Source organism: Lissotriton helveticus, chromosome 7 (assembly GCF_964261635.1).
Source record: "Lissotriton helveticus chromosome 7, aLisHel1.1, whole genome shotgun sequence".
In the NCBI taxonomy this organism is placed as follows: Eukaryota; Metazoa; Chordata; class Amphibia; order Caudata; family Salamandridae; genus Lissotriton; species Lissotriton helveticus.
In genome coordinates, this window is record NC_136068.1 from 609,319,059 (window position 1) to 609,391,147 (window position 72,089).

The 72,089-nt window shown below is 45.6% G+C and overlaps 2 protein-coding genes across 6 annotated transcripts in view; one reads left to right on the forward strand and one right to left on the reverse strand.

Annotated features, from left to right (window-relative positions):
- The first annotated feature begins 7,312 nt into the window (after positions 1 to 7,312).
- On the forward strand, positions 7,313 to 23,345 carry KIAA1191 (KIAA1191 ortholog). Of its 5 annotated transcripts, none has more exons than XM_078652819.1 (10): positions 7,313 to 7,532; positions 7,944 to 8,067; positions 8,234 to 8,324; positions 8,563 to 8,639; positions 9,559 to 9,749; positions 10,440 to 10,560; positions 11,502 to 11,626; positions 18,467 to 18,573; positions 20,766 to 20,896; positions 22,054 to 23,345. In XM_078652819.1, exons 4-10 carry the CDS (start codon positions 8,612 to 8,614, stop codon positions 22,260 to 22,262), a joined length of 912 nt encoding a protein of 303 aa, XP_078508945.1. In that variant the 5' UTR covers positions 7,313 to 7,532; positions 7,944 to 8,067; positions 8,234 to 8,324; positions 8,563 to 8,611; the 3' UTR covers positions 22,263 to 23,345. The 5 variants fall into 5 exon arrangements, with proteins under 5 accessions (XP_078508945.1, XP_078508948.1, XP_078508946.1 ...); XM_078652820.1 differs by having other exon boundaries at positions 7,498 to 7,845; XM_078652821.1 differs by having other exon boundaries at positions 7,517 to 7,710.
- Positions 23,346 to 54,524: 31,179 nt separating this feature from the next.
- Positions 54,525 to 72,089, reverse strand: part of SIMC1 (SUMO interacting motifs containing 1) — a 373,014-nt gene continuing 355,449 nt past the window's right edge. Inside the window, exon 10 of the mRNA XM_078652825.1 lies at positions 54,525 to 56,323. Coding sequence (XP_078508951.1) covers positions 56,094 to 56,323 — 230 coding nt within the window. The 3' untranslated portion in view covers positions 54,525 to 56,093. The remainder of the gene's footprint in view (positions 56,324 to 72,089) is intronic.

A 72,089-nucleotide genomic window follows, 5' to 3' on the forward strand; every position in this document is an offset into this window, starting at 1 on the left:
GACGAGGGACACAGGGTTCAGGAGGAAATCCAGCGGCAGTCCTGAGGAGAAACGTGAAAGAAAATACGGAGAATATAAAAAAGTTACGGTACAATCTTCGCACCGCAGGCACAGTTCTATGGACAAGTCCAACGAGGCAAGCCCAGCTGGGTCGGCACAGGCGCCCCGGCCGGGGAGCCGACGCGATGAGAAACAGAAAGGATCATCGAGGCCTGGACAGGATGCAAACGGACCGCAGACCAGCGGCCGAGGCAACAAAGCAGGACGACGAAGGGCGTCGGAGAGTCTCCAATTCAAGGATGCGGTCTCCGCCGGAGGCACAGAGACCAGGAGCACACCAGCCGTACCCTGCAACAAGGAAGCAAAATCCAACGATGGGGGCCCGCCTAAATCAAAAAGTGGGTCCGCCTCCACAGGGGAAACAGGCGCAGCCACGGAAGTCCGCCAGGAGTATAGTGCATCCAGGACAACTTGAAGTGCAGGAAACCCTTCACAAGATCCGACATCCGGGCCGTGTGGCGGGCCCCCAGTGCTCGCCCAGGCCCGGCAGAGACTCTCAGGGTCGGCCGCCATCTTAGGAGCCCAGCAAGCCCTCGGTCGTCGGGGGCCCCGGCCGGAGCAACACCAAAGCAAAAGGAGGTCAGCCGAACTGCGGCGGGGCGCCCCAAGGCAGGAAGGAGACCCACCAGAAGAAGGATGTTCGGCGGCCCCCTCGTGCCGCCGGCCCCGTTCTCCGAGCCCGGGCGGAAAATTCAAAATGGCCGGGCCGGGGAACAAAGGGGGGGACCAAGCCGGATAAATGAGGAGGCTCCCCCGCAGGAGGCAGCGTCCGCACCCCTAGGCCCAGGCCAGTCGGGTCCGCCAACGGGCACAGCCGGCCTATTCGCACATCAGCCTCCGCAACCAGATCCACAGCGCCAGCAAGGGCCGACCATCGCGCTCCGTCACGTCCCGTCGCTGCCAGGAGGTCCAGGCCAGTCCGCCCCGAAGGCTCCGAGCGGGACCACCGCACAGGATCGACAGCACCCAGGATCACCGGAGCAACGGGTAAGTGTCCGCAAAGTGCCCGCGGTACCGAAACACCGCAAGGAGGGCTTCCCGGGGCAGGAGAAATACAGGATAATCGAAGAAAACAGGTGGTTGAACGGAGCCGAGCTAAAACGCGGCCATCTCGGTCGCGAGCTAGGCTCCTCCCCGACAGCAACATTATTAACCCCTTATCCGAGGCAAGTTATCACGTTAAAATTGTGACAAGTTATTTTATGTGCTGTCTTTATTTTATTTTTTTTTTTAAACCTTTATTAAAGTAAGCAGAGCAATACAAGCGCAGGCCTACAACCACAGGGGCTGGCTGCAAAATCAGGAGACAAAGACAGGGCAGTGTAGATGTGTACGATAAAAGGAGGAAGCACATTATAACCGTAAGACGTGGTCGTAACACAGTAAAGCACAAGGATAAAAGAGGTTTCATTTTTATAATATGGAGAGGGAGGCAGCGGCTATATCAACAGAGGCATCACACAACACAATCAGACAAAAAGAGATGGGAGGGGAATACCCCTCCATGCAATCAGAAATCGATGATAAGTAATAGGGCCAAAAACACCCTATGCCCGCCAAAGGCAGGCCAGGAGTAAAGGTCAAACAATAGCAAGCAATTTAGCAAAATTTTGTGTAGAAAACCCACCCGTACAAGACAGAAAGAAAGACAAGTGCAGACGCCGGACAGGTAAAGGATGGAAAAAGAAGATATAGCCAACCCCCTTGGGAAAAAAGGAGAGAAAGGGACCATAGAACAAAACAAACTAAAATAACAAAACCCCCCCATCACCCGCCACCCTACATCACCGTAATGGCTATGGCCTACCCCACTAACAGCGTGCCTGTCGCCCCAGAGTCACCCTAAAGAAAGGAAATAAAGAAAAACAAGCACTGGCGTTGCCAATAGGTCTCGCAGTAGGAAAGTTGGAGCTATTGGTTTTGTAAATGACACATTTTATATTTATGTGTTGGTTTTGAAAATCGCGAAATTAATAGTTTTGTCATTTACAATGGCAATACTTTTAACTTTTGCAAATGTGACACTCATAGTATTTGTAATGCAAATGTTTTGTATTTACGTGACTTCGATGTATTGATATTACAAATAACAATGGTTATGAAATTTCTTAAATAATTAATACTTAAATAAAAGTTATTGTAATTTACAATGACAATAGCTTAAACTGTTGTAAATACCTTTTGTGAAGATTATGTTCAGTGTATTTTATTGTGAGGAAAATAAAAGAACAGAAGTGAAATATTAACGTCTTTTTGTGACATTTGTGTAATGTGAGAGAGTGAGTGAGTTTGAAAAGGGTGATTGATTGTGATATGATGTGTGATGCTGATAGGGTGTGTGAGTGTGTTAGTGTGTGTGATTTTTGAGAATGTTATTGAGGGTGTGTAAGGGTCTTTGAGTGAATTGTGTGTGAGGGTGAGTGTGTGTGATGTGGTGTGAGGGGGAGGGTGTGTGTATTCCGATGGTGTGTGGTGTTGTGAGGATGAAGGTGTGTGCGTGTGCCTTTGTATGATGTAGAGGGTGTTATGGTGACGGTGTGTGTGTGTGAGGTGAATTTCCGTTTAAAATCATGATTTGAATGTTTGTGAAAAAACACTTCTGGTTTCAGCACTGGCATAACAGTTTCAAACCATGAGATAAGATGATGTCCCTGTGCCTTATGTTGCTTAGTAGTGAAATGACAGTGTTTATAAACGTCCTCTCGTAGTAGGAAAGAAAGGGTTAAAGAAAGGTTAAACAGTTCAGTTCCCACGGTGCGCATTGACGTCGAATCGCAGTGGAATGTCCAAGGTGTGTATTTGTCATTGACGTAGGCACAATGTATTATTTGAGTCGGTTCTTTGTAGGTGTAATTTTACACCAGCATTTAATTGCATATTTACAAGAGAAATTGTGCCCACTGCATCGAGAGAGAGAGTGTGTGTGTTGGGGGGCGGGGGAGGTGGGTGTGTGTTTTTCTCAAATCTGTCTGCTGGTTTGGTTGTCTATCAGTGAATATGCTTTGTGATGTTATCAGTGGCCATCAACGCTGCACCTTGAAACAAAGAAGGTGCGGTACTCTGACGTATGTCTGTTCCACCATTAAGAAGGATGTTGGGATAACTGTGGCCAGAAACAGATGGGGAAGCCTTTCAGAAGTGGTGATAATATTTAAATGGTCCAATTCCAGAGGTGGACACCGACTGTGGGACAGGGCAGACTGAGCACTCTCACCGCCATTCACCCCACTTAAGCCTCGGACTGAACAAGGCAGGCCTGGCTGCATGGGCATCGGTGAATGTGTCTGGGTGCCATCAAAGCAGAGCTCTGTCTGCAGATGCAAAACTCCCCGCCAGTAGTTTGCAGAACAATTGGCCCCGTTTTGATGTCGGCACCTTGATAAGAGAGGCTGCAGTGGGAGGTGGAGTCTGATGGGTGTTGGATGGATGGGTTTCTAATGGATGATGAGGGGTAATTGGCACTCACTCACCCTTTGTTGAGGCTCCCCGCAGGGCTGCAGCTTGCCTCCACTTAGGGCCAATGTTTATGCAAAAGTCCCAGGGGGCAGAGACCGAGAGTGACTGTCGGCATTGCAGGCTGTCTCGCGAGTCCTGCTCGGATCCCTCGAGTGGCCCGAGTGCAAAATGAAGTTATGGGGCCCAGCAGCAGGTGAAGTGAACGAAGAGCCGTACGGAAGCAGGGCTCCGTGCATCAGAGGTGGGCAGTTTATTTTCAGCGACCCCTGACGTCATGGTGTGGGGTGGGGGTTTGTTTACGAAGCCTTCCTCTCCAGTTGAAGTACCAGTTTGCTGGCCATGGGGTGAAGTGAGTGGAGCACGGCGATGCCGAGCTATTTACTTACAACGTAGGAACCTAGGTGCATGCAAAATAAATTAGCATACTTTTGCATACTGAGTAATATTGTTGCTGCTGGTGCGATGGGAAGTGTTACAGCGCCTAAATATTTCAAGTTCCTTATACGTACTAAGACAGCTTGTTTTTGTTCCGCAGAGAGCCAAAGGGCGCTGCTGACTCGGGAATGCACGATATGTCTCTCATTGAAGACGTGGGCTTGGATGAAAAAGCTGTTAAAACAGGCTGGGGTCCAATTTTACCTTTGCGATTTCAGCAAGAAATCGGAATTTAAAGCCTCTACTCCCGAGAGAAGGCAGATGCCTGTTGGTAACTCATTATTACAATCTAGCCGTTTTTCTTTAATGTGTGAGTTCGGGTCGAGTGCGTGCAAAATTCATGCGTTTATAAAAGTATGTGCATTAGCAATAGAATCAATAAACAAGGGCAAAAAGAAATAGCAATCCGTGGGGGAGAGAGCGGAGGGGGATGGTGTGTGGGGGCCGGCCTGCCGGCCAGCCAGCCAGCCATGATTAATTAGGGGAGGAGAAGCCTTAGGGGAGGAGAAGCCGCAGAGCACACGCTGGGCGAAGCCCTTTGATGTGCTGTGCGGCCGTGAATGCGAGTGCTTGTTTGTTCACGTCATTCACGTGAACTGTAAGAAAACCGCAGTGCAAGAAGCCCTTAGTTTGACGAGGATTTCGAGCACTTGAATTCTCGATCCCTCAATGCGCTTGCGCGCATTGTAGGTCACGAGACCTAAAAAAGAAGAGGACTATAACGAAAAAGAATGAGGAGAGGAGCCGGCGATGTAAACACCCGGTCCCCCCCATCCCCGCAGCTAAAATCATAGAGACCGAGGCCATAGAAAATACAGAGATCAGCCAACGCACAAGATGCAATCAATAACAGTCCCACAAGACGTGTCCCTGAATCACCATTAACTAGCAAGAAGTCCCTCCAGGACCCAAGCGAGGTCACCCCTGGCCACTTCTGTGAATAGTAGAACTGCTAAACAGCCTTGCAGTCAGGAGACAGGACGATACAAAAAGTCCAAACCGTCCAGGCGAAGCAGGCAGCACCTTCGCACAACATTGTCCCAGCCACCAAGAAGCAGCCAACGATAAATGGCGGCGGCCAGAATGCAACAATACGCCGATCACCAACGAGGCCAAGTCCAAAAACAGGTCTGCCAAGCACGGAAAGGAAAACACAGGATGCGGGGGGCATCGCAGCACAGGCGCCAGATCCATTCGCTCCCTCAAAATTGTAGATTCATCCGGGGACCCCGGCACAGCAACCGAAGGAGATTCAGCGGCACCAACTCGGGGGGAAGCCACTACGCCACAAAATGGCGGATCGGCAATGGCAGCGATCCGTACCTCCAAGTCCCGGGATTTCCGGAGCAGAGCAGTCCGCAGGGTAACCAGTGCAACCAGCACGTGACTACGCGTAAGCGTCGCCGCATGTAACCGAAGTCCGGGGGTCTCAAATGCAGCAGCGTCTCCATCTCCGGGAGGGGTGCACTCCAAGGGGTCATCCGCCATCTTAAGCACGTCGTTCTCCGCCACTTCCCCCTCCACCTCCGAGTCCAGTCCGACCGCCAGAGGCAACAGGTCTCACAGCTGATCGTCGGCGGTCGGCGCTTGGTGCGGAAAGGAGAGTCACCAAAAGGCAGGGTGCACTCCCCGCAGCTCTCCGGGAGCCAAGCACCAGTTCCCGGACGGGACTATTAACGTGGGTGGGCGTCACACCCAAGGGGAACCAGGCGACACGGCTTCTCTCCGGCTCGCCAACAGCTTGGGCATACGGGGCAATCCACTATTGGGAGTGGGTCAGCACCATCTCTCCCGGCTCGCGGCTCCCAGGCTCCCATCGACAGGCTTCTCATCCAAACCAGGGTCGCCAACACTCCGAACACTGCCGGGCGGGCGCTGCACTCGAGGCCCCGGCGTAAGAGCCGGGAAGGCCAGCAAGCAGACGAGGGCAGTTCTCCGGAGCTACTGCACGATGGAGCCCAAAATTAGATGGTAAGTGAGCGTTTTCTCTAACAACAGAAATCATAAAGCCTCGATCAGGATTATCGACAGGATAGGCGTGCGGGGAGGAAGGGACCTCAGAGCGAAGCGTTCATGTGACTGTTCCGATCGCCATCTTGGCTCCTCCCCTCTGTGCTGTCTTTATTGATACTTAACTGGTGTTGCTGTTAGATTTCTAGCTAGTACTTTGAACGACCGACATCAACTGTGCGCCAGAAACAAAACAATTACACAGTTTGCAAATGGTTGTTCGCTTTTAAACAGCGTGGTCACCAGTGCTGTTAGTTGTTACCACCTCCTCCTTTTTTTCTTTTTCTCTGCGGATACCTGATTTGGTACATGATGGCAGAGCCTCATGGGCTACCGTTGCTTACATTGCAGATAACTGAGTTTCTGTGGTGAGTGGAGCTTCACTCATGAAAGCTGACGCCAGGTTGCTATGAGTTGGTCAGCTGTGGTGCTGTCCACATCAGATCAGCCAGGATGATGTGATGGAGTATGGCGGTCCTATGTGTAAGTGGTTGTGGCTGCACTTTCATGTTGGAGTCTACGTGTTGCGCTGTGTGGAGTGTGCTGTGTGAAAAGCAGGGCTCTCGTGTGGAAAGAAGCAAAAAGGGTGATTGGCCCACTTGGGCATACATTTATTGTTTTACTATTGTTTCTTAGCCTGCGTTGTATAGGTAGACAAGTTATTTCTGCCTATGGGAGCGGTTACCCTGAGTCCTGTGTGGTTTGTGCATGAAATTAGCACCATTACATTGCTTGATTTTGGTCATGGGAAAGTGTCACTCATAGCTGTTGAAATGTCACTCATAATTACACTGAAATTAAAAAAATGTCACACATAGCAAACTGAAACCTTGGCCTGGGTTTCCTCCCGAAAACACTCCTAGCCCATTCTCGTGTGCACAGCGGCTGCGGTATGTATACACTAAATTTAAACAGCCCCGTCTGTCTGGCCAGAGGTGATTCCTCTGCACTAATTATCTAATTATCAAGAAGTATCCCCTAGGGAGACGATGTGGTCTGTCGGCTAGACTGCCGACTTTGGTGCTAGAAACCAAGGTTCGAGCCTCGGGGTCGCGTTCACGTTTTGTGATATTGGGCAAATCACTTCATCTCCCCATGCTTGAATGTGTAATGTAAAGCGCTCCAATCCCTTCGGGTCGAGTTTGCACTATATAAATATGCAACAAAAAAAATCCCCTCTACTAGCTAGTCAGGCAAAACAGGCGTGGTTCAGAACGAACAAGAGAAATACCGGCTAACTGAACAACTCAGGAATAGATCCTGACCAAGAAATGGCCGCCACTCGCGACAAATCCCCGCCCATAAATGTCGTCACTGGTTGGACGTCTCGCGGTACAGAGTGCTGGTTTATATACGCAGGGCCAAGCTGACGTTGTAGTTTTGTGAAAAGATTTGGTTGACGCCGAGTGGACGTTTGCTCACTCGTTTACGGCCCTCTCCGCCATTTTAGTCACAATTGTATCTGTTTATCGGATCATGGGCATCCCCTACGTGCCCGGGGCTTGGATCAGCAGCGATCGTTTCCGGGGTTCATGGAAACCGAGGAGCGGGTGTTAGAATAGGAGGAGCAGGTGAGGGCGGTGTCATTTGCTCTACGGCCGAGCACGGTTCTAGATGCCTTTGTGGTTTGCGTGATGCGTCGTCTGAGACCGAGCTTGGCCTTTACACGCGAGGGGTTGGGGATCGGAGCGCCGGAGAAGATGCGAGTCGCCATTACGCATCGTCTCATGTAAAGCGCCCTGACGCCTGGTAATGTCCGCGCTATATACATTCGCATAAATAAATACGTGATGGCACTAAATTGGATGCGAAAGCTGGCCATTTTACTTTGCCTCACCTGGGCTTTTAAATGTGTGGCTTGTGGCAGTGGAAAGGTTGTGAAAGGTACTGTATGTAAAGCAGGTAGGGTGGGCAGTTTAATTGTGACAGCGGCAGCTAGCCGTTACCTAATTCTATGTTGTATCGTTGTTTGTTTTCCCTAGAGCTTTGAGAAGAACCTGCCCAGAATGGACTGCTAGTGAAATCGTTGCAGCCACCATGTTCCTTTCCGATCGGTCACTGGCTCCAGGATATTAACATCAACGCACTACCGTCTTTTGCAATTTTGTAAGTGTACTGGTGCCGTTTGCGTTGTTATTTTGGTGTGTCTAGATACAGACTATATCGAGGGTGAAAATGTTAAATCTGCACTTGAAGCAGGGCCCATTAGCTTAATGTTAACATCTTTATTAATTTCCATGTTGTGACGTTTTATGTTTGAATGGTTTTCTAGATCCATCTACGCAGACGGCATGCTCCCTTCCAACATCTCGCTGGAACTTGGATTTTAACACAGCGGTCACGTCGTTCTCTCAGAATCGCTGGTAAGTGAACTGGCATGCATTTTTTTGGGGGGGTTTAGTTGTGCGTGTACTTATTTAACCGCAGTACATTTCGTTACTGGCAGCTCGCTTGGCAGGCTGGTCAAAATCTGCTTGTCGTACCTCGTTGCTTGAATGGTTTGCTTGCGGTTGGGTTGTTTTTTACATGTTCCTGTGCTTTAGCTTAACTCTGTTTCTACTGATTAAAAAAATCAAAAAAACCTTTTCTTCCGGGTGGCAGGTAACTCGGATTCTGGTTTTCCGGAGAGGGTCTGGATCTTTGCGCTAACATGACATCACCACAGCCTGATATTCCTGGTAAATTATTTTATCCCCTATCTAGGTTTCATTCCACTCTTCCCTCTCCGGCTTGAGGTGGTCCCTGTGCCTCTTGTCATTTGCCCCTCCCCCTCTGTTTTCCAGTTGTAGCCTTCAAAGAAAGAAAACCCGTTTTAAATTAAAAAAAAGAGCACCCCCTTTAACTAGAAAAACGACCTCAAATTGATGGCCAGTCGACGTTTATCTAATTGCAAGCCTGGCATGCGCTCAGATTGTTAACCCACTAATCACTGTCGTTTGAGTTATGTGCTAACAACCTGGCGTAAGATGTTTTCATGTACTTGATCTTTGAAGTATGTTTTCTAAGTGCCTATGAGCTTCAAAAAGAACCAAAAGTTGGGGTATTTTTGGCTTTGAAAATGACCAGGTTATAAGTCTGCTCTGCTCCATCGTCTTTGCCATAATGGGTTGCGGTCCTTGCACTGACTGGAGAGTATGTTTTGATTTAAAGGACTACGTCATAGGAACAAGGTGACTGTGCCGCTGTCTTGTCCTGTTTTATTTAAACGCAAGGCGTGTAGTCTTAATCTATACTGCCATTAATTAGATTCTTTAACTAATGTATACGTGAGATCTTCGCTGTCGTGTTTTTGTGTGCCTATTATTCATTTTTCAAATACCTCCCTGACCTTTCCCCCACTTACCTCTGAAGGTTATCAACGCTTCCTTTATTCTCTGTACTAATAGGTTTGCTGCCTTTAGTTTCTCTGCTTGTGGTATTCACTTGTTTTTGTATCCTCCTTGGTATTCACTGCTTTGAACCTTTCACTTGTTCCCCATTCCTATGTCTGTGGCCTTATTCTCCCACCTTGTTTGTGCATTTTGCCTATCTTATGCTTGACCTTGGAGCTCCATGTTGTTTGTATGCGTTAGTGACCATGGGGCTCTCTGTTCTCAGCCATTGAACACGGCACAAGGGGCCTTCTAGGCAAGATGTCCCTGCCTCTGGGAATGCAGCGCCGGGCATTCAGTTACGATGATGCCCTGGATGACACTGCTCCGATGACCCCTCCTCCTTCAGACATGTGCGCTAATAACATCTGGAGGCTGCCTGTTATTCCGGAGCGCAAGTACAAGATGCTCTCTAAGGTATGCACTTCAGCCTTTTGGAAAGGGGGCCGTATCATTCTGACGGCCGGACTTTCCAAAAACTCCACATCACCTGCGAATAAGTTAAGCTTTTACGATCATTGACTATCTTATGTGCAAGACCTTTTGTGGACTACAGGAAGCAAAGTGGGTTTGGTGAGGTGCCAACAAGTATTTTATTTTCTCTTAAGCATCCGCGGACACCCACCAGGATAATTACACAGCGGTTATCGTTTTCCTAGGAGATGTAATGCAAGCTGTGTGACCCAGAATTAATTTTAACCTGTGCTTTTGGGGCCACAGTCATGCCCTACGTTTCATTGTTCCGCTTGGAGTTTTGAATATATTATCGTTGTATTTAGTTGTGAACTTGAAAACCTGTCTTAAGTCTTTCTCGCGTGCTCTAGCATCCAGTCTATTTTCTTTTGTAGATGTATGTAGAAGAGGCTAATTAATTTGCTTCAGTCGTCCATTTTTTTTCGTTAATCTTTTTCGTCCTTCGCTGCCCCCCACCCCGACTGAATTGCTGATATAGTGTGCACATTAGCTCCCAAATTTCTACCTTCTGTTCGTACTGAGGACTTAATAGCAATCCTGTATCTCCAAAGTTGCCTTTTTAGGGTCAAAGCTTGTTTTGTTACCAAGTTAATGGTTTCTTCTTCTCTGTACTTTACATTGCACCTCCTCCAGGTTGAGGAAGGAGATTCTAGTGTCCCAGCTTCTATAACCCAGTCTTCTACGGAGTATACCAGCAAGGTTCCTGTGGTGAAGGCCAAGGCCACCTCCGTTATCATGAACTCCCTCATGACAAGTAAGCTCATCACTTACATTTTGTGGGGAGTTTGAAGGGTTTTTTGTGCAATTATTACTTTTCCCGCTGTTGTGCTCGAGAGCCACATTGTCTTTAAACTGCATTTGTTCTCAGACTATATACGACTAAAGCTTTGGACCCCATACAGATGCCATGGTTGCATTTTAGATGGTCATTAGATCTACCATGTTCTAGTGTTAGGTGGGTGGGCAGCTTTGTAGCTGACATGAGAGAAGTGTAGGTAGATGTGCTGCTATCGCCATCTCTTTATTTGCTAAGATGTCCTTCATGTGTGCAAAGCAGCGCTTGTCTGATTAAATAAAGCACAGGCGGGGCGCTCGTTTAGCTTGGTGTAAGTATTGAATATATAGATATTTCAGTGCAACCTGTGCTTCACTTTTATATTTGAATCTCCTGTACCTGCAGTGCATCCAACGTTGTGAAACTTGAGTCTAAAAAGTCAGTTGTTCACTGTTTAGGACAGCTAGGCTTTGTTTAGTTGACCTAAATCTGGAAGGGGATAAATGGCGGGAAGTGGATTAGAAAAAAAAACTCTTCATCGTGCACTGTAGTTAATAATTCATCCAATGAGTATCCGGTTGGAGTTGGTCATTTTTCCAGGTTTTTAAATTTTTATTTGGTAATTTCTGGCGCATTGAATGGTGGCCCAGGCTTTCATACCTTTGCGGCCGTGTGCTACATTTAATTACAGTTCCTCACTTAATCATTACTAATTGGATTAGGAGCGGTCCGCAAACCCAGTCCCTCAAATACTAGCATGGTTTGTTTTACTTGATGTGCTATTGTATATAGTACTTTGCGCAGCCTGCCCGCTCTGCTATGCACCTTAGGTAAGTTCTGGCTTCTAGGCGGTCCCCACCCCTCACCCCTTTATTCTTATTGTATTGTTTTGGCTTGTACGAATGTATTCTCCTTTCCAGAACATACCCAGGACAGCATTCAGCGTTTTGAGCAGCAGGCAGGTCTGAGGGACGCTGGATACACCCCGCACAAGGGCCTGACTGCGGAGGAGACCAAATATCATCGTGTGGCAGAGGCTCTGCATGTAAGGCACCCGGCTGTAGTTGTACACTTCTGACTTTTGTGGGTTACTACGTACAACATACACCAATGGTGTGGGATTATGTGGTGTGGGCTGTTTAATAGAACAATGTACTTTGACTTGTAGGTAATCCCAAGGTGCTACAGTGGCCTTTTTTGGGCAGCAGTATAACTAATTTCGTTATGCCGCTGTGCTGCCTCATTGCTGTTTGTAGGATCAAAACTCCAGATTTGGATATTTGTGTCTGTGACTGTTTCTGAAAGTGGGTACTTATTGTGTGTAGTTCATTCTTCTTTTTTGGTGTGTGGTTTGTGCATCATGAGCGCTCCTCTAAGCCATACCCTGTTATTCTGCCTTGCAGTGGCAGTTGATGGTTTCTTGAAGCTTAGGGGTATGGAATTTAATAAAATATCTACTTGTCCATGGGACGGGTTGCTTCATAAAATACTAGTCCTGCAACAAAATCCATTTGTCCCGTTGGTGCCATGGAGTGCGGTGACAAAGTATGGCAGCAATCTCATTATATAAGACCTCTGATAAAAGCCCCTCTGATCATGTCGGAGCTCATACCATAGTAGGGTTTGAATACTAGCAATTCCCTTTTTTTGCCACCTTTCCACAGATCTACATACTGGGGCGGTAAGCAGTAGTTCCCCATGGTTGAAATGCAGGTTTCAGTCTGTGCAAACCTACTAACTTGCATGTTGTATGGGTTTTCACCAGCTTGTCTCCAGTATTTTCCCATATAGAGAAAGGTTGGAACTTTACTCCTGACAAGGACAGTGGTAAAACTTCTAGGATTGGGGGGAAAAAGTGGTTGATGGGAAAGTGAACTTGTTACCGTGCAACAGATGTTCGCATGAGGAAATTTGCCAGTGCTAAAATGCAGTTCACAAATATTTTCTAGGAGTACAATTTCCTTACCCACTTCTCTAAATTCTTGTGAATTGATAAAAGCTGTCAATCTGCACTACTGCAAGGACCTATACAATGGGTGCACTTTAGTGACTTTCTTCCGAAATTGGCCCCTATTTAGGTTTGGCTTTTTATTTTTTGATTAAAATTCTGTCACTCTATTTACCGGCTGGATTGACTGCGAGTGACAGCATTGTACTCTTTCACAAGGAGCATATTGGCATGCAAAGTAATTTTGTTCAACGACGGGTACTACTGTGACAACGTTTGTTTTTTTCAGACCAAAATTATTTTTTCTTTTGTCTGTTTGTTATAATGAGGACTGCAGCTTCCACAACAATAGTTTTACAAAACCCATGTGACCACCTAAGTCATACCTATTGGCTTGCTTATTCTTATGTTCCCTATAAGATTGTTGCAACTGGTTAGTTTTTTTTTGATTATGAATATTTTTGTGAAATACTAGCATACATCAACACATTTTGCTAAATGATGCTTCAAAGAAATGGTACCTAAAATGTCACAGTAGTTTAGCAAAACTTTTTACCTAGTTGCATTTTTTTCGGGGCTATTTAATTTGAAAGCAAAGAATCCTCAATCTTGCTTTCAAGCTTTGCGTTTATTTGCATCTAATCTGAGAGCATCCTGGAAGCATTATAGTACCCTTATATTGTTAAATTTTGCAAACGTTTACACATTTCTATACTGGAGCCACGGTCAGTAGTGCAGTCTGAACTAAGAACATTTCCTTAGAGTGTCCACCCTAATAATAAAGGCTTTGTATTGATGAACCATGAATACAAGTTCGAACATAGTTTTAAAAAAAAAATCTTTTTATTGTATAAAAACCAGCTCCAAAAAAATAGCACATCAGTTGGCAGCGGAAATTCATTGACAATGATTGACAAATGCAAGTACGGTCACAGTAAGATAATCAACCTACCCACCCTGGCCCACCCTCCCTCCAGACCTAGACCCTGCCCCTAAACTACCCCAATGAACCCCTCAAGGCATATCTGCAAGTACCGCACCCCACCCCCCTCAGTCCACTCCCACCCTGAAGATGACGCCCTGGTCAGTAGGGCTTCCAAAGCCCAGGGGGAGGACAGAGCAGGGATGGAGCCACCAATTCACGGAGTTATCAAGGCACATCCCTCAGCTAGAAGGCTCCACCCCGTGCTCCTCTCACATCGGCTCCGAGTCCAGCCACTCCCCTCCAGGCCGCCCACACACTTTCCCATTTCTTAGGGCAACCTTGACTTTTGTAAATGACCTTCTCCGCCCGCTGGCACCAATCTAGATCTCTTTCCCATTCTTCCACCGTTGGCGTTAGATCACTGCCCCACAATCGTGCGATGTTCCTTTTTGCTACCATGCTCGCCAGGGCTAACCATACCATGTCCCACCTCGGCCAGGTGATATCACTGGTAACTCCCAACGCATGCCACCTAGCCTCCAGCGGCACCTCTGCTCCCACCACTTCTGCCATGATGCCTGTTACACTCGACCAGTATGCCTTTTTCTTTGCACAATCCCACAGGGTATGGAAGAAGGTCCCTTCCTCCCCGCACCCCCTGAGACAGAAGCGGGAGTCCACATAACCTTTTCGGTACTGTGTTGTGCGTGGAGTGTACGATCTGTGCAGGATGCGAAGTTGGACCAGCCGGAACCTCGCGCGAATCGCCACCTCCCTGGGGCACTAAAGAGCCTCCCCCCCCGTCATCGTCCTCCAGCAGCCCCAGGTCTGACTCCCACCGTTCCAGCAGGGGCCCCAGCATGTCCGGGATGTTGTTACTGAGTTTTTTATATGTGAGGTAGATCGCTTTATTGATCATAGGGTCCAATAACAATCTGTCCTTCAGTGGTGCATATTCCGGCAGCTTCTCCCCTGGGGTCAGATGTCTGTGCAGAGCGAACTTGAGCTGCTGGTAGTGAAGGAATTCTCCGCTCTCCATCTGATATTCTGCCTGCAGAACGGCGAATTTCACCATCTCTCCCCGTTTCCAAACGTCCCCCAGCACGTCAATACCTATTAGGCCCCATCTGCGCAAGTCTCTCCGTTTCGCCACCGCCGGCAGGAAGGAGCCCGCCCATAAAGGAGTCTGTTCCGTGAGCCGTGCCTCCCAACCGAGCACTTTTGTCGCTCGTTTCCAGACGGCGACCACCGCTGCCGTCTGGGGGGGGAAGACGACGGCCCCTCCTACCTCTCGTATATAGAGGTGCTAAGTACGTGTCTCTGCCAAAAGCCTGTCCACCCTGTAGGCTGGCTCCTCCAGCGGGGAGAACACCCATCCATTCACATTGATGAGCTGTGTCGCCCAATAATAGAGGCGGATGTCTGGTACCGCCAGCCCTCCCTCATATGGGCCCCTTTGCAGTTTCTTGAGGGCTATCCGAGGACGTCCGCCACTCCACAGCAAGGAGCGCTGTTCAGACTCAATTGCCCTAAACACCTGGTCCGGGACAAGGAAGGGAGCGCATTGTAGAGCATAAAGCAAGCGAGGGAGGGCCATCATTTTAAATAGGACAGCTCGCCCCATCATCGAAAGCGGGAGGGACCTCCAATGCTCCACATCTCCGCGCAGCCGCTCCATCTGCGCCCAAACATTCGGACGCAGGAATTCCGCATCAGTGCGTGATCCAAATCCCCAGGTATTTGAAAACATCCTTCCAGGCGATTACTCCACAATCCGCCGGCAACTGGGGTTGTGGCCCCGCCAACACATGCCCCAGGGACTTGCTCCAATTTATGCGGTATCCAGAGTACATACCGAACTCGCCTATTTTGCTCATCAGCCTCTGAATGGAAGCCGCCGGCCTCTGCACATACAGGAGGATGTCGTCGGCGTATAAAGAAATACGCTCCTCCCAGCCCCCTCCCAGATCGATGCCCCACACCAGCGGATCCGTTCGGATCCAGTGCGCCAGTGGTTCCAGTGCGAACAAGGTGGGAGAGAGGGGGCAGCCCTGACGCGTGCCCCGACCAAGGTGGAATTCTCGCGACAGCGCTCCATTCGGACTCTCGCCAGCGGCGCAGTGTACAGCAGCCGCACCCATGCTCGGAAGTGTTCGCCAAAGCCCAATTTCTACAGAACTGCGTAGAGATACTGCCACTGTATACTATTGAACGCCATATGCGCGTCGAGCGACAGCAGGGCTGCCGGCACCTCTGGTCTCGCAGAGATCCCCTGCACTACCCCAAACAAACGCCGGAGATTGAGACGAGTGCTTCTGTGAGGCATAAAGCCCGACTGGTCCGGGTGTATCAGGTGCTGTATAACCGCCCCCAGTCTCGTGGCCAGAATTTTACCGAGGACCTTGGTCTCGAAGTTCAGCAAGGAGATGGGCCTGTAGGAGCTACATAGCTCTTGCGGTTTACTGGCCTTATGTATCACCACGATCGTTGCCGACTGTAAGTCTTTGGGAAGTACCCCTACCTGCTTGGCTTCGTTGAACATACTCCAGATGTGAGGCGCCAGGCGGCCGGACACGCAACCAAATGCTTCTGCCGGGAACCCATTGGGCCCCGGCGCCTTTCCCACCTGCAAGTCTCCCATGGCGTTCTCCACCTCCTGGACCGTTATGGGAGAGTCTAGGATATCTCTATCAGCTTGTTCCAAGGCAGGCAGCTGCAAGGGAGCCAGGAAGTCGTGATACTCTTGTTCCTGTCGAACAGCGTGAGACCGGTAAACCGCCTCGTAGTATTGTGCGAATTCCGCCGCTATCTCCTGCCCCGTTACACGCACGGATCCATCCAGCCTTTGAATTCCCGGGATCCAGTTACGATCTCGGTCCCGTCTCTCCTGCCAGGCTATCATCTTGTTTGCCTTGTCTCCCAGGTCGTATACTCGTCTCTGGACTGCCAGAGCATGAGATCTCGCCTGGTCAGTGAGGACATCTCTAATCTCCTTTGCAAGGAGTCGCTGCCTATGCATCCTATCTTGCACCTGCTCCGGGGACTCATCCGATGCAGTCTCCAGGGCCTGGAGGTCTCGCTCTAGCGTGTCAACTTGTGCCGATTTCTCCTTACGGCGCTTCCCCCACCTCCGCCTGTACAAAGTCCCTAGCCACCGTTTTGTACGCCTCCCACACCGTCCCAGGAGAGCTGACAGAGCCCACATTTTCTACAAAGTAGAGGTCTACCCGTTCCCTAAAGGCTTCCTGAAACTCCTGGTCTTTAAATAGAAAGGAGTCCAGACGAGGGGGCCCGGTCCGGGCCGCGCAGACTGACCGCCACTGGTGAGTGGTCCGATATCCCTCTTGCTCTGTGGCACCCACTCTGAAACAGGTCCATGCTTCCAACCTGTGTAAAAATGTGGTCAATCCTGGACCCAGAGCCGTGAGCAGCCGAAATGTGGGTGTATTGTCGAATCGTGGGGTTATGTGCCCGCCAGAGATCGACCAGCCCCATGGCTCGCACAAAGTCCCGGAAGCAGTCAGTCCCACCCCTAGCAGGGAGTGTTCGCGACCTGTCCAGATCCCTCTTCATGACCGCATTCATGGCATGACCTGTTGTATTGATTTGATTGTATTAAAATATTTGTTTCCAGCACATGTCAGAATTGTAAAAAAATGTGCTTCATTTGTGGTTTGCCAATTGATATATTCTGTAAATGAACTGCACAAATATTTCATAAGTTACATTTTGTTGTGTGCTAGAAAAAAATAACATAGTACAGCCTTTCTCCATCTCACCCCAGTACCCAGCATGATTGTCACATAAATCCTCTCACCCCAGCTTCCCTCTGAGGTCAAATGCCAGGCTGTCTTTAAATGCACAGCAAATGGGACAAGATGAGAAAAAAATGTAAGCCTTGTTCATTAAAATTAAGCACTCGTGGAAGAATGCAGTGAACGGGCGGTGCTCCACAGGAGGTTTAAGACCTGCTGGACAGCCTAAAACAAATAAAGCCAGCAAGCTATTGTGAGTTACAAAGCCAATGGTAAGCAATGGGCGGAATGCATTCTTATGTTCACTTTCAGAATGTCCCCCAAGAAGACAGCTTTGCTATCTGGTAGGCTTCCACAATGGAGTATGTATAATGAACTGACGTGGCACCAGAAGTCTCATGGTCTGCAAATTCAATTTTTCAAAGTTTATTTAACAACCTATTTCGCTTTAGCATTGTCAGCGTAAAACATAATCATCTTGCATCCATTCAAAGTATTATTTCTCATATTTTAGTGTGTATGTGTGATTGCCATGGCCATCCCTTTTTGGTCGCTTTGGTCTTTATAAATTGTAGGCTTTCTTGGTCTGCAAACGTGTAAATGTTGACACCAGTATTCGTTTTGTGTGTGTGCCTGGACTATTTGGTATGGAGCACGGACATACATTACATTGGTTTTCACTCTTACCCACGCAAGCTGTTGCAAGATTAGTGGTTAGTCCTTTGTTACCAGGCAGCAACAGATCTAGGTATCATGTGATCAAACCACCGTGATGGTGGACAGAAATATCGCAGTATTTATTTATTTATTTTAAAAGTTTTATATATCGCTGGCTAGACCCGGAGGTATCAGAGTGCTTTACATGAGCATCAGATCATAGTTACAGGTTACATCGTTACAAAGGTTACACAGTTCTTAGAGCATGGCAACATAGTTACTTGTAAGGTCGAGATAAACAATAAGCACAAATACGTAAGGGGAAAAGCAGGCAAGGTGAGAGATTCCGGGGAGGGAGGCTTCTGACGTGATGAAAGCCTTTGTCTTAAGCATACCTGATTGTATCACTGTCTATGTTGCATCTTTTCCATAAAACCTTTTTTTATTTTTAAGTATTTGTCAACTCCTTTTTGGAATTTTTTAAGTTGGGCAAGGATAGTGAAGTGTCACTTTAAAAAAAAAAAAAAAAAAAAAAATTGTATTTTTGAACTGAACACTTTAACACAATGAGCTCTTGGTCTGTTTTTATCCTTCGAACAGACTTTGAAGATGCAGACTGGAGACAACAGCAAAGAGGAGAAGCAGAGCTCTTCTGCCCAGTCCACACCAAGCAGCACTCCCCAGTCGTCGCCCAAGCAAGCACGCAGGTACCTCTCGTACATGGGTTTCTCGTCTTGAGCATGCAGTCACTTCATACACATGCACTGCCCGCATACTGATAAATGTACACCCCTGAATTCCTCCAATGTCAAGGCACTTGTCATGTTTGCTTGGCTATTTTTGTTTCCTCATTCATTCTTTCAGTAGTTTGATAATCGTTCTGGCTCCACAGGTAAGCTACCCTAGTGCATTGCAACCAACAACCAATGTATTGCCATGTGTTTGAATGCAGTGAAACCTGTTGCACTCACCTTTACTGTTTAAATGATACTTTGTACCAATCCAATTTTATTAGAAATTGTCATTTTTACCTCCTATCTTGCTTAATTGTTTCACATTTAAAACTGTTTACTCTAAGTATATATTAAAAACAGCAGTCAGTGAAAATCTCCTTTGATAAGTGTCCATTATATTGTCTTATTTAGCTTGGAATTCTACCTGTTGGCGCAATATCAGTTACCTAGAAAACGTCTCTATAACTTGAGACGCGAACAAACCATTTAGGTGCCACTTCACCGCTTTATAGAGTAGGTTTGTAAATATCAAACGACAACATTTGCATCTGTAAAAATACAACTAAATTGAGGCTGACTCCTTTAATCCTTTCTTTAGTGTTTTATTTGTGGTTTATTTATCAGTCCAAAGCTGCCGGCTAGACAGTTTGGCTTTCAGTGGCCAAGACTCCATGTGCAAAGCTCTTGCTTGTATTTACGGTTAACCTAGCAAACATGCAGAGTTCTCTAGGTTTCTTATGTGTAAGGGACTTTCCAGCAAACCAACTGTATGCATTCCAGTTCACCAACCTGTACGCCAGCAAAGGCGGCTCGCGTCCAGGAGCATATTTTAAAGATGTGATCTACTCTACATTGAAATGTGTTGTAGATTATACTTCTAACATTGTTTAGACTCCAGCGCTAATTAGGTTTACGACCTTTCAATCAAGACATGAAATTCTGAATTGATTTGTTTATCAAGCATTTAGTTTCATTTTATTTTATTTTTAACCCAGACTAAGATCATACACTTAAACATCTATATTTCCAGGCTCTCTTTTGGTTAATTTAATCTCTTATGCTCTTGTGTTTTTTATGTCGAAGTTTGCTACCCTCTACTCTGCTGAATGTCTCTTAGGGGTACCATTAGATCCTTAATGTTGGGTGAGGGGAATATGTAGCTTGTGTTCACTTCGGCCCTATTACACAAACCCTTTTCAAGGGAACAACACATTTATTTCGAAGTATCTCAATGGCTTTGTCTAAAGATTCTTCAACCCCCCTTCTTTAAATAGCACTTAACGTCCCACCATATTTAAGGTGGTGCTCTAATTCCTCTTTATCAAAGGTGTAAATTGTATTCATTCATTCATGCCCTGCATTTAGAACTTTTTCTTCAAGTTCACACTTGGGGCCTTCCCAAACAATGAATTCGCTATGTATCTCAAATACAGTTTTGTTTTTTTGCCTGCTGGTGATTGTTTTCTCATATGTAATGTTCTTCAAACTGACGCATGAAGATATTAGCATATGGTGCTGGTGAAGAGCCCATATAATTTTCTGTTTGCTGTAAATATCTGCCTAGGACTTGGAAGAAGTTACACAAAAATGAAGTGTCAGTTCCATAAGAAAGGTTCCATGTGCTCCAATTAATTTTTCTGAGAAAAAATTATTCTATAGCTTCCAAGCCCTCAGTGTCGTGGACAAATGTTTGTAATGCTGAGATCTATGGTGCAATACCATATTTCGCTAGTGGTTTCAATTTTACCATGTTTAATTTCTTCAAAAATCTGGTGTGTAACATGACATTGCTTCCGTGTTTATTTCTTTTAAGATATATCCCTGTATTTTCAGTGGTTTTTATTTTATTAAATTGCTTTTATTGCATTAATTGCTTTCAGGAAGCTTTCATGATTTTATGAGTGTTTAATATAACACTGACACTCATGATAGTTTTGGGGTAAATTGTCTTGTTTTTTTCAGTTATTCTGTTCTAAGAATTTGATTCAATATGTTGATACATCACTGTGTGGGTCACTTTTTAAAGAGGTCTAAACTAAGTATCTGGATTTTCTATGCGGTCCTTCATTTCTCGTAGGAGGTGTCCTTCATTATACTATTGCTTCTCTCAACTGCTTGTGCTTGAATAGCACACTTCAACCTTTGTTAATTTCCTTTTCATACAGGGGCTGGTTTAGCCAAGGATCCATGCCCTCCCTTCCTAGTACAGAGTTTAGTTCGGTTGACTCTACAGGTCCCTCTGACAAATGGAGCCTATTTGGACCACGAACTGTCCAGAAATCTACTACAGACCCAGGTAATGTTTGCCAAAGAGGTGGTTCGCTGAAAAGGTGCAAATGCTTTCCATGACCATATGGCATATACCTCACATGCCAGTCTTATTGATGGGTCCTGTTTACTGTTGATGGTATATGTATTTGAAGCTTCACTCCGAATAGGTGTGAAATTACGAAGGGCTTGGCTCTGGCATCCGACACCGTGTATTGTTGGAACTGCAACTAGTTTCCCAGGGCAGCTAGAGTGTATTACTCCATTCTCAGTTACAGATAACTTTCCGTCGGGCAGTTTGTGGTGGAGTAGTAGCTGTCTCCCTAACTGCTGTGTGATGTAGACTGGGTTTCTGACTCTAGAATATATTTGGAGGGCTGCAAGCAAATGCTCGGTGCTTGTATAGCCATAGAAAAAGAAACCAGGGTTGGCTATTTCATGGGGGTACTCTCAGCATTAATCACCCCTTGTGATGCCTATTACACTGAGCACCTTTACCCAACAACAGCTGTGGTTCTAGTACTTTGCTCTCATCACATCTGTTTGTTCTTCTGAGTCTAAACCCCAAAGAGGGCAGGGCTGGCAGCAGAAGGAGCTCGTAAATCATTGAAGGCGAAGCTATGTTTCAATGTCTAGTGGGGATAGGTAATCTATTATGTGCTTAAGGAATCTTATTTAAAAAGAAAACTGAATTACCTTTTGTCAATGTAACTATCGGGATCTATTATGTATTAATAAAGATGCTTGCAGATAAGGAGAAAAAAGAATAGAGCCTGGAATATGACAAAATGTATGTCCGAGCTTATTTAACTAAATAATAATTTTTTAGGTCAGTAATATGTCTAGTTTATTTGTATACCATCGTTTTGGCCTTATTTGCGTATACATCTTAATTTCACTTACCGCCGAAACTTTAGTTGTCCGTTTTTGGCTAAGCACTGTCAATGAAACGAACTTATTTTTATAACTTGGTGGCTTAAACCGATTAGGTTTCCCCCGATGAACTCTTTTGAACTATTCCCTTCAATGTGATAGTTTTTTTGCTTTAGCAATACTGTCCCTAATGTCAGATACTTCCTGCTGTAAGGTGTGGATTGCGTTTTCCCGACCTGATGCATGCCTTTTCGTACTAATGTATCATTGTCATTCGCTTGTGTGATCTGCAACACTTCCTCTCGCCCACAGGAGGGTTCACTGTGCAGTCCTACAAAGGTGCTCAGAAGCCCAGTCCTATGGAGTTGATGCGTGCCCAGACCACCCGGATTGCAGATGACCCACGCACACTCAAACCACCCAAGATGGATTTTCCAAAGGTTGAGGGCAGTACTCTGATTTCTCGCACTCACAACCTTAAGCCACGTGATATGAATATCCTGACACCAACTGGATTCTAAAGTCCCTAGATCCCTCGGCAGCTCGAGGCCCTCAAACTTGATCACTTAAGTGAAAGGTGTGCCCAGAGTATTGCTTCTTACATCTGGACTGCATGTCCTGCGAAAGTGCCTAGCAATGGGTTGTCTTTGCTAACCAGACTTTACTACCATCATATTTCACATGTAAACACTTCTAAGATATGGTGGTTCAGTTTTAGAAGTGGTGTAAGAAGGCCAGTATTGTCGACCAACAAGACTTGATGGTTTCATCTTTGATTTACCCTTCTGTACCTCCTCCTGCTTGACAGCCCGCTGTAGAACAGAGATCGCTGGCCAGTTAACTTGATTTAATTTATATATATTTTTGTACACTTACTACACAAATGCCAGAGGTGCTCTTTACATATTTCAAGTTCAGGATTTGTATGTACAGCTGTGTAGAAGAAGCCAACAATGTGGCCAGCCACATTTTGTTGTAGGGGGTGGCAGGATGATGACCTCGAGCTCTAAATGGACATTGCTGGTGCCAGTAAGGGTATTTTGGCCAGTGTGGACTGCTTCTCCTCCTGCATTGTTTTAGATGGGATACAACTTAGAAATAAAGATGTGTGACTGCCAAGGGAGATTCTAGTTGCAAGTGACAGGTCGGGCACACAAGTTAATTTTTTTAATTTTTTTTTTTAAAACTCTGTCTCACTCTTGTAATACAACCAATTGGCACACTCCTTCGAGACTGTACAATACTGGGACCATCAAATTATGTTTTTACGTTCTTGTACCAGAACGTAGTCCAGTGTCACCAGGGCAGTGGACTCAACAGAGCACATCACATGTACAGACTTTTCAGCTGAAGCTTTTATGTTAAAAGCTGTAGTACTTCCCCCCCGTCTCCCACCCTGATTCATGTATAAAACCGAGCACTTGGAAGACTGCTGAGAGAACGAGTACGCTTCCCCTGCTATGACCAATGCTCACTGATAACTGTATTCAGATTATTTAAGTAGCAGCTGTCTGAAGAAGCTCATTGTATGATTTTATTTGTGTCACTAGTTTGTTCCCTTTTGTTGAAGATTAAACTATCAGTCAATACTGTTAAACTAAAAATGTTTTTATTTTATTATTGATCCAACCCCCTTCTGAACTGCCAGTACTTAGAAGTACCTCAATGCGACTAGTGGTTACTTGCTGTTCTAGATCTGTGAACCAGCACACGTAAAGATATATGGGATATGCCAGTGACGTTGGGTCTATTTGATCTGTAAATCAGGGTCTGTATAACCATCCAGGCACACTTTCTATTGAATGCAGTGAGTGACTGCAACTACCTGCAGGGTAATGTCTGGGGGATCCATGGGACCCTCCACCAGAAGACCACCTGTAGGAGGCCTACTGAAAATGTGCCTCCTCAAGGTATGTTTGCAATGTGTAGCATCCAGCTATACCAGAGTTCCCTATCCTCCTCACTCTCTAGATTGCAGGAGCCCTCTCTTGGCGTGTGGAACTAGGTAGCCCACCCTAGAGGTGTGGCTACCTGAGGCCGACTAAACCCATGAAAAAAACGGTTTGTCAACTGGTCTCCCTTATTTGTACTGGATTCTAACCTGACTGTCTCAACAAACAAAAAAAAGCAGCCCCTCACATATGTGTTCAACATTTGCCCTTCAAAGGCGGCTTCCACTTTGAAGCTCTCCTTTTCTGCTTGCAGCCTGTGTGGCTTCCGGCCAGGGAGCGGTGACAAGTCTTCCATCAGCAGGCCTCTTTTCCTAACTCCTGGATGTTCACAATTCTCCACAGGAGGGCAGAAGGCTATCTTGTGGCCAACATCTGCGAGTGGCCACAGGAAGCCGGGGGCAACAAGAGGGCAACTTTCTGAAGTTGCATTTCTTACAAAGTTACATTAAATTCGACTCGGTCAACAAGTCTGGCTTAATGCAACATACGTTTGATACCTAGAAGTATCAACTTTAGAATTCACATTCAGAAGTTAGGACAGCTGAGTTGCCAGTGTGTAACCCTTTACTCTCCAGTGGGGCTACTAATGTTTCTGCAGCAAAAACGACAATTGGGTTTTTTACTGTTAGGTTAATATAACCAGCATTGGCATAGCCAATAGGTCTCGCATTTGGGACCTTATAAGTGTTTAGCCATGCAACAGTTTGTGGTGTTGCACCAAGGATATTCTGCGGCATAACTAAATACTTATAGGGTCCAAAAAGCGCGACCTATTTGCTATGCCACTTCTTGTTTGTTTTTTGTTGCTGTTTTGTTTAAGTTACCAAATCTACAATAGCTGGACATGGTTTTTGTTAAGTTCTTTGCATCAAATGAACTTGTTTTCATTGCACTGAATGTTGTTTCCATTCTGGTTGTAGGAAGCAGTCATTATCAGGTGTGTGTGGATTGCCTAGCTGTGCGCATGCGCCGAACTTTGCAAATGAGAAAAAGCCTAGTGCAGGCGCAATTTAAAAGTGTGGAGTGAGTGAGCCCCAGGCAGCATGCCTCACTTGCACAAGAGTTCATGCACTGCATACTCAGCGTGGGTTAAGGAAATTCGACCCACTCCCTCCCAGGCATCGAACACATATTTGCCAAGAAACTCGTAAGAGCCTGCCTGCTCCACTGATGGCTGGTGGTGTGTGTGTGCCTGGTGGAAGTGTGCACTGATGGCTGGTGGTGTGTGTGCCTGGTGGAAGTGTGCACTGATGGCTGGTGGTGTGTGTGCCTGGTGGAAGCGTGCACTGACGGCTGGTGGTGTGTGTGCCCGGTGGAAGCGTTCACTGACAGCTGGTAATGGGGGTGCCTGGGCAAAGCGTGCACTGACGGCTGGTGGTGTGGGTGCCTGGTGGAAGCGTGCACTGACAGCTGGTGGTGTGTGTGCCTGATGAACGCGTGCACTGACTGCTGGTGGTGTGTGTGTGCCTGGAAGCGTGCATCGACGGCTGGTGGTGCGTGTACCCGGTGAAATCGTGCACCTACGGCTGGTGGTGTGTGTGCCTGGTGGAAGTAGGAGCATTCACAGTGATAGACACAGATGAAACTGACCAGGAGGGAGGGGGTTGGTGCAAGCAGAGGAGCCTGATTACAGCAATAAAAACACAGATGGCAGCTGTGCACGAGCTCATGAACGCAAGCTGCAGGCCAGCAAATGCCTCAGGTACACTTTCAAAAGCCACTTACTAAATGTCTCGAAGAGACCGCATCTGCGGTCTCAGGCGAGACCTAAAAATGCAGGTTCTATACTTTAATATACTGCACCCTGCCTTAATAATCTATAGGGCTCCTTTAGAGCCAAGAAATAAAAGGAAGCATGACCACAAAGCCAGAACCTGGCAGCGGAGTCCTGTGGGAGGACCAGCTGGTGGTCATTGTATGAGTGACAATGTAGGAGAGTTGTGAGTCTCTCATTGGGGAGGTGCATCTGGAGGCATTACATCATAAAGCATCTTTGGTGTACTGGCTTTAGGACGTATGGGGAGTGGTGGCTACTGTATAGGGCTTACCCCTTCCAATGAGACTTCAAGTGTTTGCTAATGTATTGGAGTGTGATTGCAGGGGCCAGCTCAATATTGGCGGTACAGTTAAATGGGCTGATTTACAAGAAACTGACATCTGTATAGATGTGCCCGTTTCCCTGTGCCTGAGTGAAAAACCCTTGTGCCACCAAAGATGCGCAGTGTTTACAATACAGTGCACTATGGCGCAAGGATTGACAGATGTGTCAGAAATTATGATTCGTCTGTTGATGGAAAAGTCACGCATTGCTGGAGTTGTCGCAAGCACGACGCAACTTGAGCAATGCGGGTTGTGGCCTATTTCCAATACAATGTGTCACTCCTTACGCCTGCTTCAAGCAGGCGTAAGGTTTTGACGCAGTGGTGTCCCTAAAAGTCAAGCAGTGAAGTCTTGTAGATTTCACTGTGTCACTTTTACGAGGCTTTCCTGCGTGGGAACGCCTTCCTACCCTGCATGCATTATACCTGACGCAGGTATACGGACATGCTGGGCTTTACAACGTGACACATATCCTAGATGTGCCACATAGTAAATTTGCCGCATTTTTTACGCCGCTGTTGCGTCACAAAGTGACACAACAGGGTAAAAGTGACGCATGCGGCTTGTAAATCTGCCCCAAAGTGTTTATGAGGTCCGAGTGCTCAGGGGTGAAGTACAGCCTGAAATCAAATTATTGTACATAAAGTAAGAGTATAACAGAATTTTGTACGCACCAAAAGCAGATTGCTCTGAAACAGCTGTACTAGACGTAGCAACAACTCCCTAGTGATCGTGAGTTAAATACCCTGTGCTTCACTTTTCATGAAGGACACACCCGACAATTTAGTTGTGGTGCAGTATCTCAAGGTGAGAGGAGGGTCCGAGTATTTAATGTGTACAGAGCAGACTGTAAATCCTGGTTTCGCACGCTGCGTGACTCTGGGTATATCGTGTTCTCGTGTACAGTATGTGGTGGGGGGGTTAGGTAATGGGCTTTGGAAACAAGTGGTACCCCTGTGTACTCACCTACTGTAGTAGTTCCGTCTTTGATCAACTGCTCTGTCTGCAAACTTTATCCACACACAAGTATGTCTTTCACAGACTAGGGCTTACTCTTTGTTTAAATGAAAACCTTGCACTATGCATATTGTGGTTTCATTCCTGTTGAACACCAAAATGTCCCAAACCGTATTTTTGTGCGTCCATCTCCCACTTAATGTTTTTCCAAAATTCATATCACTTTCAGATACTAATTTATTGAGAATTAAGTATCTTCTTTTAATCTGGTCATTTTTCTCGTGTGGTTACAACTGTGAGCCCTTTGATCACTGTCCGCAGCAACACTACGTGGAAAAGTCAAGCTTTTGCACATTTTAAATTTAGCATATAGGATAGCTTGGTGAGTTAATGTACATGCTGCAGAAATCAGTTTGCTACCTGAATCTGGCCACGAGTTGTAAACAGGAAAGCAAGGTGAAAACAAGGAGTAATATTCGTTCGCTAATAATAAAAAGTTTATCCTTTACTCGCAAGCCAAGTGAATCCTTTGTTTAATGCTTCAGAATAGGTTTGGGACAGTCGTCCTTTCAGGCTGCTCTTACAGACAAAGCCTCTGTGTAGTGATGCCCTTCACAGCAGGGTTGTCTCCAGCGTGGAGCACCCACAACTGAGGCACAAAGGGGTTCTGGTCATCAGCTCAATTGAAAGTGTGACCACCGAAGACAAAAGAATGGGCCTCATCTAAAGAGCCTCTTCAGCTTATTTTATTTATTTTGAAAGTTTTATATAGCGAGAACAAGATCTTTGCAGATATCAGAGCGCTTTACAAAGAACAGGAGAGTGCATAACAGGCATTTGGGCATAGTGTAATTGTAGGTAAAAAGTGAGGTAGGGTAGGTACATGAGGGAGCATAGTCAAACAGGTAAGTCAATAATATAAATAGTACAAATAAGGGAGCATAGACAATCGGGTAAGTCGATAATACAAGTAAAACATAAGCAATGGGATCAAACAAGTAGTACAGATCGGTGCAGAGCCAAAAAAAAAAAAAAAATCCAAAATAGTAGTTCAAGTGTATTTAGCCATGAGGATAGCTTTTACTTCTTAAAAAGTGTAGTGGAGGAGATGAACCTGGTTTCAGGAGGGAGTGAGTTCCAGATCCTGGGTGCCATTCCTGAGAAGGAGCGTTTATAAGTTTTTTCCTTCCGGAATCTTCGAGGCTTCAGCAGAAGATTGTTTGTGCTTCTAGAGCTGCCAGAAATTGTCAGCTTCTGAGTGAGGTAGCCGGGTGAGTTCAGGTGTACAGCCTTGTGCGTCATACAGGCGATTTTCAGATGAATTCTGGCTTCAAAAGGCAACCAGTTCAGGGATTCAGCTTGCACAATGTAATCTTCTTTTGCTCCCTCCCATCTGCCTAGTTCTCTAGATTGAATGCAATTATCTTAAACACACAAAACAACACCAGACAGCACTCTGCTCCGGAACCCAAGGTTAGTAGTTATTGTTGGCTGAGAATAAAGCGCTATATAAATATAATTACAGAGGGAGGTTTGGCCTTTGCCATTAGTTCAAATGGAAAAGTCAAGAAAACAGTTTAATACTGTCCATTAAGTCTGCATTGGCAGGCTGGAAGACACGCGTTTACACTATTACATCCAGGGAGGCCCAATATGTGCTGCAGCCTTTGTAGGACATGTTAACTTACCAGCCCTGGCACCATATAATAGGAACTTATAACTAAGTAACGATATACCAATTGTGTGAATGCCAACCAAACCTACTTGTTAGGGGTCAGAACACTGAAGTTGGTTAGCAGGCCTCAATCCACTCTTTTGAAAACCCAGCAGCATCAGTCTAAAACTTGAGGGATGATCATGCAAAAAGAGGCATTCACTTTGCAGTACTGTATATAGCAATTCTATTATGCTGCGTTGTGAAGTGGATTTCACTCCGAAATCTACTTTAACAAACCATAGCATTATAGCTCGTTATATTGCTTTTTCTTTTTTGGGTAAAGTGCAGTTTGCTCCTATTTACCTTTACACAGGGAGGCCGCTGAATCTGGTCTTGAGGGCTGTGCCTTTTCAGTTTGGAAAATTATGTGGATGGTAATTGCTAGTAGTAATTTACCAACCACATTGCTATTAAAATAATAGCAATGCAAGTACTGAATACTGCGATTGCTTGGGTATCTCAGCCAAGCACTTGCAGTATTTTATACTTGTGCAGTCGCAGCATTCTCTGACCCTCACTTTTGAGGCAGTAGGGCACATTTGTTAGCCGTTCTTAGTCTGCTTTAGGCCAAAGTGTTTAATTTCTGCAAGCCATTGATAGTCTTACGGGATCACCCCCATATGACTTGAAGGGGTGCACCTGCGTTTTTGGGCCTGGGCTCTGTGGTCATTTAGGGATACCAACCAAACCCTGACATTTCTGAAAATTAGAAAGAAGGTGTGGCTTGGGTGAATCCTCGTTTTTTTTCCATAATCCCCTGCAAACTTCAAATTTGCCTCACATTTCTGAGTGAGAAAGTTCCTACCACCCTGCTTTCCCACAGGTCTCTTGATAAAAATGGTACCTCATTTGTTTGGGTGGACCAAGTGCTTGCGACAGGGAAGGGCCCAAAACATTGTGGTGATTACTGCTGTAGGTGTACTAATTAGTTCTGGGGTTGCCTACCATGTAGGGGAAACCTATCAAACCCAGACATTTCTGAAGAGTAGACATCCAGGGGGAGTCCAGAGAGGTAAATATGTGTGTGGATCCCCTAACGTTTTCTTACCAAGAATACCCATCAAAGGTGAAACCTTAAATAAAAACAAATTTTACTTGCATTTCTGTGATGTAAACTACAGGAATGTGTAGGGATCCACAAAATTCCTACCTCCCGGCATTCCTCCATTTTTCCTGATAAAAACGCTACCCCGCTTGTGTGCCTAGGCCCCGTGCTTGCGACAGGAAAGGATCACACGTGAATCAACATTAGTGATTGCACTACCCCAGGTGTCTAGTTATTGTTTTACGTTTCTGGGAATGATTGGTTTCCCTAGAAGGCCACTGACCCTGTGACCAGAAACACCGGAGCCCCCTTGCGTTTTGGAATAGATCATTTTTATGTCCCCACAATACTTTTTGCATCCTCTATCATGGACACTTGGCCCACCCACACAAGTGAGATAGCATTTTTATTGGTAGAATCCTGGGAGGTTGGAAATTTGTGCAGGCACATTCATACCACAACTTTTCCACACATACACAAAATCACACCAGCTGGAAGCTAATGGAATGTGTGGACTAGTTTTTCAGTGGCGGTGTGCTTGTAGTGACTGCGGCCACAACACACATACACCGGCAGCCAAACGCTGGCCCACACACACCGCCACTTAAGTGCCAGTCCATGCACACCGCTGGCCAAGCGCCAGTCCGCACACCTTGCTGGCCAAGCGCAAGTCCACACACCTCGCCGGCCAAGCGCCAGTCCGCACACCTCGCTGGCCAAGCGCCAGTCTCACTCACACCAGCAGTCAAATACCAGTCCGCACACTGCCATCACATTTTTATTAACAAACAAGAAAAAAACTAGGAGATGAAAAACCAACAATGTCAAACATGTTTAAATAAATACATCAAACAAACGCCAACCGTAAACTGAACAAAAAATGTAAAATGAAACCGGCCAGCCAGTTCACTTTCTCGCTCACATTTGTTCCTAATACTTAAATTGCTTGTGGTACGATTTAAAACATGCAGACACTCCTAGCCCAGGATTAGAAGGACACTCAGGGCAGTGCAAACGCTCCTTTCACATGCTTCTTCGGACACACTAAATCTACAGGGAAAGTATTTTTTTTTGTATGGGAGGAATGTAATCCGGAAAGGGGTGATCTTTCAATCTATTTAACCACAAAACCCCCAGTTAACTTTTATACCTAAAACAGCAGGCAACTCTTAAGTATGGCCAAGCAGCCCATAAATATGGTGCTACAGAGTTGAGAACCTACTTCTCATCAGTTCTAAGGCAGGGTGATAGTGGGATATAACACAATTAGCCCCATATAATCTAAAGAGGGGAAGAAGCCATCGCCTACATGTGGAGTCACATATTGTGCAAAACAGCAACCTATGTCACAGGTTATCCTTCCCTCACAATTGCAGTGACCGGAACCAACGGCAAGCCTATAGCTTCTGGCTAAATATTTCCTGGTCGCAAGGCACCCAATCTGTATTTTATCTACAATTTTCGTCGTGCAGGGAGGGCCATAGTCACTGCTGAAATAGTTACCCAATAGGGACCCTAACTTCAGCGCTATGTACTTCCTTATCCGCTTGAGCTCATGATAGCGGTCCTTACATCAGCAGTATCCTGCCTTACTCTAGTCAGATATTCCTTACATAAAATGACCAGATATTCCTACTACATCCACCTTATAAGGCTGCATATTCCAATGATCTTAAATATATTGCTGCCTTTAAATTTTTCACCAGTCTTAATATAACACTGGTTTGAGAGCTGTTATCTCTGCTATTGTGGTAAAACTAAGCTCCGCATGAAAACATAACAAGGGGGAATTTAATCACTACGCAAGGTACTGCACTGTCCCATCTGAAGTTTTTAAATCATTCATACAAGCTCTTTAGGATTACAGCAGGTTGTGCCACATGCAAGTATTCACTTTAACAAAGGTCCCCATTTATATGTAGATAACTTCTACCTTCAATCAATCAATCAGGTGAATTGTAAGCGCGCTACTCACCAGTTTGTCTCAAGGCGCTGGGTCAGCAGCTCCGTTCAGTCGCAAAGCCCAGTCTTGAGTGCCTTCCTGAGCGTTCAGGGAGGGGGCGCATCTGATGTCGATAGGGAGCTCGTTCCAGGTCTTGGCTGCAATGTAGAAGGCCCTTTCCCCTGTTCTGGCTTTGCAGATTCGTGGGGTTTCGGCGAGGGCGGCGGACTGGAGGTTTCTTTGGGTACATGGAAGGAGATTCTCTCGTTGAGGTATTGGGGTCCGGTGTTGTGGAAGCATTTGTAGGCGTGTGTGAGTATCTTGAAAGGGACTCTTCTCGACGGGGAGCCAGTGGAGGTTGCGCTGGTGCTGTGCTTGTGTTGGGGGATGCAGAGGCTGCGGTGTTTTGTATGGTCTGGAGTTTGTTGAGGGCGCCTTGGTGCTCAGTTGTTCAAAAATTCCTCTACCAGGTTCTCACACAATTTTCTCACTGACTCCAAAAGTGGATGGACACCTGGGGGCGGGGGGATGGAGGTAGGTGTGTGTGTGTTTCAATAGAAGAATCCCTTCTAATGTACGTCCTGAAATTATATACATCCAGTACTACTCTCAGACAGCATACACATCTTAATTCCATATTGGGCTCTCGTGCTAGGAATGTATTGCCTGAAACAGGACCAAAGAGTTGTTCACAGCTATTTCTTTCGCTGGTCAAGGATAGGGTGAAAGAGACGGTCACAATCAGGATGATCTCATTATCCACAAAATGCAGCATTCGCTCCAGAAGCAAATACCGGTCTCGACTTCTGGGCGTTGGAAATATAGCAGTTGCCGTCAATTTGGCTATTAGACCAATATGAAGACAGTGATAGCTTCCTTCTCAACCCCATCAGCAAAGTTACACCCTAGGACGGCTTAATCTCATGGAGATTTGTGGGAGTCCACTGGATAGCTCGAGAGAGGGTCTTAAGTGTGGCACTGATGTGCTTTCAACAACTGTTCTGCATACACATTAGTCTGCTCAACAACATCATCCAAAAGGGATATCACCAATAAACAGTTGGGGAAAAATATAAGCCAACAAGTTGTCTGTATTGTCTCTACACCCTGCAACACCACTACAGGCAGGCAAAATAGGCTACACCACATTAAGGGCAACCCAGGGTTCAGTACTTCCAATGGGTAGCCTTCCAGTCCTTGGCTGCAGTCGTGCTTGCTCTTGCTGCACTACTGACAAAAGTTGCATTACATCAGCACTAATAGTGGATTGCTCATCAGATGATTCCTCTCAGACAGAAAATTCACTGCCAGAATTGTCAACTTGATCCTCTGCCTCAGATGGAAAATCAGTCTACGAGCCAAGTTCAGAGGCAGATTCAAAAAGCAAACCGACAATCAGCCAGGCCGTCAGCATATGGGCAGCAGTAATACTCACTAATTAAACAAAACAACAATAAACAACATTGTCAAACAAACTGGCTGTTTCAAACAGTAAATATAACTATTGACATACAAGGATCTAGAAATAAACTATCAATACGAACATCACAATGAACATTCTACTCCAAAAATACCTCTCGCTTGCCATACACAGACTGAGAATCACCTGTACCTACTCTGCACAGACACAGTAGCACCAACAATATCACACTAGAAAGGAAAAACAAAAGAAAATTACACACAAGACAACACAATACTCCTCTTGCACAAATCCAGAGATTTTAACACAAATTAGAAGCTAAACATGCTGTAATTATTACATTAATTAAAAAAACACAATCATGCAGAGTAATGGGACTCATTTGAAGCAAACAGTATAAAAACGTTTCCTTACCAAGCATGCAAATACATAAACTGCAGATCTACAAATGTTGAAACCGCAAGCAGGAGTTGCCACCATCAAAATCAAAAGCTTTACAATAGAATAAAAAAGAAAAAGCATTAAGAGCAACAATGCAATTGATGACACGAAATAACACATTATAAAACACTATGAAGTCTGCCCTTGGGGGCAGATCAGCATCACAACTGTCTGATCTGCCCCCAAGGGGGGCACAAAGCAAAGGCAAGAAATTGACGCCCTACAGGGGCGTGACCCTTACCCAACCAAATACAAGATCACACACACTGCCGGCCAGAAGCCAGCCCCCACACACCCACCAGCAAAATCTCCAGTCCACTGGGTAGCTCTAGAGTGGGTCTTAAGTGTTGGCACTGTTGTCCCTCAACAACTGTTCTGCATACATATTAGTCTGCACAACAATATCATCCCAAAATACATCATCAATAAACAGCTGAGAAAAAATTATTAGCCAAAAAGTTCTCTGTATTGTTGCTACACCTTGCAAAGGCACCACTAAAGGCAGGCAAAAAATAGGCAATACCATACTAGGGGCAAACACACCATCAGCCAAACATCAGTCCGTGCACACTGCCAGCCAAATTCCAGTACACATACAGCCTGCCAAACTCCAGTTCACACCTATAATCAAAACATATTCCCTGGTGCCTAGAGGCTTTACGCCCCCTTGAGGGCAGTTTGGACTAAAGAAATGGGTGCTCTACCCCAAGGGGGAGGGTCAGAAAACAGAAAAAAAACTTGGGGCCACTCCCCAACATCGAAAATCAAATAATCCCTGGTCTCTAGTGGTTTTCTGCTCCTTTTGGGGACATATAGTCCTAAAAATATGCCGGGGGGGGGGGGCAGAGAACAGCCAATATACTTCCCCAAAAAATAACTATCCCTGGTGTCTAGTAGTTTTTTGTCCCCCTTGGAGGCAGATCTACATAAAATATGGCCGATCTGCTCCGTCAGGGCCCTCTTGCACTTTTACTATTCACTAAGGCATGTTCGAGAACGCAAGCGTCCTCCTGTCTGTACTACTGTGCCCCGTGCTCATAAATGATTTTGAGAATCGGTCTGGACGCAGACACGAGCCTCCTGTTGTGCACCTAGTGCTTAACCCTTCAACTTGTTTTTAAGCACACTCCCTTTAGCCGATAAGGGAAGCAAGAACTTGAAGCTAAAGGGGTTTGGCCGGTTTGCCCAAGATTACAGTGGCTGTCCAAGTTTGTTTTCTACACTTTTACTGGAGAATTTTAGAAAATGTAATTATGGCGTTGCTTAGAAAGAAACTTCTAGTGGTGTGTGTGGGGAGGGTGGGAGAAAGAGAGCGCTGTAATGTTAGAATTTTTCTTCTAGGGCCGACCATCTCCACTCGTGTGATACAGCTCAAGGTGTTCGGCACCAGCTGCTGCAGCGTAAGCATTGTCACAATGTACATAAAGTGCTTCCAAAGTCCTGCACTTCCCAGCATATGGGTCCCGCCATCTCAGCACCAACCCCTTCACCCTTCTTTCCTTGACGTGCTTCCCCCGCCCCTTAGAGTTATTCACTATTCTGCTGGAATAGATATTTCTAAATTGTTACTTTCCCTCCATGTATTGTACAAGCTTTTAAAATGTTATAGGACATGGACGTTCGTCAACATTAAACAATCATTGGCATAGCCAATAGGTCTTGCCTTTGGGACCTTAGAAGTGTTTAGCCATGCAACAGTTGATGTTGCACCTAGATTATTGTGCTGGATAACCAAACACTTACAAGGTCCCAAAGGCGAGACCTATTGGCTATGCCAATGCTTGTTATCAGGAGACTTGGGGAATGCTGTTTGGTAGGAAATGTGTGGCTCCCCATAGATTACAGAACTCTGTCACAGAAATGTGAGGAAAATATGTGTTGTTTCCAGTTTGTTTGCAATGACTTCTGGGTAAAGTTGCTTTGTGAGAGCCGCGCAATTCACCACCCCTACACTGTCTAGTTCCCAAAAATGTGCGGGTTGCTTGGCCCCAAAATCCACAGCTACCCACTTTACAACAAATAAAAAGTGTCAGTTTGGAGTGAAAGAATGTGATGTATCCATGTTGCATTTTGGGCCGTTTCCTATTGCGGGCACTAGGCCTACTCCCACAACTGAGGTACCAGTTTTATCAGAATTTTAAGGAAGGAAGCTTGTGGCTCCTGGCAGATTCCAGAAATGTCCATCACAGAAATGAGGAAAATGTTTTTATGTCGAAGATTGCAAGGTATTTTGGTTACAACACACCCAGTGAGACCCATGGAGGTCACCCAACCCTGGATCCCCTAAGGTGTCTATTATTAAAATGTGCAAGTTTGCTAGTTTTCCCTAGATGCTGGCTGAGATAGGGCCCAAATCTACAGCTACCCACATTAGAACAAGCATTGGAAATGCAATAGGTCTCGCATTAGAAAAGCTGGAGCTATTGGTCTTGTAAATGACAAATATTTTATTTATTTGTTGGTTTTATAAACAGCTAAATTGATAGCTTTGTCATTTACAATGCCAATAGTTATAACTTTTGCGAATGTGACACCTATAGCATTTGGAATGCAACACTGATTAAGAATTCTATTTTCAGACTGCCATGTGATGCTAAAAAGAAAGAAAATGAACGTTGTTATCAGGTAATTCGAAATAAAGGGAGACACGGCCTGGCGGCCGTGAGAGAGAGGGGAGGTGCGAAAACAAACAGAAACAAGTCGGGCGGCACAACAGGGGCTGAAAAAAAGAGGGGAGGCTGAAAAAATAACACGGCCTGGCGGCCGTGAGAGAGAGGGGAGGTGCTGGCGGCTTGGGAGGGGGAGGAGAAATGCGAGCCGGGGCAGGGGGGAGGAGGGGAGGGGTAGACGGTTGCCCACGATTCCATAAAATAATTATTTTACTTTCACGATTATGAAATGCAATGCGCAGGGTCGTGTTCGCAAACTTCATATAACAACGGGTAGTGTGCCATACTGCTCCAAGTTGCACAATATAGAGCAAACGCCTCTTCATTAACGGACCCCTCCCTCTCTCACACACGCAGCAATGCTTCTGGATGCCTTCATGTAGCAGGGCGCTGAGGTGTCGCTGGTCACACAATCCACTGGGATTGGCCCGCTGGCTGAAGAGATCTGCCACTCAAAACAGATGGGCATAGGAGACAGATGCGGAGCCAGCATAAAGAAAGGAAATGAGGAGCAGAAACAGACAGGGAGAAAATAGAAGAAAGATACAGAGGTCAAGATAAAAAGAAAGAAAAACAAAGAGGTGGGGGTTTAGAGTGCAGCAAAGAAGGATGAGAAAACATGAGAAGGAGAGCGAAAGACGTAACGCCTTAAACTCGCCATGATTTGATTTTTAAAAAACATTCTGATATGCGGAGAGGATGAAGCTCTTCATAAAGCACGAGAGCTCAGCCCAGAGAAAGCCAAAGCAGGAAGGCTGGAGAAGCGTGAGCCTGGTGGAGGGGGCGGGATGCGAGCGAGTGGGAGGCAAAGCGCCCGCAAAATGAAACGAGTCACGCATGGTTTAACAAGTTAAAAAACAAGAACTACAGCAGGCAAAAGCAATAAAATGTTTTCACGCCAGGCCGGGAAACTGAAAGCACGGCCGGCCGTGAAAGCCTTTGATGCAGCAGGGGGTGGAGCGGAAAGAGCTGCTGGCGGCACCAAGCTGGGCAACAGATGGCTGGCGATGTGAGGCTGTGCACGCGCTTTTTAACTCATTGCGCTTGCGCATTGAGCTAAAAGCGCACATGCACTTCATCAAATCGCCAGTCTGGTTAAACTCTGTTTAAGCCCCTATAGTCTCGCGCCGCTCAATGCGCATGCGCATTGACAGGCGAGACCTAAAAAGGGTCTATTTTGAGGGTAAAATGGGTTGTATCCATGTTGAGGTTTTGGCCGTTTCCGGTCATGGGCACAAGGCCTACCCACAGCAGCAAGGTACTATATTTATCAGAAAACCTAGGGGAATGCTGGGAGGAAGGAAGTTTGTGACTCCCCGCTAATTCCAGAAGTTTCCATCCCAGAAATGAGGAACATTTTTATTTTAGTCAAGGTTTAAGGTTTGCAAGCGATTCGGGGTAAAAAACCAGGAGAGAGCCAAGTAAGTTATCCCACCCTGGATTCCCCTAGGTGTCTAGTTTAAAAAAATGTGCAAGTTTGCTAGATTTCCCTAGATAGCAGCTGTGCTAGAGCCCAAAATCCACAGCTACCCACTTTGCAAAAAAGGGTCAGTTTTGTGTGGAAAAAATTATGTATCCATGTTGCGTTTTGGGCTCTTTCCTTTCGTGGGCACAAGGCCTACCCACAAAACTAAGTTACCTTTTTTATCTGGGAGCATTGAATAGTTGAACCTTAGTTATTACACATTGGGAGTCACTGCATTAATGCATTTCGAATATAAGCCAAACAAAGAAGGCATTTTGAAAAGTTCCCTTTACTCCAGTATTGGAACTTTCATAGATTCCCATTGCTTGTATCATTCCCCGTCGTCGGACTGGGAGCCTCGGTAATAATAAATATATATATATATAAATATATACTTAGGTAAATACACCCTAATAGGGGTAAAAAGTAAAAAATTAGGCCTAGGCCTCATTATATTTTGTAGCCTATAGGTGTCCTTATGTAAAAGGACCCAAACTCACATTAGCAACCAATCAGATTAGCCTCACCCTGTGGAACCTTCCTGAGAAAGCTCAGAGCCTCAGATTTTCTACCGCATCGTTGATGACAGGGAGTCTCTTTAGAGCTCTGCTCTAACTTCTACTTTGAGGTACTATTTAAGCTGTTTTTTGACAGGATTCCTTTAAATTCTTACTATGGCTGATAAGGAAAAGAAGAGCCTTTTCAGGCCTTGTGCCACTTGTGGCAAAAAACGACTTTATACTGAGGATAAACATAAGGATTGTATATACTGTTTATACCCTGACCACAAGCCAGAGGGTTGTAAGATATGCAGGATGATGTCTGTTAAGACTCTTCGAGATCGTGAAGGACGGTTACTTCTTTGGCTGAGAAAGTTGGAAAAGAAGGAAGAAGTGGTTTCTAGTGATGATGAAGATGCCAGATCATCATCTTCCAAGACATCTTTGAAGAGGGGTGTACCATCTGAGGAAGTTTCATCTGAACCCCCCTCAAAGGCTTTGCGTGGGACCTCTGATAGGTCTGGCAAGCCCGGGCCTAGCGAATCTCCTCACGTGAGTGTAAAGGAGAGGGAAAGGCTAGCACCTCAGGTGCTGAAGGCAAAACTGGATGAGGGCTCGGCTGGGCCTTCACATCAGGAGAAAGTTTCTAAGTCCTTCAAGAAACCAACTGTAGAGGCTTCAACAGTGGTCAAAAAAGGCGCTAAAGCCTCTGTGGTGACTTTGTCTCCTCATACATCGACGAGGATGACGACGACGACAGCGTCGACGAGGACTTCGACGACGATGCCGGCGACGAAGACTGGGTCGACTACAGCGTCGACGACGATGACTACGTCGACGGTTACCACCTCGTCGACGAAGACAATTCCGTCGACGATGACTATCCCGTCGACGGTGGCAATCTCGTCGACGACGACGATCTCGTCGACGAGGGTGAGCCCGTCGACGATGGCAGTTCCGTCGACGATGACGAACCCGTCGACGATGGCGATCCCGTCGACGGTGAAGTTTGTCTCGTCGACGGTCCCGTCGACGACGGTTCAGACTATGGAGATGCCGTCGACGGCAGGTGATAGAGGCACCAGGAAGAGGAGAATAACGCCGGATATGACTTCACCTAGAAAGGTGTCATCATTACCCCCAGCCCTGTTGTTGGATGAGGATGAGTACTCGGAGAATGAGATGTATGGGGATGCATATAGCCCATCTCAGTTGCATCTGAAATACCACGATTCTGACCAGGATGATGAGTACTATTATGGGCAGGAGCAGCGACATCAACAACAGGTCGCATACCAGGAAACTCAGGCACAACAGGGCACGGTTACAATGCCTATGAGTCTTTTGACGGACTTGAGAGCAATGCTGGAGGAGTATAGAAGCAGGCAAGGGTCGCGACCAGTGGAAGGTCAGGCGCATGTTCAGCCTCAGGTGATGGCAGTTCAGTCTGGGGCCCCTTCACAGGGGGAAGAGGAGAGGGAATATCCTCGGCAGACACAGGTCCAGGATGATACCTCGGATGAGGATGAACAGAACCAGGATCAGAATCCTGATAACGAATGGAACCAGTATATAGCACAGGATCCGGCTTCTCCGGTGCCGGACCCGGTAGATTCACCTCCGGCGGATGTGGGAGGTTTCTTCAGCTTGATGGAAAGAGCCACGGCACGCTTTAAGCTAGCCATGCCGGCAACATCTACGGATTGTTTTTTGTATGATTTTAAAGAGGCATACCGTAAGACAGTGCGTTCGATTCCCATTGTAGAGCACATTTGGGATGAAGGAAAGAAGGTGATGCAGTCTCCAGCGACAGTCATTCCAACACTTCCACGCTTGGAGAAAAAGTATAAAGCTCCGGATGACAGTCCCGCCTGCTTGATTGGACAACCTAGACCAGACTCAGTCATATCGCAGGCGGCGCAGAAGAAATCACGGAATCCTTCGGCCACCCTCACAACTCCACCGGACAAGGAGGGTAGAAGGTTAGACAACGCTGGAAAGCGATTTTCTTCTATGGCTAGTTTGTTGGTCAGGGCGGCCAATGCCTTGGCGATTCTAGCAAGATATGACCGCCAGATGTGGAGTGATGTGGCGCACTATGTGGAATTACTGGCGGATGACCCTAGAGCTGAAGCTCGGAAACTTCTGGAAGAAGGACAACGGTCTTCTTCTGAAATGATTGATTGTGCGATGGACATCGCCACCGTTTCTTTCCGTGCTCTGGGCAGCGCGGCTGTTCTTCGACGGCAGGGGTGGCTACGAGCGACCTATTTTCGACCAGAGGTCCAAAATAAGATTCTGGACTTGCCCTTTGATGGGGACATATTATTTGGGAAACATGTCGATGACACCCTACAGGGAATAAAGAAGGACACAGAGACAGCAAGGGCTCTGGGGAACCTACAATATAGAAAGACACCATTCCGTGGAGCGAGAGGAAGAGGCTTCACTTCTCCAAGAGGTGGTTATCAGCAACAGCGATACTCGCAGCAGTCGCAGTCGTACAGACCACAGTACGGCAATCAATATTATCAGAGACAGTCACAGTCTCAATCGTTCTCTCGTCAGAACGCTCGTGGACGTCAGGGGCGTCAGGGCAAAGACGCTGGCAAGCGTCAATAGCGGCCTCCTGACTCTGCCAACTGTTCCTCCGCCTCTGGTATCTCCAGTGGGCGGCAGGATATCTCAACATCTGAGCAGCTGGGAAGAAATAACATCGGATCAGTGGGTATTGAACATCATCCGACATGGGCATACACTAGAATTCCAGGAGTTTCCACCTACAAGAGCTCCCCACGCCACTACTTCAAAACATCTAAACCTTCTGCAATTGGAAGTTCAACAAATGCTTCGGAAGGGGGCGATCCAACGTGTTCCCCTATCACAAAGAGGAGAAGGTTTCTATTCAAGATTTTTTCTGATCCGAAAAACGAAACTAAAGTGGCGTCCGATCCTGGACTTAAGGGAGCTCAATACCTATCTCGTAAAGCTGTCGTTTCGGATGATTTCACTCCAGGACATATTGCGCCTCTTGAATCCAGGCGATTTCATGGCTACACTAGACCTGGAAGATGCCTATTTTCATATCCCGATCCATCCGGCTCACAGACGTTATCTTCGCTTCACAGTGGGCAAGAGTCACTTCCAGTTCATGGTGCTCCCATTTGGATTAAAATCTGCTCCTCGGATATTCACAAAGGTGCTGGCCCCGGTAGCAGCTTTTCTGAGAAGACAGTCGCTGGAAGTATTCCCGTACTTAGACGACTGGCTGCTGAAGGCACCAAGCTTCCAAGAGGCAACAGAAGCAGTGGACACATGCTTGAGCCTCTTCATTCATCTGGGTTTGCAACTCAACAGAGAGAAATCGGTTCTTCAACCGTCAGGTATGGTGAAGTTCTTGGGAGCGATCCTCGATACTCAGTTGTGCAAAGCCTTCCCATCGGAAGAGAGACAGTTGAAACTCATGTCTTCAGCCGCTCGGCTGCTGAGGAAAACTTGGATGACAGTCAGGATGTACAAATCTCTTCTAGGGTCGATTTCATCCTGTATTCAATTGATTCCGCACTGCAGGCTGCGAATGCGCCCCTTGCAGGAGGAACTGGACCTTCAGTGGAGACAAGTGGAAGGGTCGTTCGACGACAAGGTAACGGTCACCCAGCAGATGAAACGGACGGTTTCATGGTGGATGAAGAAATCTCACCTCGCAGTGGGTCTCAGTTTCAGAGCGGCACCGGCTCCTCGCGTCATTACCACAGACGCCTCCCTTCAGGGTTGGGGAGCGGTCATGCAAGATCTCCAGGTCAGTGGCCACTGGACACCATTAGAACGTCGCTTGCATATCAACGTTCTGGAGCTAAGGGCTATTCGATTGGCAATGTTGGCGTTCCTTCCAAGGATTTCGAATTCGGCCATCCTGGTGCGTACGGACAACACCACCGCAATGCATTACGTCAACAAGCAGGGCGGCACAAGATCACAACTGCTTTCTCAGGAAGCCCAGTTGCTGTGGGAGTGGGTGATCTCACAGAACATCACGCTCGTGGTGGAACACCTTCCAGGAGTATGCAACACGAAGGCAGATACGCTAAGCCGCTTGAGGGCAGTCTCACACGAGTGGGAACTGGACAACACAGTGGTCAAGGACATCTTCTCCCGTTGGGGAACCCCAGCGATCGACCTGTTTGCAACACCGAGGAACAAGAAATGCCGGTGTTATGCGAGCAGGGAACACCATCGAGGGTCACTGGGGAATGCCCTTTTGATGTCTTGGTCCGGCGCATTTGTTTACGCCTTTCCGCCATTTCCCCTGATTCCTCGTGTCCTCAAGAAGCTCAAGCTGGACAAGTGCAGGATGATACTAATAGCGCCTGCCTGGGCTCGCCAGTTCTGGTTCACGGAGTTGCTTCTTCTATCGGAAAAGCGGCCCATTCATCTGCACCCCAACCAGACCCTTCTATCAATGTACAACGGCCAGGTTCTCCACCCGAACCCGAGCTCGCTTCAGTTGACAGCTTGGCTCCTGAACACAGAGAGTTTAAGGATTTAGACATTTCAGAAGAATGCAGGAACATTTTGTCACAGGCACGAGCTCCTAGCACTAATAAGACATATAGAGCGAAATGGAAAAGGTTCTATTTATGGTGCCAGAGGGATGGAGTGCATCCATTCTCATCAGCTCCGCATCAGCTCTTGCCATACATTCTATCTTTGGCACGGGCAGGTCTGGCTCATGCTTCCATCAAGGTCCACTTGGCAGCTATTTCCAGGTACAGAAGGACAAGATCGGGCCCTTCTCTACTATCAGCAAGGATAATTAAGCAATTCCTGAAAGGGCTGTTTAGAGTTTTTCCGCCAGTCAGGCCCCCACCTCCGGTTTGGCACTTGAATGTGGTCCTGGCTCAACTGATGAGATCGCCATTTGAGCCTATACATAGGGCTGAACTGAAGTTCCTATCATGGAAAGTGGCGCTTCTTCTGGCACTCACATCTGCAAGGAGAGTAGGGGAACTACAGGCTTTAACTATCAAAGAACCTTTCTTGCAGTTCAAGAATGATACATTGATCCTACGAATGAACCCCAAATTCATTCCGAAGGTACCGACAGACTTTCATCTGAATGAACCGGTGGTTCTGAATTCTTTTTTTCCTCGGCCTTCCACTCAGGCTGAGAGGACACTTCATTCTCTGGACGTTCAGAGATGTCTGAAATTTTATCTGCAACGCACAGCTGGATTTCGGAAGACGCCCCAGCTGTTTGTGGCCTTCGGGGCCCCAAGAAAAGGATTTCCTTTGTCAAAGCAGGGAATTTCCAGATGGATATCAAGTGCGATCCGTTTCTGCCACCAGGCGGCAGGCAAACCGTTGGAAGGACAGGTGAAGGCGCACTCCACAAGATCGATCTCATCGTCAACAGCGCTGTTTGCTGGAGTATCGATAAAGGATATTTGCAGAGCGGCCACCTGGAGCAGTACTCACTCATTCACGAGGCACTACTGCCTGGAGGCGGCTGCAAAGGGGGATTCGGCTGTTGGACAAGCAGTCCTGAGAAATCTCTTCCAGTAAGAGGTGAGCTTTCCTCTCTTCCCTCCTCCTGTTTTTTCAAACATTTCGTTTATTATGATATGGTTACTGATTTATTGTTGTTATGATGTATAATATCATTGGTTTATAATGGTTCTATAACTATGCACGAAATGTTTGAGGTATGCTAACTGCTATCTACTCTGATACAAGCAATGGGAATCTATGAAAGTTCCAATACTGGAGTAAGAAACAAGTTACTTACCTGTAACTTTAGTTCTCCAGTATTGGTAACTTTCATAGATTCCCATGCGCCCACCCGCCTCCCCTGGGAAAGCTCACTTCTGGGCTAGGTGATTATGTGGCAAAGCAACGGCTACGAAAATCTGAGGCTCTGAGCTTTCTCAGGAAGGTTCCACAGGGTGAGGCTAATCTGATTGGTTGCTAATGTGAGTTTGGGTCCTTTTACATAAGGACACCTATAGGCTACAAAATATAATGAGGCCTAGGCCTAATTTTTTACTTTTTACACCTATTAGGGTGTATTTACCTAAGTATATATTTATATATATATATATTTATTATTACCGAGGCTCCCAGTCCGACGACGGGGAATGATACAAGCAATGGGAATCTATGAAAGTTACCAATACTGGAGAACTAAAGTTACAGGTAAGTAACTTGTTTCTTAAATCACATGCTGGGACAGGTAACCACACATTCAGAGATGTACTAATAACCACTTGTCCTAAATGTCATATTTTGTGTCCATTTCAGAAATACTTAGGTTTTCTTGATATCCAGTTGCACCATATGAATTTTTCTATACTGTGTACACTATGAAAAACCTCCGTCAGGGGCAGTTCAGTTGTTGGGTCTGGGCACCTTGCGTTCTTGAAGAACCTACAAACCCTATATATACCGGCCCCCATAAGGGTCTAGTGGACATAATGGTATATTGCTTTTGCAAATTGCTAATTGTAACAAAAAGTTACAAATGAAAACATCACAAATGGTGGTTTCATATTATTCATTTTCAATATTTCAACAGTTAGTTTCTTTGAGAAAGCATTGAGGGATCTCAACATATGACCCCTTGCTGAATTTGGAATGTTGTCTACTTTTAAGAAATCTATATATAGCTTACCTGGATCACCCATGGGTTTCACTCTGGTTTCCACCACAAACTGGAAATAGGTTGAGAGCACAAAAATAGGTAAAATGGGCTACCTCTTTGAAAAATGCCAAAACTGTGGCAAGAAATTAGTTCTGTTTTATTCAGCTCTGTATGTTTCTGAAAGCTGGGAGGATGGTGACTTTAGTATAGCAAACCGTTCGTTGATGTCATTTGTAGGAGAAAAAAAACAGCCTCTTTTATACTGGACACTTTTTCCTACTTTACCCAAAAAACTAAAAAATGTTGCTATATGTTGTCGATTTTCTTGATCCCCTTCAGGGGAAACCACAAACCCTAAAATCCCCAGGATGTTGGAACAAGCATTTACAAAGCAACGGTCTCGCCTTTGCAAAAGTTAGAGCTATTGGCATATCAACTGACAAAATTGTTATTGATGGGTTGGTTTTGAAAACCGATAAATAAATGGCATTGTCATTTACAATGCCAATAGTTTAATCTCTATTCATTGTATAACAGGATACCTAAATCCCGCTGCATGATTGGCTGCTCGTGAAAAGAAGGGATGCTTGTACTCAAATTATTTTTTCCAGTTGTAAACAAGCGCTCGCCATTTGCTCTAAGCCCCGTCCTTTTCAGACTGGGGGGGGTGTGTTTTTCTTTCTCCCCTCGTCTCCATTGGCTGGAATGTAAACAACGGGCGTGTTTTTGACTGTTGTTTACCATTCCAGCCAATGGAGAAGAGGGTAGAAAGAAACTAAAAATAAAAACGCCCCCAATCCGAAAATGATGGGGCTTAGAGCGAGAGAATGACGTCACTGAGACCTCTTCTCCAATGGCTGGCCGCCGTTCAGGAGGCCAGCCAATGGAGAAGAGGGGCGGGGTTTACCCTTGCTACTCAGTCATTAAATCTCGCCAGGGAGACTGTGCATGTGCGCAGCCTATGCTAGCCGAATCCTAAAAAGGAAGAAAACGTTTCCCAGTCACTGCAGCTGTAAACATCAGAATGTAAAGATTCAGTTGGGGCATAAGAATGCTTTGCATTCGAAGTACAAAAATGGCCACTTTGGGAAGAAGTAGCACATACATCGTGACATGCTCCAAAACTGAGTACTTTAACATCAAGATAAAAGTACATTAAGGAGAAGAAGGGCTAATTATCAGTAAATATTAATTGCTTTCCAAGGGGCAAGAATCGGGAACATTGAAGGGAGATTGAGGCTGCGAAATTGATCCAATGTAATTTGGTAAAGAGCTAAGAAGCATCCAGGTAAATAAGAGCCAAGAGAGTTTTTGGGAATAATTGTACTTAGATGCACAACAGAAAAGGTAACAAAACACAAAGGAAGGGGGAGAAAGTCTCTGATAGGGGAAGCAAAAGGACGAGTTGGGGGTGAAAAAGTTGAGTGCCCGAGAACAGTTTGAGCATTTGAAGACCCAAATAGGGACTCACTAATGCCTAAGGCCAGTAGGAAAGAGTCACAAATTCTAGTTGCACTGCCCGAGAAGGATTGCGCCTTCGTGTTCTCTTTTCTGAATGTAGGGGTTCCAAGCAACGCGTCTCTGTACTGTGAAGAGAACGCTGGTCTGTTGACATGGTCAACTTGTCAGTCAGGCAGCACGGAGTGACTAGGGAAACAACCTTGTGTGATATATGCTGTCTTCTATAGGATCTAGCATCAGTTGCTTACCACTGAAGGATAGGGGAGGTAGGATTGAATGTACTACTTTCAGCAATAAAACAAGTTGCAAGATTCCCTCACGGTTCGCGTATACGAAAAGCAGAAACAGTACTTGCATTTAGCACACATATTTATATAGGGTGAGCTGAAGCCTTCCTGACTGAATATGATATTGGATGTAGCCCAAACTGTGTTACTCACAATAATTAAGACACAGTTGGACCTGCAAATTGTGACGTTGTCCTAACCAAGCCTTGCAGCATTTCACACTAGCCTTGGCCCTCCCGGCTGAAGCCCTGTGAGCCCAATGGGTGTTGCGCGCCTGGTGATAGGGTATGGCCACATCTTCTGGGTAAGCATACAAAAGTGAGCCAGTCCGAAAGGGGTAAGATTAATCTGGCCTTAATTCTTAGGTATCCCTCCCCCCACGCCGTTCTTGGTTAGGCTGTTAAAGTTCTATGGAGTGATCTTCACCCCATGCTCATAGTGTGGGTGGGAAGGGATGTTGTTGCTGCTTGCTGGGTTATTTTTTTTACACATATTTTATTCGTTTTTACACCCATATCCAATTCTCCATTACATTTTAAATACATGTCAAGCGTTTCTAATTCTTCACTTCAAACAAGTACGGTCTCATGATACGTAAGCTATGCATAGTTAACAACCTAACCAAGTAACTTTTAGCACCCTTATCCCCCCCCCCCTTGTAGAACAGTACCATAGGCCCATGGTGAGTTCGATGTTTTATCAAGGCTTAAGTGTGATATGTGTCCTTTCTTGCTGCCTCCTCTTGAATTCCGCAAATTATTAGCCCTGTTCGGTCTTATTTGGAGTGGCTTAAGGTCCGATTTCCTCCGCATCCTGCCTTGCCTGGCTTCCCCGAAGTGACCCTCCCGCCGGGCTTGAGCCCCTGAATCTGGTTCTGGTTCTCCGCCAATGCCTCCCAAGACTTTGCTCTCGCAATAGAGCCAATGCCCCACCGTGCGTTTCTAATGAGAACCCTCCCTGGCCCTGCAGCCCTTGCTGGGTTACCTGTTGGGTCCTCCTTGTTGAGTGCAGTGCATTAGTGGCTCTTGCTGGGTGTGGGGCCTAAGGGGGGGGGGGGGGGCATCATTTAGTGCAGAGTTAAGTTACACCTCAATGTTCCCAGATTGCTCTGGTAGGTCACGGAAATATTACTTAGAATCGCCTTGCCTTAAGCCACAACTAAAAGAATGTGGTGCCACGGAATACCAGCGTTGTAACGGAAAAGGACATCTAAGAAACAAATCTGTCAATGCCAGTTGCCTCAGTGGAAGACGTGCGGCCGTACTAGGCGCCATGACCTGAGCAGTGTGGGGCTCCGTGAAGGGACAGTGCGACTCGTTCATGTTCCCCCCTTATGCATTTTTGGTGAGGGAATGGTGTGAGTCGCGAAAATACTTTTAAAATGTAGCCTGCGGAAGGGGTAGGGGTGGGTGACTGGTTCGGCTTCTTCAAAGGTAGGAAAGCAGGTTAACATCATATGTAGCGATACGAGCAGTTTGTTGCCTAGCGTTCGTTCTTCGTGTGCTGCTAACTGTTATCTAGATAAAATCCAGCTGGGATGTGCTTTCTTAACTCCGCACGACGATCACTAAGAACAAACGCTCGAGCGCTCTCCATTTGTCTTTAAGCCCCGTCCTTTTGCGATTGGGGGGGGGGGGGGGCGTGTTTTTGACTTTCTTACTAGGCTGTAAACAACAGTCAAAAACACGCCCCCCAGTCTGAAAAGGACGGGGCTTACAGACAAATGGTTCTTCTTTGGATCTAAGCCCCGTCCTTTTCAGACAGGGGGGCGTGTTTTTGACTGTTGTTTATAGCCTAGAAAGAAAGTAAAAAAACACGCCCCCTCAATCCGCAAAGGACGGGGCTTAGATACAAAGAATGACATCACTTGGACCTCTTCTCCAATGGCTGGCCGCCGTTTGAGAGGCCAGCCCATGGAGAAGAGGGGCGGGGTTTACCCTCGCTACTCCAAGCCAAAGTCTCGCTGGCGAGACTGCGCATATGCGCAGCCTACTCCAGTCTCGACCTAAAAAGGCCGAAAATTTGGCATGTGTACCTTATGTAGAACATAAATTATAGAGCCCTAAGCGCAAACGACCTCAAATTGCCAAAAAAGGGCTCAATACTGCGGAAGGGGAATGGCCCAGCTGTTAAGAGGTTAATTTTCATGCACAACTGTCAAATATCGTATCTTAGATTATTACTGTTTAATATTCTTCTGTTACTAGTGTTTAAGAATTTTGTGCAAATGTGGTCATTAGTCCGTGCTGTCCTTCAATAAATTGGCAATGACAATGGAAGCATGTTACTTCACATCATATGACAGAAAGTGACTTCACACACAGTTGAACCACCAGCCTCACCATAATCCACCCTTAATGATTACCGAATGTATATGTACTACCCATGAGCTAGCTGGAGGCAGCAAAATGGGAACAAATAAAGAAAACTGGACATTTAGAGCTGTGTTTATCAATCAATTGAGGCAGTCTACCGGACTCAGAAAATCAATTATTTTTGTGGTTGTGCCTCTGCAAATGCAGATTCCTAAAAAGGCCTGATATATTGAGAACTGAAACAGAATGTATTGATTAATCTCTTGCATGTCTCCTGATCAAATCACTGCTGCTCTCCTTGATCATATTTTGTTGTCTTTTAAGGACCTTTTGACGTTTCCTCGTTTACACAAAAAAAAAAAAAGTTATCAAGGAAAGCCTTCAGGAGTCGTTTCTCCTCAGAGACTTACTTAAAACATCAACCTACAGAGTTACTAATAGGATCTTATCCTCAGCCTAACCAAAAGTATATTGACTCCAATCAAAAGGCAACCATAAAACAAACATTCCTCAGATTCCGCTTATTATATATTTAACTGAAAGTGTTCGCAGGCCCTTGGACTTTTAAATTAAGCTCTCATCTGTAGACTTTGAAATTATCGAAATAAATCTTAAAACCATATTGTCTGTGTCTGCCCTGGGCTGAGTGATATCCGTAGAAAATATTTCTTAAACCTTCTGTCAGCCTGTTATCTTTGTACACTTTAAAATAGGTTATCACAGCTTGCTTTCAGTTACAATCGAAGCACGTTATCAGGAAACTGATACGATTTTTGGACTTAATTTATGATAAACTAAAAGTAAAAGAAAGCATAACTAACGAGTATGCAAAGGTAACAGCATACATTTTATGTGACGTATAATGGCATGACATCCTTTAGCTTTATTAATTACGATCCCTATGAATGATAATGTGTAATGAGTAATTATTCTATCTTATCATTAATATTGTTTTTATGCCTGTTTAAAATTTGGTATACTGTAATGAATTTTAAAATGTATACAATAAATATTTTTACTACAGCTCAAGTACTACACCAAGGAAACCATGCAGAAAAGAACGTGATTCGAGTCAAAACATAATTGTGGGAGTTGCAAATTTAAGTAGTGGATTTAGCTGCCTTCCGCGCAAAAAAAACGTGAATAGTATTTGACTCACCTTTCAAAAATAATTAATGAAAAAGACAAAGATTTAGAAAGATCTAGCAAGGCTGAGGAAAAAACGTAAGGTAAGGTGTAGGGCACATGTGGGAGCCCATGGTTTTGCAAAGGCCATGCCCTGCTGTCGACCTTGTGCGTAGTGCAGATTGGGTGCCAGCAGCAGGATGTAGGGTCTGACCTCGGCTAGGCCTTGTGCGTAGTGCAGATTGGGTGCCAGCAGCAGGATGTAGGGTCTGACCTCGGCTAGGCCTTGTGCGTAGTGCAGATTGGGTGCCAGCAGCAGGATGTAGGGTCTGACCTCGGCTAGGCCTTGTGCGTAGTGCAGATTGGGTGCCAGCAGCGGGATGTAGGGTCTGACCTCGGCTAGGCCTTGTGCGTAGTGCAGATTGGGTGCCAGCAGCGGGATGTAGGGTCTGACCTCGGCTAGGCCTTGTGCGTAGTGCAGATTGGGTGCCAGCAGCATGTAGGGTCTGACCTCGGCTAGGCCTTGTGCGTAGTGCAGATTGGGTGCCAGCAGCGGGATGTAGGGTCTGACCTCGGCTAGGCCTTGTGCGTAGTGCAGATTGGGTGCCAGCAGCAGGATGTAGGGTCTGACCTCGGCTAGGCCTTGTGCGTAGTGCAGATTGGGTGCCAGCAGCGGGATGTAGGGTCTGACCTCGGCTAGGCCTTGTGCGTAGTGCAGATTGGGTGCCAGCAGCGGGATGTAGGGTCTGACCTCGGCTAGGCCTTGTGCGTAGTGCAGATTGGGTGCAAGCAGCGGGATGTAAGGTCTGACCTCAGCTAGGCCTTGTGCGTAGTGCAGATTGGGTGCCAGCAGCGGGATGTAGGGTCTGACCTCGGCTAGGCCTTGTGCGTAGTGCAGATTGGGTGCCAGCAGCATGTAGGGTCTGACCTCGGCTAGGCCTTGTGCGTAGTGCAGATTGGGTACCAGCAGCGGGATGTAGGGTCTGACCTCGGCTAGGCCTTGCAGCCAACCCACGTTGTGCATGGCTAAAGGTCAGTGGGATTGCTGACCATGACAGAGGACATGGCTGCAGACCAGGCTCTGAGCACAACCTAGTGGTTAAAGGCCATGTGCAGCAGGGGCTGGGAAAATAGTGTATTAAAAAAACAACAACTTTAAATTCCCAGAGAAAAGTATGGTTAAAACTGAGTAATGGTTCTGGCTCAAATGATTAGATCCACTGAAATTTGCCACTCTGGATTCTTCATGGCAAGGACAGGTCGGCTAAGCATGGGTCGAAACATATAGGGATTAAGTGGATGTTTTGTTGCTAAAAACCGAAAAACATAATCACCCCAATTCTGGCATGAAAGAAGTGCCTTTGTTTGGTTTGGTGTTAATACGTTCAGTAGTTTTAGAGAAATAAGAATTTTAAAAGTGTTCTGGTCTGGGCACAAATAGGTTACATTTTGGGGACATCTGGATTTTTAGTCTTGGATTTGCAAATACAATTAAAAATAAATAAAGGCACATCATTAGACTAGGAAGCTTTTTCTCCATAGTCCACAGTGGATTCTAAAATTCAGCTGCAGATTCATGAATCCGCATTGCTCTGACTGGTTGGCCATCACGGAAAGATTTCTGTTGCGAACACCATAAACCAACATGGTGCTTTGTGAACCTTGGGGTGAAAAGAGAAAAAAAAAAAAACAAGCATTTGCAATGCAAACCGGTCTCGCATTTTTTAAAGTTACGAGCTATCGGTGTTGTAAATGGCAATGTTTTTTATTTATTTATTGGTTTGCAGTGGAGTATTCAGTTAGAAAACAAGTGCACACTATAGCAAAAAAGGAACATTCTGAAGAGAAAAAAAGCAGCTGCATAGGTTTCTAACTTATGGTAGCATTAGGATGGGGGAGGCAATTAAAAGCTGCAATTTGCAACTGGTTTAATGCTGCTTAAAAGAAATGGTAGAATATATTCCTGGAATGAAAGCTGGTAGGCACGGGAATTAGGACAGGTTACCTAAGGTAGATGGGTTTCCCTAATTTTGAACGGGTGCCACGCTAACGTGCAGCACCAGAGAGAGGATCACAGGCATATATCAAAAGCACTGATCACGTTTAACAAACTAGCAACGCCCTTCCCTATAAGAATACCAGCATCACTGACAATTTCAGCCAGACTAACACAATTTGTTTTAGAAGATGTGACAATTTATGAACTGCATGTAACAAAATGATTTCAGGGTTAAAACAGTAACCCACTTACCTACCAGAGCGGGTCCCAGTGCTCGTTGTCTTGCTTACACTCGGTGGAAGTGTCGGGGGACGCATTCGCAGAGGAAGATGCGGTCAGTTTGGCAGTGCTGCTTTTGCTAGAGAAGCAGGGCCGGACTGGCCGTTGCGGGCACAGGGCAATCCCCGGGTGGGCCGCAAGGGTGGGTGCTGGTTTTGGGCCCCTGGCGGCCGTTTTTGTTACAGAGCCGTTTTTGCAGCATAGCTACAAAATCAGCCCTGTAACAAAATAGGCCAAAAACCGGCCCCGGCAAAGAGCTCGGTGACACCCCCAACCCGCGCTGGGGGGCCGGCCGAGCACTTTGTCGGGGCCGGTTTTGGTTCACAGTCCGGCCCTGTAGAGAAGATGTAGGAAACACAGTGCAGAAGAAACACTGAGATAAGCAGTTGATCACCCAGTAGCTAGTGAATGCCCACAGCCATTTTGCAGGGGGCACCGAACAAACAGGACAGTTTCTTCTCAGTTTCAAATTTAACGTTCATGGGGAACTACAGAAGGAAGCACGCAAATTAGCCACGCCTCCCAGGTTAGGGAATGAAGGAAGAGAGTTCCCAAACTGAGAACATTTTAAAGTCAGGCAGCCCATAATAAATATATGTGATTTAGTTAGATTCTTTTTTGCCACAGAGCGAACTCTCTTCTGCTCTACTGAGCTAGTTTACATACCATATCTTTCCCATGCTTTGCTGAGAGCATGCCATCTGGCAACTATCTTCTTTAAAATAAAACTGCTTCCATTTGATAGGCAGACGTCATCGTGCACGCATTTGGCATAGTCCTCATCAGGGGACATAGTACAGTCAGGTAGAATACTGGTTATCAACTGTAGTAGTGATTAGATTAGCATGTAGATAATATAAAAGCCCTGTTCGTTTTTGATGCGCTGACCTAGAATTCACTCTGAAATTATTAATCAGGAGCAGCCCCCACCTCCGATCATTAGCACACATGAAACAAGTACAAATCGCATGGAAAGAAAGGAAGGACTTGGGTAGAGGATGTGGCCGCACGGTATGGCTGCTGACTTTGGATCTGAGGATCCTGGTTCAAGTCTCTGCATCGGTTCACCATGCCTACCAAAAATAAATGTCTTTGTGTAATTTAACTGGTGCTCATTTAAAGCACTCCAATACATTTGGGTCGAGTTCGCACTATATACAAGCTACAAAAAAACAAGGAAGGAGAAGGGACCATGCGGATGACGGGAAACATCAGGGACGATGACAACGCTGTAAGGAAAACAAGAAACGAGATAAGGAGGTGACTTACATGGTAGGTTGAGCGCGTTTTGTGACAATCCTATACCATGAGCTGAAGCAAAAGAATCAAATAGTGCGCTGAACCATATAAACGGCCAGATGTGAAAGCCTATGAGTAACAGGGCCAGTAGCCATGAGCGGTAACAATACACCAAGAGGCGGGACAAATGTAAGTGATGCACCACAGAAAAGCAAGGATTTTTGCAAGGCCCACAAAGGAACAAATCAGAAACAATGGGTGTGCTCTAACCCATACACTGGATACAGCAGTCTCGAAAAGACAGCGCATGCACTGTCTAGGCGAGACCTAAAAAGGAGTAAGGTGTTGGGTGAACCTTCCCTACTGCTCCCAAATCCATGTTGGGGCACAAAAGTAATCCCCCAGCAATAAAATATCAAAAATACAATTTTGATCTTGGAATTTGCAAATCCTAGGCCAGATTTAGGAATTCAGGAACATCCTGAGCTTGCTCGACTTGCGAATCCAGCAAAGTATTTGCGCATCTCCCCCAAAAAATGTATTAAGTGCACCTGCCCAAAGGTCATATGTGGGGATTGGTCACATGTGGCGGGTTGAGAGCAGGTACTCATTGCTGTACAGACCTAGCTGCCGTAACGCACTGTGCACGGCTGCAGGATTTGCACAGTGGCGGTTAGTCCGTCTGTTAATCTTCTGCCGCAGGATAGCATAGGGGCTTCCTTAGGGGGGTTGGCTTAGAGACCTGGCTACCTGTTGCCATTTACCACTGCGGACACCAAAGTCAATGCGAGGAAGGGGGTTTGGCATGCTGCGGAGGCTTGTGCACCAGTTCTAGCCTAAGTTATGGTTTGCACATCTGGTGTGCGAGTTATGCATTGCGCTTCTAATTATAGCTTGCAAATTTCTGTGTTTTTTGAGGGGGTTTTAATCTGCACCATAACTCTACATCAATTGGGTGTTTTTCAATAGAATTTCTTATGTTTTTAAAATATAATTTAATGTGTTATAATTAAAGCTAAACATAACTTTAATTTAACCATCATTGTTTTCAGTGAATATAAATACCCACACCCAACTTTCTACCCCTCTTGTTCCTTTGTGTTGAATATATTGGATTTAATTATTATAGTTAGCCTCTGACACAAACCAAATATGTAACGTTTTATGTAAATCCCTACAAAACGTGCATTTAGCCACCACGCTATAACACCAACTAGAGACGAGTCATGTGAAGACGGGAGAGTGAAACAATTTCTATAAAGATGTACGTTTAACAAATTATTTACAAAATATACAAATGTACACAGACCTTGAATAAAATATGGACAGATTGTGGGGTGGCAATACAATGTGTAGGAGTTGACCCCTTTAAACCGAGGAATTCTTTTCATTAGGTTTGGGAATACATTACAGCACATCAGGAACCTATTAAACAAGGCATCCCACTCTACACGATATTGGTTTGCGATCACAAGGAACATTTGGATATATTTACTGGACTACAAATATTTGATAAAACACAAAGCTGCTCACAATTCTTTGTTGCCCAAAATAAAATAAAAAACACAGCTTAAAGCCCGTCACTGATTTCTTCAAATTATGAAAGTAATGTACAGGAAAAACAATTCTTTAAGAGGATGGAAATTAACAGTGTAAAGCAGGACGGTTGAAGTGGCCTCCTATAGGTTACTGCTTATAGGCTGACCATATATATTTTTTACCCTTTACATCTCCCTGCAGAACACAGGAAATTCATATAGGAAAGGCCTACGTTTATCAGGGCTCCCTTCTTGGAGAGTACAAAAATGGGGCAATATGAGGGGGCATTTTCCTCAAAGTTCTATATAACAAGAAAACGCAATGTATATCAAAATTTCGACGTGAAAAACCCACGCTCCTCTAAATCATTAGTTACGTGTTTCCAGTTCATTTTCGGAAGCATCTTATTACATTGCAGAGCGGAAGAACAGGGTAGTGTACTGCTCCGATAAAGCCAATCAAGATCTCATCTGTGAACACATTACCCATGACTTGTAAAAAAGCAGACTTCTCAAAAAATACATTTTAAACTAATTTTGTTCAAGACCAGCCCAGCTGGAGCGATAACTATACAAATGTGTCTGATATATTACATTTACAAAACTCTACCAAAGCAGACACAGTGCTAAAAACAGGCTAGACGGAGCAGGCAAACTCTGTACATTGACATGACATTAAAAAAATGTGAATAAGCAATAATGTACATTATTACAAATTGAACAAGTTGCAGAACAACGAGATATACAAATATTCTAAAACACGAAAAGTATAAAAATGCAAATAGGGTGTCCGTATCACAACTCGTTTTTAAAAAACAATCCCTGTGTCGGACGTGTCACAATTGCAACTCATTTCTTAACATTTGTTAGGGATGACAACGAAGATTAAGGCAAAAGTTACAGTACTACAGATTTTTTATGTACTGGTAAAAACTCAGTGCTTCTGGCTTGTGTGCATTGGTCACCTAGCAGTAGTCACAATTACACGAGAATGCACATCTAACACCATCATTTAAACCTAAAAGTTTTTTCTATAACCAAACCCAGAAACGATCATTTCAATTGTCATCAGCTGGACAAAATACAGCTACCTCCTGAGATTGAAACCAGTGTCCTTCAGCATACAGACATCTCAACAGCAATGGCATTAACCCTCTGAGCTATTGGGCCAATACATTTAAGTTGATGTATGCAGCACCATTTTAGTACGCCAAAGTGAGGAATTCACTGAGACCAACTCCCGTCTGGATGCAGCAACTGGAAGCTACGGTGGTGGGCAATGAACAACAGAATATAGGACAGTTTTCAGGATCTCTATTCTCGTCATAATTTGGGCATTACTGATTTCTTCTTGGCGCTGTGAGACACGACGACAGAAGTAGTTTAAATGCAAGTCAACATCCGTCTTTGAAATTTTATCAATGTCCATCAGCGGTGCCTTCGCTTTGTGAATGGTCAAATCCACCCGGTCAATCAATGGGGCTCTTAGATGTTCTAAAATAAAAACAGATAAACACCATGCTTAGACTTTAATTTTAATTGATTGGGAAACAAATGGCTAGAGAAGGCAAACCTTGACATTTTTGTACCAAAGTACAACATAAATACTGCTTTTCATAGTATAAATCCACTCTTCATTTATTTTGTAGCAAACCAATTGAAAATATAAAGACCACAGAGAGAAAATGAGAAGCTTCAAAGCAAAAAGCCTCAGTAGCATTGGAGAAATGAATGAGTAGTATTGATCCACCATCTTCATCCAACGAAATTCATTAAATAGTGTAAAGCTGGTAAAGGCCTTTCTGCTTTAAGATGGCAGAAAACCATGTGCTGAGGATATTCATTGTGCTATGTTTGTTTTGATAGAGCAAAGCCTTTATGAGAAGTGCCATATTCTACTTTACAAATGTGGGATATATATATAAAAAATATATATATATATATACACACACATTGTTTTTGTGCAATAAACCTGATAAGGTTTAACCTACTGTGAGTGCTGGTGTGTCAAGTCTTTTTGGCAGTGGATCAATAATATATATATATATATATATATATATATATATATATATTACCTACTGGCGGTCGCCAGTAGGTATATATAGTTAGGATTTTTTCTCTATGGGTTTTTTGAAAATTCTATGTCTAATAACTTTGGCGTTTGTGGACGGAATTGGCTGAAATTTTCAGGAAAATGGCACATTTTGTTTCTGAGCAGCCCTTGAAAATTTGGGGGGGGTTCGTCCAGTGGGGGCCGAGAAAAAAGGGGGGTCCCAAAACGTGTTTTTAACATTGAGTTTTCCATAGGGCGGTTGGCCTCACTTTTAGCCCGAACGGCTGAATGGATTTGCACGAAACTTGGCAAAATTGTAGGGACTGGTAGCCCGATGTGCCTTTTGTAGGTCTCAATATATGTGCTCCAGTGGATTTTGAGAAATTAACGTTTAAAAAAAGATATATATCTGTAACAGCGGACCGGGCAGCGCTCTGGTTCGCGGACTTTTCGCGCAACGGAGCTTTGTGAAGCGAAGCTGATTGGTTCTCCGGCGTCTGTCAACATTCCAAACAGTCCGTAGCGGCCGCCATCTTGTCTCTCGGTAGGATCGAGAGACAAGAGGAGGCCGAAGCGAAGGGGCAAATGACCATAAGGGGGCATAGTACATTGTCGCTCACCCCCTAGGTTTGATGTGGAGGTTTTAAAAGGGCCCCGCGGGGCAAAAAAAAATAAAAATAATAATAATCGAACAGCTGAATGGATTTGCACGAAACTTGGCAAAATTGTAGGGACTGGTAGCCCGATGTGCCTTTGCTAGATCTCAATATATGTGCTCCAGTGGATTTTGAGAAATTAACGTTCAAAAAAAGGTATATATCTGTAACAGCGCACCGCTTCGCGTACTTTTCGCGTTACGGAGCTTTGCGAAGCGAAGCTGATTGGAATGTTTACAGACACCGGAGAGCCAATCAGCTTCGCTTCGCAAAGCTCCGTAACGCGAAAAGTACGCGAAGCGGTGCGCTGTTACAGATATATACCTTTTTTTGAACGTTAATTTCTCAAAATCCACTGGAGCACATATATTGAGATCTAGCAAAGGCACATCGGGCTACCAGTCCCTACAATTTTGCCAAGTTTCGTGCAAATCCATTCAGCTGTTCGATCCTACCGAGAGACAAGATGGCGGCCGCTACGGACTGTTTGGAATGTTTACAGACACCGGAGAGCCAAACAGTCCGTAGCGGCCGCCATCTTGTCTCTCGGTAGGATCGAACAGCTGAATGGATTTGCACGAAACTTGGCAAAATTGTAGGGACTGGTAGCCCGATGTGCCTTTGCTAGGTCTCAATATATGTGCTTCAGTGCATTTTGAGAAATTAACGTTCAGAAACAAGATATATATCTGTAACAGCGCTCCGCTTCGCGGAGATAAAATTATATGTGTATTACCTAGCTGTTGCTAACACCAGTTAGCGACGGCTAGTAGAAGATAGCGACCATCTTGGGCCCCACTTTGCATGTGAGTGATATTTATCACTAATGACATGCAAAGTGGGCATGCCAAGATGTTAGCGACTGGAAACAGTCGCTAACATCGCTATCTCCTATTATCAACTTTTGGAAATATTCGAGATAAGGGCGAATATCTCTAAAAGCTACCACCTGCCCTGAGCAGTTCTTAGCCATGTTATCCAATGGGAGGTGGATAACATGGCTAAGAGCATTAGCTCGGTAATGCATGAATATCGCTGAGTTTTCAGCGATATTAATGCATTGCGGTCGTTTTTTATTGTATTTCCGATAAACCTTGATAATAGCAAGGTTTATCTGCGATAATTTCTGACGGTAAAAAAATCGTTGCTAAGCATCGTTAGGGATAAATATCGCTTAACTTTGGTAATATGCCCCAACGTCTGTTAACGTTCGATTCGAAGGAAATCAGGAAGTGTTGAAAAACATTGTCTGCGCCATCTTGTCTTTTTTCAAATGCCACACTTTTGTCGTGCACGGCAGCCATTTTAGATGCCTTGACCAGACCCACTCTGTGCACGCTGTCGATCCTTAGCATGGCTCCCCACCCTCGCAAACATCTCCCCCAGGCAGTGGTCACCCCCGCTCTCTGTCTTATGCATGGGTAATAAACCTCCCCCATCTGCGCTGCTGTTCCCTGAGAATCACACCCTGTGCCCGCCCGACACCTCCCTTTCGCCCTATTCACTACCGCACCCTCTGACACTCCTTTTCCTCTGTGTCCGATTGTCCAGGCTGGTCCTAGGGTATCAGCTAGCCCTGCAGATGTAGTTTATGGCCACAGCTGTAAAGAATCACCCCTCTTCAAAGGAGTTATAGTAGATCAAGGCCCACACTCGATGAGATTCGTCACAGCAGAAGCGTTGCTATTATCTGAAAACCATCCTGTATTGTGATTGGGGAGGGGACCGAGCCTGAAGCGGAAGATTCCAGGGATGACTGTTTGTACATCAAAGTTTTTACAATTATGTGTCACATTAAAAATATATAGCACTCCGACAAAGTAGTAAGATTATAAAACTTTAATAATTTATAAATATATACAAGAAAACAAAAATAGTAATAACATATAAACATTTTTAGGGAAAAACAACGAAGTAGCGGTCGGCTGTGCGAATAGTCCCAACGCAGCACAACGTCCAGATTTCCGGCGTGGGGCGTCGCGGGGGGTGGGTCATCAGTAGCAAACTGTTGTGCGAATAGTTCCAAGGCAGCAGAACGCGTTGAAATCTAGATGACACGAAAGTTATGTCTAGTAAGTTGCCACCCAGCACATAACGGCATGGGGCGTCGCGGGGGGTGGGTCATCAGTAGCAAACTGTTGCGCGAATAGTTCCAAGGCAGCAGAACGATGGCACCAAGGTGATGTCCAGTAAGTTGCCGCACTGGTTTTGGTATCCTACAATGCTGCTCCGAATAACGGCGTGGAGCGCCCCGGGGGAGGCGGCGTGAACGGGCCTCTCCAGGTGGAGTGTCATCTGTTGTAGTGGGGCGCCCCTTTACCGTTTCAGTTGCCATTCCGTCCGTTTTTGGTCCACTGTGTCAAAAGCCGCAATTCAGCTGAGTTGCGCCCACTCTTGCGGTGCAGCGATAGGCGGCTGTCACAGGACTCTCAAAATGGCGGCAGGCTGTTTCCTTTTTGGGCCTGGTCCACTGAAATGGCCCTGGGACACCTTGGAAATCGGACGCTTGTCTGCTAGGTCTTGGACCTCATTCTCGAAAGCGTCCCCTCCGCCTTGAGAATTCATCAAAAGTTTTGGGGGCTCCGACTCCTGCAGGCTTCTGGTGGGGAGCGGCTGCCATGATTGCTCGCGGAATGACCACGACTGAGCTACGAGATGGTGGTGCTTTCATGCTGACGCCAGCTTCAGTCTGAAACATCCAGAAACAAGGTGGGGCTTTCATCGTTTGGGGAAAAAAAAAAGTTTTCATCCTATGAAAAGTGTTGTTTTTAGGTCACATGATCAAGCCTTCCATCATTAGGAAACCAAAAGTAAAATGAACCAATGAAAAGTTTTATAAACAAGTCACATGACCTGTTATGCGGCATAGGGTGTAAAATTAGGAGAAAATACGTTGGCACGTGAGGCGGCGTCAGTAGCGGACCGATGTGCGAATAGGCCGAAGGCAACACAACGCGCCAAGATCTGGATGGCACCGAGGTGGTGTCCAGCAAGTTGCAGCACTGGTGTGGCCATCCTACAATGCTGAAAGTCGGCGTGGGGCGCCCCGTTGGCCTGTGAGTTTGCGTCAGTAGCGGACTGATGTGCGAATAGGCCGAAGGCAGCACAACGCGCCAAGATCCGGATGGCACCGAGGTGGTGTCTAGTAAGTTGCCGCACTGGTGTGGCCATCCAACAATGCTGAAAGTCGGCGTGGGGCGCCCCGTTGGCCTGTGAGTTTGCGTCAGTAGCGGACCGATGTGCGAATAGGCCGAAGGCAGCACAACGCGCCAAGATCCGGATGGCACCGAGGTGGTGTCTAGTAAGTTGTCGCACTTCTGTGGCCATCCTACAATGTTGAAAGTCGGCGTGGGGCGCCCCGTTGGCCTGTGAGATGGCGTCAGTAGCGGACCGATGTGCGAATGGGGCCAAAGGCAGCGCAACAATATTTTCTGATTTGAAGACACCACAAGGCGCTGAGATGCCAAGATCCGGATGGCACCGAGGTGGTGTCTAGCAAGTTGTGGCACTGGTGTGGCCATCGTACAATGGTAAAAGTCGGCGTGGGGCGCCCTGTTGGCCTGTGAGATGGTGTCAGTAGCGGACTGATGTGTGAATGGGGCCAAAGGCAGCGCAACAATATTTTCTACTATATTTTCGGAGTAGAAGACACCACAAGGCGCTGAGATGCCAAGATCCGGATGGCACCGAGGTGATGTGTAAGTTGCGGACGGATGTGCGAATGGGGCCAAAGGCAGCTCAACAATATTTTCTGAAGAGAATACACCACAAGGCGCTGAGATGCCAAGATCCGGATGGCACCGAGGTGATGTCTAAGTTGCGGACCGATGTGCAAATGGGGCCAAAGGTAGCGTAACAAGATTTTCTGTATGGAAGATACCACTAGGCGTTGAGATGCCAAGATTCGGATGGCACCGAGGTGATGTCTAGGAAGTTGTGCCACTGGTGTGGCCATCGTACAATGGTAAAAGTCGGCGTGGGGCGCCCTATTGGCCTGTGAGATGGTGTCAGTAGCGGACTGATGTGCGAATGGGGCCAAAGGCAGCGCAACAATATTTTCTGACTGACACCACAAGGCGCTGAGATGCCAAGATCCGGATGGCATCGAGGTGATGTCTAAGTTGCGGACTGATGTGCGAATGGGGCCAAAGGCAGCGTAACAATATTTTCTGTATGGAAGATACCACTAGGCGTTGAGATGCCAAGATTCGGATGGCACCGAGGTGATGTCTAGCAAGTTGGTGTGGTCATCCTACAATGCTGAAACTCGGCGTGGGTCACCCCATTAGCCTGTGAGATGGCGTCAGTAGCGGACCGATGTGCGAATAGGCCGAAGGCAGCACAACGCGCCAAGATCCGGATGTCACCGTGGTGGTTTCATAGTTGAGAGGCACTTCATCTGCAGTGGGGCGCCGAGATCCGGATGGCACCGAGGTGATGTCTAGCAAGTTGCTGTACTTGTGTGGTCATCCTACAATGCTGAAACTCGGCGTGGGTCGCCCCATTAGCCTGTGAGATAGCTGTTCTTTGGATTTGGGCCTGGTCCACTAAAATGGCCCTGGGACACCTAAGAACTCGAACGCTCGATTTTTTTTTCTTTTCCTGTACATGCAAAAAAAGGTAAATGCCCGGTATGTTACACGCTTCATCTGCCACGATGAACTCTCCAGAGGAACCGAAAAAATATATAGTTGTGGTAACTATACCATGCATCGTCATATGGAGAGGTGGCACCAATTAATTATAGTGCTGCATAAAAGAGAGATTTGGAGGAGAACCCCTGACCTGCTAGTACATTCATCAAAGAAGTGGCACTGAGAGCTTCAGAGGCAAGGGAAACGGTCCCAAATATTTAGAAGAACTTTGGAAAGATTAAAATGACATGTTTAGATTGTGGTAAATTAATTTCATGTGGGCAGATGAGTGTTACTCTAATAAATACAGCATATGAACATCATCATAGTCGATGGTTGGTAGAGACATTTTGACTATATCCTGGACCTGCCCGTCCTCGCCCAAAATGGCGCCGGAATAAATGGGACTCGTAACTCCTTGTTGTGTACTGGTTGCAGAACCTTGAAATCACGAGATACGTATGCAGTTTTGAAGCACATGGCGGGCGGGGACGAGAATTGATTGAATATTTCGACATCCCTATTGATATTAAGTTCTGATGTGTTATTGATTACTGTACTGTTGAAAATTCGAATTAACGTCACCCATGGTACTTGCCCGCAAATGTATATCTAGATAATTTTATTGTAACTGGCCCTGTCGTATTTTATTTATAAAATGTACGTCCACCGATTCCGTAACTGTTAGACACCTTAGTTTTTGCAACCTAATGGCCCGCCCGTTACGTTCCTCTACAGTGTAAATGTCTATTCATCATATACGATTACAGTTTGCTCCGTGGCAGGCCCACGTGGTTATAGGCTCGTATTTGTATAATGAAATTTTCACAATAAAGGTTTTTAAAAGAAAACATGGTAGTAGTGTATACATTGGTAAAGTTTTTAATAATAGTCACTGTTTTAGAATCATTAAAAGGCAAGTGAAATAAAGCAGACCAATTACATGAAGGGTAAAAGGTATAATACGAAGGAACGCAGTAAAGATAAATGGTCAAGGGCTGTTGTGTTTTCTATTCCTGCAACATAAAGTGATCGATAAGAATCTCATATTCAGGCGTATCGGCGACTAAGACAGCAGGTCGACCCTCTTTTGCTCAACGGCTCCGTCATGGGACGAAGAAACGCTCTTTTTCTCGAAAAAAGAATATATTTTACTTGCAGGACAGTTGTAAAATTTCCGGGAAAGTACATTAGCCTGGAACATTATAACATATATTTAAGAGAAAATAATGTTCGGAAGTAATTAAAAGCGTAATTTTTAGGTGATATGACCAAGGCTTTCATCATTAGAATAAGAAAAGTAAAATGAACCAATGAAAAGTTTTATTAACAAGTCACATGACTTGTTATGCTTACGTTACGCGCTGCGCGCCCCGGATGACTTCCGGATGCGCTAACGCGGCGCGTCATATGACGCATTACGCGACAACGCAGGTCCAGAATATAGTCAAAATGTCTCCACCAACCAGCGGTCGAAACACAACCCCTTTCAGCAGGCTAAATAGTTCTGTTAAATGACAACAGAAAGGACAGGCAACAAGAACCATCAGTCAAAGAGGGGAGGGCTAGTTCTTCTCTACCGGGTTACATTGGGGCGCTACCGGAACTGATCGAATTGGTAGTCTACAGTGTTTCTGGATGTTTCAGACCGAAGCTGGGGTTAGCATGAGAGCAGCACCATTTCGTAGCTCCGTTGTGGCCATTCCGCAACCAATCATGGCAGCCGCTCTTTATCGTTATTTTGGGCGGGGTGGGTGGCGGAGCCGAGCTGTTTTGCAGCCATCATTGTGTGGAGTTCAGTTCATCTCACTAGTTTTGTATTTGTCATGAGGGGTTGTTCCTAATGTTTCTATTTTAGCGAGGTCAAAAAGAGATCCCATTAGTGGCCTACTGATTTTGCTCGATTCCTTTTCTTTTTTTTTACACGATTTTTCGTTATCTGCAAAGACTAAACAGAGTATTGCGACTCTGTGTTTGTTTGTAAATAGAGAATGAACCAAAGAGAACTAATTCTAAAACAGTAAATACTTGGATAACAATCAATCAAATGGAGAGAGAAGCAGGCACGACGGATTACAACGGGGGCAAAGGCCTGCGTTAACTACCTTTCACTATCTGCAAAGAGAGAGTACTCCTAATAGAAATGAGGGGGGGGGGGGCACCATTCAAAGCAGATCAGTGTGCATAAACACGAAAATGTTTTCACTTACCACGTACTTGACATTCGACAGCTTATGATATTTGCTATTAAAAAACCATTGAAATTCACTGAAAAAACCATAGGTTATAGACCATATATAGTTAGGAATTAGCATTTACAAAACCTTGAAAATTCACTGAAAAAACCATAGGTTATAGACCATATATAGTTAGGAATTAGCATTTACAAAACCTTATTTTACTCACACAAAACCATTGAAATTCCATATATAGTTAGTTGCACTAACTATATATCGCGCACCCGCAATCCACTGCTGATGATGTCACATATTACATCATTCATGACATGGTCAGTGACATCACTGATAACATCCAGTGATTTTTTGTTTCTATAAAGTTTAAATATGTCTTACATATTGAAGAATGAGTGGATGTGTAAGTGTCTGGACGAAGGATTTAGTAGGTGCATGACTGACTGTATGAGTGAGTGATTAAATGTGTCTCACTGACTGCATGGGTTAGTGACTAAACTGTCTTAATTTGTGCATCATTATGTCTGTTCTGTAAACTGCTGCATGTGTTGATCAGTAGCTATATGAGTAACTATATGGGTTATTGATTGATTGCCCAAGTATTTGTATGGGAGACTGAGTGTGTGTGGCTAGCTGGGAGGTGTGTGACTCTGTGCAGATCAATCTGTACTTGTATCAATGATTGTATAAGAAGGTAAGTATGTGTTAGTATATGTTTGAAAATGTAAGGTGCTCTATGTTTAACTGTATAGACAAGAAAATGGAAGTGTCATTGATTCTTTACAGGACTGACTAGGTGTGTGAGTAACTCCATGGATGAGTGGCAGACTGTGAGTGTCTGTATAGGTGTATGAGTGCATATGATAGTGTTGTAAAGATGAGTGATTGTATGTATGAATGATTGTATGGGTGAATGAGTGAAGGTGTGTGTAGACGTAGCAATCAGTGAGTGCGTATGTAGTAACTAGTATTGGTGTGTCAATGGTTTCAAAAATTATACTCTCTTTTTAACACTGGGTGAAACAGAGGTTATATTAAAATGTGAGGAGATGCATTGTATTGTCACATGAATGATATCATCAGTGATGTGGTCATTGATGTCAAATGAGATGTCATCAGTGATGTCATCAGTGATGTCATCAGTGATGTCATTTGAGATGTCATCAGTGATGTCATCAGTGATGTCACTGACCATGTCATGAATGATGTAATATGTGACATCATCAGCAGTGGATTGCGGGTGCGCGATATATAGTTAGTGCAACTAACTATATATGGAATTTCAATGGTTTTGTGTGAGTAAAATAAGGTTTTGTAAATGCTAATTCCTAACTATATATGGTCTATAACCTATGTTTTTTTCAGTGAATTTTCAAGGTTTTGTAAATGCTAATTCCTAACTATATATGGTCTATAACCTATGGTTTTTTCAGTGAATATATATATATATATATATATATATATATATATATATATATATATATATATATATATACACACTGGCAGTTGAGCGGTCTTTCTGAACTTGCTGGCTATCAATATAAAATGTAAGATACCTTTTCATATCAAGGGTATGCATGTGTTGTCTTCAATGTCTTTAGCATTCTGGAAAAAAGCCTTTAAGATCACTGGTGCACTAAAATTGGTATTGTGATTGAACTTTTAGAATGAATCAGAGATTTATCCGTAAAATAACTTGCTCATCTCTGAACTGCATGTATGGTTCTTTGATGGGGAAAGCTTGTATTTTGCTAATTCTTCTAACCAAAGTTTGCACCAGTAGTAATGCCAGTTTCCAGGAAAGAGGCAAGAGCTCAGCTTTCCATATGGGTTCAAATGGACCCTTTATCAACGGAGGGGTCATTGTATACATGCCATGGTAGGTGCTTGGAGCACATTGCACTGGGAGTTGGACATCCTTGAGTCTTCTTTGCCTAACCTGGAAATGGCAGATAGGTTGCTGAATGCGAGTAGTGGCCACGTTCTTGTGGTGCGTGGCCAACAAGCCTGCCTTATTGAATCCTTGCAGTGCCCGGACTACAGAGCACAACAAGCCAGAACACATGCAGGCGGTGACAAGCCGGGTCATCTCTTGGCCTGGCTCCTAAGGAACAACATGGGTGCTGCGCCAGTGAGACGGCCATACGTAAAGACTCTGAAACCAGTATATTCTCAAGATGATATCCACAATGTTTTTTATACTCCTTACCAGTCGTTATACAGTTAAAGACCTGCCGAATACCTAATGGAGCTGGAAGCATTCCTTTCCACTGACATACCCCCTATAGTGGACGAACAGTAACAAGCCCTTAATGGCCCCATCAGTGAACAGGCGATCAAATGCCCCTTACATGACTTTCCCACATGCAAAACCTCAGGCCTAGATTGTTTGCCTATTGAATTTTATAAGAACTAAACAGATGTTCTGGTCCTGAAACTAGCTGAAATGTATTATTCAGTGCTGGACAGCTGTATATTGCCAGTTTCTAAGAGAGAGGCATTACTGGTCTTAACTCCCAAACCAGGCAGGGGTACGCTGGATCTGACTTCCTAGCGGCCGCTGGCTATGATGGGATGCGATTATAAAATCCCCAGTAAAGTCCTGGCCATGCGCCTGCCGGGCTGCGTGCCCAGTCTTTTTCATGCAGGTCTGAACTGGTTTATACAAGCAGATCCACATCCTTAAATCTGAATCGGCTGCACCCATTTCTTGAGGAAGCACTGACACATTTACCATATTTGGTGTGTCTGGAGCTAGATCTAGAAAAGGCGTTTGACCTGCTGGACTGCGAATATATGTTTGCAGTGCTGCGGATATGGGAATGGGTGACAGAATACTCCAAATGGTCAAACTTTTATACACAGAACCAACAGCTAGGGTCAAAATTGGTCAACAGATATCTGCTCCCTTTTCAGTGCATTGAGGCATGAGGCAGGTGTGCCCACTGTTGCCGCGGCTATCTGCCTTGGTGTTGAAACCTCTTGTACACAGCAACTGTGTCAATCAGGTCGTACATGGGGCTTCAGGCTGCAGGGGGGAAACATGCAGTTTCCCTTTATGGTGACAATGTTGTAGTCTATGTAAGTGATATATGTGAAGGAGTGGCTGACATAGCAGGAGTTTTATTTGCATTCAGGGTGACCTCGGGCCAGGGTGTCAACTGGGTGAAGTCATGTTTGGTTACAATACACCATGATTGTCCGGCCCAAGAAATTGTCGTGGATACCCACCATATCTGTTGGGAGGCAATACCTATTCGTTATTTAGGCATCAACATGTATTATGCCCTTTGCGATCTTCTAGAGGGCAATCTGATGAAAGGCTATTCCGCACTACAGTCTAAGATTGCTTTCTGAAGATCACTTCCACTCTTGGTACAAGACCAGGTTGCACTGTCAACGATGGTAATGTTGCAGAGGCTGCTTTATAACTTTGTAAATCTGCCAATTACCCATCCCACAGGGGGTGCTTTGTCAGTTAGACGAGATGCTGGCTGATCTCATCTGGGTCCAAGGCAGATGTAGACTCTCGTTAGCAAAACTGACAACTGCCTACGGAAGTATGGGGCCTTGGTGTCCAGAACTTTGAGCGTTATTTGGTGGCCCAGCTGCAGTGGCCTTTGTAGACCGTGTTTGGGCACAATATCGTTAATATTATTTGTGAGATGCTGCTCCCGCAAACGCAGAAGCCCACATGTGGTAACTGCCTTCTCGGAGTTGCCCACCACAGTTATTGCAGAGCCCCAAAATATACCCCGAACACCCTTCCATAGTCGCCAGATATGCTGCTGGGTTCTTTGCTAGGCTACCATGAGGCAGTGGGTTGGGCAGGGATGGCACAGTGGGCAGCGGCGCTATCAGAGAACTGTTTCACGATCATAATTTGATCCTGTTTGAGACACTATCAGACCAAACAGGCTTACTGCTAGGTCAGTTCCTGATGCACAGGCGTCTAGCAGTGGAAATAGAGCACCTCTGGGGTGGGGCAGCATGCCAACCTGCCACACTGAAATGAAGCAAGTTCCGGTGTGAAATGGTTTGTGAAAGGTAAGCTTTATTCTTCTCTTAAGGGCCATGATGCGGCACGTCCTGTCCACTCGGATCACGACAGAGTAACAACTTTAATAGGAACAGAGAAGACACTCGAGCCGCAAACGCAAGCTAATGTTCAAACACAAGCAAAGGATTTATAAAATGCAAGGCGTGCTGAGCGAGCCCGCTCAGTATGAGGATATATTCCCCACACAAACTTGCACTTAGCGCTTTATAATTCATTACAACATCTCCCCCTGTAGTATCGGAACAGCAAAGTACCATCTACAACAATGACCTCAATCACATACATAGTAATCAAATGTTTTGGGAATTCTCTTGACACGAGAACCGACTGAACTCAAGCGAGTACTACCAGGAGCTGTACACGTGATCCCAGATGACATGTTACCAGCAGCAACATGAAGATGTGTATCTGACTAAGATTGGGCATCATGCAGAAGCCAGTGTGCCCAATCAGCATCTGCACCTTGTTCCATTTCTCTTTTCTTATACAAAATAGCCACTTGATCAGACGACAGTCTGACAAGCTGTCTCTTATTCCACCAACCATTTCCCAGTACGAGTGCAGAACCTTTACTTATTCTATCCACCTGCACAGGAGCAGAAAACTTGGAATCCCATGTTTTTGTTCTAATGGTATTTCTAATCATAACTCAATCACCTGTGCATAAATCATCAACTGGTTTACCATGTTCACCACCAAACCTCATTTTCACGTCCGCCTGCTGTGCAATACTCTAGCAGCTAACGTATCCTTAGAAGGTATTGTTTCAGAATTTCCGTGCGTTTTTTCACTCAACTACCTAGGGCACAAAGAAAGATGAACATTCCTTCCCCTCAGTAATGAAAAAGGGGTCACCCCAGTGGTGCAGGCGGGAGAAGTATTATAGGCCCAGACGTTTCACTCAATAAATGTAGCTACATCCAACCCTGAAGCTAAAGTCAATTGCACACCATCTTTAATTATTCTGTTGGCACGCTCAATAAGACCAATAGAGGATGGCGCATACAACGGAACCTTGAGATGCTGGACATCCATGCCCTGTAAAAAAAACTTCTCGTGCATTCAGATACAAAATGTGTGCAATTATCCTTGACCAAGAACTTTGGAACCCCTTCCAGTACAAAGATGCGTTTCAAAACAAACTTCAAAACCGTTTGAGTATCAGGAGTTTCAACAAATGCATGGTACATCCACTTAGAGTGGTAATCTATAAGTAATATGGTGTATCTCATGGATTCCGGTAAGGTGGAAAAAGGACAAAAAAAAACAATCCCAATTTTTCCCATGCCTTATCAGAAAACAGGGCGGGACACAATGGAACATGTATACTTCTCCAATGCTTGTCAGATTAAAGACACTCAGGACACCAGTCAATCAGATTTAATTTGAGCATTCAAAGAAGGCCACCAATAATGCCGCTTTATCTTTAGACTCGTTTTGATGCTACCCAAATGTCAATCATGAGCCAGAGATATAATGATACCATGTAGCTTGAATGGTGGAACAAAGAGGTCTCTCCTGAGCACACATTTATTTTTCACTGACAACTCATCAGCAATCTGAACAAAAGTCTTCAATTCACCTTGCAAATTCCTTAATTCAGGCCATACTTTAACCATGTACTCAATGACCCTATTCAATGCACAAGTTACTACTTGTGTAACGATATATCTGTAAGAGATATTAGTTAGTGATAGATTCCTTACCTTAGAATATCCCTTGGCATCAGACTGGATCCGGAAAGTTTTGCTCATCAGTACCCCTGCACGTCAGTAGGTGGCGTTCTACAGCTCCCCGTCCGTCGCTGGCATCGTATGTGCTGAGATGACGGCACGGAAACTACTTAGGCCACCCATGCGCGCTGGCGTCAGTTCTGTACACGACATTCCGCGCCAGGAACGCAGAGCCATGCAAGAAACTGACCACTGGTGCATTGAAACTAGGGCCCTGAAAGTGATGACCTTAACCCTAGTAATCAGTTCGCAGAACGGGGAGGATGGGTGGGGCGGTAAGGAATCTATCACTAACTAATGTCTCTTACAGATATATCGTTACACAAGTAGTAACTTGTGCATCTGAAATAAACACGTTAGTGATAGATTCCTTACCTTACAATAGATACCCCAGCATAACCAACCCCGGTGGAGGGTCTGCGAACAGGATTACACCAGAAAGTCACGGAGAACAGAACGGCCAAAGAAGCTGTCTCTCCGGACTTGACTGTCAAGGCAGTAATGCTTGGTAAACATGTGCAGCGAGGCCCACGTAGCTGCCTGACAAATGTCCTGCAAGGGAACGCCGCGTCCCAAGGCAGTAGTGGCTGTTGTTGCCCTAGTGGAATGGGCACACAGCCCCACAGGAGGCTCCTTCTTAGCCAACGAGTAACAGGCTTTGATGCAGAGAACGACCCACCGAGAGATGGTCCGTTTGTGCACGACCCGGCCTTTTTTGGCACCCATGTAGCCAACAAAGGGCTGGTTCTCCACCCGGAACTGCTGTGTGCGTTTCAGATAAAACGAGAGCGCACGTTTTGGGTCCAGACGGTGGAGCCTCTCCGCCTCTTTCGAAGGATGCGGAGGCGGAAAGAAGGTGGGCAAAGTGATGGTTTGCCCGATGTGGAAGGGCATAACCTTTGGCAAGAAGGAAGGATGGGTCCTTGGAACCACCTTGTCTCGATGAACAGAAAGGAAAGGAGGTCTTGAAGAAAGGTCCTGGAGCTCACCCACTCTTCTGGCAGAGGTTATAGCAACCGGAAAAGCCGTCTTCAAAGTAAGAAGACGCAAAGGACAGTTATAAAGAGGCTCAAAGGGAGCGCACATCAAATATCTCAAGACAAGATTTAAGTCCCATTAAGGCATTATGAACGGCACAGGAAGGAACGTGTGCGTGATGCCTTTTAGGAAACGGTTAACAACCGGGGAGTTAAAAAGAGAAGGCTGATCAAGAAGCCACAGAAAGGCGGAGATGGCCGAAAGGTAACCCTTGATAGTGCCCAGACCAGAGCCCTGCTGGGCCAAGGAAAGAAGGAACAGGAGAACCTCAGAAAGCGGGGCAGAAAGGGGATCCACAGACTTATCTGTGCACCATGCCACAAACTTATTCCACCTGCAGGCGGATACCGTCTTTAACACCTTCAGCGCGGCGCAGATTCCTTCGCTGTGCTGAAGGTTCTAATGAGCCTACCGGCTCATGACGGAACGGTTCCGCCATGAGCACAGCTCAACCGACGCTCATGACGGAACCGTTCCGTCATGAGCGTCGTAGAGGTTAAGGAGGGACGCCTGGCTGCCAATATGACATCACAGACCTCAGGAGGAAGATCAAAAGCTGTCAACTGTCGCCGTTCAATCTCCACGCATGGAGGTGGAGGACCGTCCCCTGCCACTGCGACAGAAGATCCTCCCGAAGAGGCAGTCGGATCGGGGGATCGATCGCCATGTTGAGTAGCTCAGGATACCAGTATCTTCATGCCCAATCCGGAGCCACAAGAATAACTTGGGCCCGGTCGTGCCTGATCTTCTTCAGCACTCTGGGCAGAAGTGGTATAGGCGGAAAGGCGTACAACAGACCACAGCTCCACTTGCGATAAAAAGCGTCGCCAAGTGAGTGCCGCCTTGGAAATTCCAACAGGCAGAACTGATAATATTGCGCGTTGTCTTCCGTGG

Excerpts from the sequence above, each read along its gene's own strand:
- KIAA1191 (XM_078652819.1), top strand. The coding sequence starts at position 8,612 with ATGACATCACCACAGCCTGATATTCCTG. Across the intron at positions 11,627-18,466 it reads GTGTGGCAGAGGCTCTGCAT|ACTTTGAAGATGCAGACTGG; the intron begins GTAAGGCACCCG and ends TCCTTCGAACAG. Across the intron at positions 18,574-20,765 it reads TCGCCCAAGCAAGCACGCAG|GGGCTGGTTTAGCCAAGGAT; the intron begins GTACCTCTCGTA and ends CTTTTCATACAG.